The sequence below is a fragment of the Myxocyprinus asiaticus genome, chromosome 43, assembly GCF_019703515.2.
Source record: "Myxocyprinus asiaticus isolate MX2 ecotype Aquarium Trade chromosome 43, UBuf_Myxa_2, whole genome shotgun sequence".
NCBI classification, from domain to species: Eukaryota; Metazoa; Chordata; class Actinopteri; order Cypriniformes; family Catostomidae; genus Myxocyprinus; species Myxocyprinus asiaticus.
Window position 1 is genome coordinate 20,647,275 of NC_059386.1, and position 67,917 is coordinate 20,715,191.

The 67,917-nt window shown below is 38.2% G+C and overlaps 4 protein-coding genes across 6 annotated transcripts in view; 3 read left to right on the forward strand and 1 right to left on the reverse strand.

Moving 5' to 3' along the window:
• Positions 1-667, forward strand: part of htatsf1 (HIV-1 Tat specific factor 1) — an 11,014-nt gene extending 10,347 nt beyond the window's left edge. Inside the window, exon 10 of the mRNA XM_051685902.1 lies at positions 125-667. Within this exon, the coding sequence (XP_051541862.1) occupies positions 125-403 (279 nt within the window). The 3' untranslated portion in view covers positions 404-667. The remainder of the gene's footprint in view (positions 1-124) is intronic.
• A 776-nt stretch (positions 668-1,443) lies between these two features.
• LOC127433741 (transcription cofactor vestigial-like protein 1) lies at positions 1,444-11,239 on the forward strand. The gene is made up of 4 exons (XM_051685913.1): positions 1,444-1,624; positions 1,840-2,024; positions 4,370-4,768; positions 8,033-11,239. The coding sequence occupies exons 2-4, from the start codon at positions 1,841-1,843 to the stop codon at positions 8,074-8,076; spliced, it is 627 nt and encodes a 208-aa protein (XP_051541873.1). The 5' UTR covers positions 1,444-1,624; position 1,840; the 3' UTR covers positions 8,077-11,239.
• A 3,659-nt stretch (positions 11,240-14,898) lies between these two features.
• Positions 14,899-25,034, forward strand: tmtops3b (teleost multiple tissue opsin 3b). The gene is given in 6 exon segments (XM_051684952.1): positions 14,899-14,942; positions 15,139-15,264; positions 15,266-15,354; positions 21,899-22,227; positions 22,907-23,137; positions 24,939-25,034. Coding segments are annotated over 6 exon segments (915 nt in total).
• A 22,896-nt stretch (positions 25,035-47,930) lies between these two features.
• fgf13b (fibroblast growth factor 13b) overlaps positions 47,931-67,917 on the reverse strand; it is a 21,005-nt gene continuing 1,018 nt past the window's right edge. For 2 of the 3 annotated variants that reach the window (XM_051685907.1, XM_051685909.1), the window contains 5 exons: positions 64,004-64,171; positions 53,784-53,894; positions 53,589-53,692; positions 50,384-50,582; positions 47,931-49,447 (listed from right to left, as the gene is read on the reverse strand). In XM_051685907.1, the coding sequence (XP_051541867.1) occupies positions 49,311-49,447; positions 50,384-50,582; positions 53,589-53,692; positions 53,784-53,894; positions 64,004-64,171 (719 nt within the window). In that variant the 3' untranslated portion in view covers positions 47,931-49,310. The remainder of the gene's footprint in view (positions 49,448-50,383; positions 50,583-53,588; positions 53,693-53,783; positions 53,895-64,003; positions 64,172-67,917) is intronic. The other variant, XM_051685910.1, reaches the window with a different exon arrangement.

The window sequence follows — 67,917 nt, forward strand, 5'->3', positions numbered from 1 at the left end:
CGTGCTAAATAGGACAATGATTAAATGTTAAGGTGAATGTAGCCATATATATATATTTCCTTTCTTGGCACTGATTTTCTCTCCTGCTTCTCCTTTGTTGCACTTTGTGTCTCTGGTCACCCAGGTTGAAGAAACATCACGAGAACGAGAAGAAAGACTGAAGGGCTGGTCCTCTTTCCTGAGTAATGAGAGTGCATCTGGTAAAGCTGAAGCAGAAACTCAGGGTGAAAAACAAAATTCTACCAAACAAGAGGAAGCAGCTGAACAGACCCAACAGGAGGAGCACAGAGGAGAAAGCACAGCAGAACGACAGATGGAGGCCAACAAAAAGGAGGAGGAGGAGGAAGAAGGAATGGCGTCAACTGACAGTAGTTTAGCAGGAAGTGATGATGAGGATGCATAGACATGGCCCATGGGAAAGGACAGAACTTGTTTAATGTTCCTACCTTATAAACATCTTAACACTCAATGCCAATTCACTGTGTTTCCCCTGTATTTCACCATATTAAACTGTGGTGCTTTCTGGCTAGAAGGACATCGATAGAAATTTGACTGGTCATGTGTTGATTGCTTTTCTCACTTTTCTTCATGCTAATGTCCCTCAGTGTCTGAATCAATTTGAACCTCTGTTAATAGTTTTATAATAAAAAAAATATCTGTGACCACAGCAATGTTTTTTTTTTTTGCCTGATCAGTGTTTTAAAAAGATGAACTTTCAAGCTACATCAACCAAACTGCACAGTCCTTCAGCCTCTTCTGACATAGTATGTTATGGTTTCTTTCTTAAAGGAATATTCCTGGTTCAATACAAGTTGAGCTCAATTGGCAGCACTTGTGGCATAATATTGATCACCACAAAAAATAATTTCGAACAATCCCTCCTTTTCTTAAAAAAAGAAAAAATCGAGGTTAGTGAGGCACTTACAATGGAAGTGAATGAGGCCAATATTTCGAGGGTTTAATGTCAGAAATGTGAAGCATTTCTGCCTTTAAAACTGTTAAAACTAATGTGTTTGAGCTGTAAAGTTTTAGGGTTTGTTGACATTACATTGTCATTGCAAGGAAGTTGTAAAATTGGCTGATAACATTACACTGAAAAGGCTAGTTAGCAATTTTATCACACCAAAATCATGTTAACACGCATATTGTTTATGTCTTGTGGCTATACTTTTGAAATAATTCGTATTTTAACGTGTACAGATTGGCCCCCATTCACTTCCATTGTAAATTAGGGTTAAAGTTAGCGCCATGATGACACAATTCGACCCTTTGCTTCACTTGCGCTTGGGGGGCATTGGAAGGCATTTTTTATTTTTTTTTAACCATCAGAAGCATAAATCTGTGTATGTTATCTATGATTTAGATGCCCTTGTTCAACTCGCTCGGGTGCATTTCCAAGCGTACCTGTAAGGAAGTACAAAACCTGCTGCGTTTAGTATCGCATTCGTTTTCTCTCAGTACATTCAGTGACTGAATGTGCGCTGGATTATTTTCGGCAAACAGTGAACGCGAGCAGCATGCTGGACACTTCTGGGGTTTGAAGTTCTATGAACGCAACTGAAATAGGAGGTTTGAGGAAGATACCGTTTGGAGGATAAAGCGACTACAAACTTATTTAGCAAAGGTGAGTTTCAGATGTCATTTTTCAAATTAGTTTTGCATTGTTCTATGGTTAGCTATTTCTGAACTAAATAATATTTTACTCTTATTTCCTTAAGTAGTGTTTTATTGTCCTGTTTTCTTCTCAAGTTGAGGTTGTGATTGATTCTGATACTAGCCAGTTTTCTTAGACTGCACTTTTGTAAATCATGATACATGTACTTTATACTCTTAAATTAGGATGATGGAGGATAGAGTGTTGGAGAGATCAGAGGCGAAGGATTTTAAAGATCCCCCTCAATTGTTTACCTACTATCAAGGCGACATCAACACAGCTGTGGATGAGCACTTCTTCCGTGCCCTGAACAAGGCCACCATACCAAAACACCTCAGCACTAAAGTCAAGGACAGCAACAGGACTTCTGGTTTTTGAATTCTTATATATGTGTTCAAGTCATTGTTTACCTTGTATTATATCTATCTATCTGTCTGTCTGTCTAATGCATATGCTGTTTGTTAGGCTATACAATATAGCTAAAGATAGATATGAGTTGTACTAATACTATTATGCACTATTTACACATATTCGTTGCATTCAGAAAGTATTCAGACCCCTTCATTTTTTCACATTTTGTTATGTTGCAGACTTATGCTAAAATGCTTTAAATTATTATTATTTTCACATCAGTGTACACTCCATACTCAATAATGACAAAGCAAAATAACTGATTTTTGATAACTTTGTAAATGTATTAAAAAGAAAACACTGAACTATCACGTTGACATAAGTATTCAGACCCTTAACTCTACTTAGTTGAAGCACCTTTGGCACCAATTACAGCCTCAAGTCTTTTGGGTATGATGCAACAAGCTTTGCACACCTGGATTTGGGGATTTTCTGCCATTCTCCTCTGCAGATCCTCTCAAGCTCTGTCAGGTTGGATGGGGACTGTCAGTGGACAGCCATTTTCAGGTCTCTCCAGAGCTGTTAGATTGGGTTCAAGTCTGGGCTCTGGCTGGGCCACTCAAGGTTGTCTTGGCTTTGCATTTAGGATCATTGTCCTGTTGGAAGATGAACCTTCTGCACAGTCTGAGGTCCTGAGCGCTCTGGACCAGGTTTTCATTAAGGATATCTCAGTATTTTGCTGCATTCAGCTTTCCTTCAACCCTGAACAGTCCCCCAGTCCCTGCCACTGAAAAACACCCCCCACAGCATGATGCTACCACCACCATGCTTCACCTTTGGGATGGTATTGTGCAGGTGATGAGCGGTGCCTGGTTTTCTCCAGACATGATGCTAGGAATTGAAGCCAAACAGTTCAGTCTTCATTTCAACAGACCAAAGAATCTTGTTTCTCACAGTCTGAGAGTCCTGTAGATGCTTTTTTATGTGTCTTGCACTGAGGAGAGGCTTCCGTTTGGCCACTCTGCCATAAAGCCCAGATCGGTGGAGTGTTGCAGTGATGGTTGTCCTTCTGCAAGTTTCTCTCATCTCCACACATGATCTCTGGAGATCAGCTAGAGTGACTGTCGGGTTCTTAGTCACTTCTCTTACCAAGGCCCATCTCCCCCGATTGCTCAGTTTGGCCAGGCGGCCAGCTCTAGGAAGAGTCCTGGTTGTTCCAAACCTCCTCCATATAAGAATTATGGAGGCCACTGTGCGCTTGGGAACCTTCAATGCAGCCGAATTTTTTTTGTAGCCTTCCCCAGATCAGTGCCTAAACACAATTGTGTCTCTGAACTCATGCCTTGGTTTTTGCTCTGATATGCATTTTCAACTTTGAGACCTTATATAGACAGGTGTGTGCTTTTCCAAATCATGTTCAATCAATTGAATTTCCACCGGTGGACTCCAATCAAAGTATAGAAACATCTCAAAGATGATCCAGAGAAATGGGATGCACCTGATCTAAATTTCATAGCAAAGGGTCTGAATACTTACACAACCGTTCAAAAGATTAGGATCACTTACTCATTATTTTTTTTAATTTTTTTATTTTTTTCACATTTTAGAATAATAGTAAAGTCATCAAAACTATGGAATAACATAAATGGAACTATGGGAATTATGTTGTGACTAAAAAAATCCAAAATAAATCAAAACTGTGTCATATTTTAGCATCTTCAGAGTAGTCACCCTTTGCCTAGAATTTGCAGAAATGTACTCTTGAGATTTTCTCAATCAACTTCTTGAGGTATCACCCTGGGATGCTTTTTAAACAGTATTGAAGGAGTTCCCATCTATGTTGGGCACTTAGTGGCTGCTTTTCTTAATTATTCGGTCCAAGTCATCATTTGAAAAAAATAATTTTTTTAAATAACATTTTAGTTTTGTAATGAAATAAATTAATATGGTGGCACAATTATATTTTTGTCTACAAAACTAATTTCAAACATTTAAGCATACGCCTGCAGATCAAAAGATTTTTAAGATCATGAGAAACATTTCAGTCAAGTGACCCCAAACCTTTGAACGGTAGTGTATGTCAATATGATATTTCATTATTTTCTTTTTAATACATTTGCAAAGTTATCAAAAATCTGGGTTTTGCTTTGTAATTATGGGGTATAGAGTGTAGATTGATGTGAAAAAAAAAAAAAAAAAACATTTAAAGCATTTTAGCATAAGGCTGCAACATAACAAAGTGTGAAAAAAATTAAGGTGTCTGAATACTTTCTGAATGCACTGTAGGTAGATAGTATATAGTATAGTTATACACTATCGTTACTATCCATAGATAACTGTAACAATATTCTTTCCTCATCACAGATGTCTCCTCATCATCTTCATCATCATGGGCTTATTCGGGTCTAACATGGTCTAAGTCCTCACATTCTTCCAACTCCTCAAAGCTGACCCAACTGACATCCATAGACGATTCTCCTCCATCCCAGGGAGTGATCATGAATCCCCCAGGAATATCTTCAGCATCATCACTCTGGCCCTGTACCTCCACACAAAGCACAGCCTTTGAACTGCCTCTGTCACTCTACCAACAACCTGCCGCTGCTGAGAGCAGAGCCAACTCTTACATGAATATGTTACAAATGGAGCGGCCAACAGGGGGCATCATGATCTCGCCATTTTCAAAATCAGATGCCAGGCCCAAGTGGAATGCTGGGGCAGCCTTTAAAGACACATCTGGAAGCAGGATCGGCCTAGATTCAGGTACTTCTAGCAATGTCATTTTTCCTAAATAAATTGCAATCTGCTTGTCTGAGTGGCCCGACTGAGCCGGACATAAATAGCATTGGCTCAACCAATGATGTGAATTTCGGGCAGGACTACTTGTTGTAGAAACAATGGCAAACATTTATTTTTCCGCAAGTGGCAAAGAAATTACTAGAGGTCGACCTATAGTGGATAGTGGATAACTAAGATGGTGGAAAAGGCTTATAACCCATTAATTAGCTGATGATTTTTAAAAATCAATTTGCAAAATGTTGAAAATCTTTTCTTAGTTTTTTTTTTTTACTATGACAGGTACAGATATAGCTACAAAATGGATAAAATCCCAGATGCAGTTTATTGTTCAACCAAAACCCCAATAATAACTATAAAATTATCAGATTTGGTGGATAACGCAGGACTTGTAACTATGAACAGGCCTTAAACACACTGGGGACTCTTATTTTGAAATGACGGAGACTTATAGCAAAGACATGTAGCCCAAGACAGACCACTTGTATTAAAATAAATGTGAGAAATTAGAATGCCCAATATGGCAGATGTAGAAAGGAAGTCCCGCCTTGCAGGTAAAAGAGCCAATCATCTTTTAGATACAGACATCGCCTGTCAGTAAACTCGAGAACGCGCATGCGAATTAGACGGACCAGCCTGAAAAATAGCGTTTTTTAGCTTAATCTGAGCTAAAGAAGTGCAATTTATAATACCATTGTTAACAGATTTTACTGCCGATTGAAAATATTAATAATGTTCCTTGATCGTAATCTTGACCAACCGTTTTGGAGATTTCGGTCTTTCCCCTTTCAAGTAGATAGGAGTTGCACTTTTATGCCTCTTGTTTACATAGAAAATAGCTGCCCAGGATGGCTACCAAGTGGAATTAATTGCCCTTAAAGTGACTTTGCTTATAGTTACATAGGTTATTAGATTTTACTAATTCGGAAGGAAATTGGTACTTTAATTCCCCAAAGTGGAATTCAGCTGATCAAAGAATAGTCAGGACATTACTGATGTGAAAAGCAGCACCATCACTATTTGAAAAAAGTCATTTTTGATCAAATCTAGACAGGCCCCATTTCCAGCAGCCATCACTCCAACACCTTATCCTTGAGTAATCATGCTAAATTGAAAATCACTTGCCATTATATCAAACATAGTTGAAAGCTATTTGGTTTGTTAAATGAAGCTTAACATTGTCTTTGTGATTGTTTTTGAGTTGCCACAGTATGCAATAGACTGGCATGTCTTAAGGTCAATATTAGGTCAAAAATGGCAAAAAAGAAACAGCTTTCTCTAGAAACTCATCAGTCAATCATTGTTTTGAGGAATGAAGTCTATGCAATGTTTGAAATTAGGGGTGTAATGGTACATGTATTCGTCCCGAACCGTCACGGTACTGACGTCACGGTTCGGTGCATGCAGTCAGACGAAGAATACATCTGTCACAGGCAATCCACACTCCAATCCAGAAGGGGGGCACGCAGTAATGCAACGCTGTTTGCTAACCGCCACAACAGGAAAAAGAGCAGAAGAAGTAGAGACCATCTATGCACCAACCCAAAACAAGAATGGCTTCTCCTAATGCACAAGTTTTATTTTTCATTATTCATTATTCTATTTATTTTGTACTTTTATAACTCAAGAGATGCTTTCCAGTTTTGTAGCTGATTGTGACCAAATACCTTTTGTTTTTTTATCAACCCAACAAAAAAATATGACCTATTCAAGAGTGCATTCTGTTTACTGCTTAGTGCTTGATACACTAAAGGAGGCTGTACTGTACCAACTACCTCAGGGGGGACTAAATGCCGCTAGGTGGAACAAACTGTAATTTGCACTACTGTCTGTTCAAAATAAATGAAAAGAAACCTAGCATTTGGGATTTGTTGCTTTTTCCTGTTGTACCGAACTCGTATCGAACCGTGACACCAAAACCGAAGTACGTACCGAACCGTGACTTCTGTGTACCGTTACACCCCTACTTGAAATTGCCAAAAAACTGAAGATTTCATACAAAGTTGTACACTACAGTCTTTAAAGACAAAGGACAACTGGCTCTAACAAGGACAGAAAGAGATGTGGAAGGCCAGATGTACAACTAAACAAGAGGATAAGTACATCAGAGTCGCTAGTTTGAGAAATAGATGCCTCACATGTCCTCAGCTGACAGCTTCATTGAATTCTACCCGCTCAACACCAGTTTCATGTACAACAGTTAAGAGAAGACTCAGGGGTGCAGGCCTTATGGGAAGAATTGCAGAGAAAAAGTCACTTTTGAAACAGAAAAACAAAAAGAAAAGGTTAGAGTGGGCAAAGAAACACAGACATTGGACAACAGATAATTGGAAAATAGTGTTATGGATCTTAACCCCATTGAGCTTTTGTGGGATCAGCTAGACTGTAAGGTGCGTGAGAAGTGCCCGACAAGACAACCACATCTATGGCAAGTGCTACAGGAAGCGTGGGGTGAAATGTCACCTGAGTATCTGGTCAAACTGACAGCTAGAATGCCAAGGATCTGCAAAGCTGTCATTGCTGCACGTGGAGGATTTTTTGATGAGAACTTTTTTGAAGTTCTGAAATTTTTTTTCAAATTGTAATCATTTTTCACGTTATTAATGTCCTGACTATACATTAGTTGAATGCCACTTTGATGAATAAAAGTACCAATTTCTTTCCATAAGAGCAAAATCTGTACATTATTCCATACTTTTGCAATATATATATTGTTGGTGAAACAATGCACGTGTCCTTATTGTCGCATTTTTCTTAGCCTTTGCTTCAGTTTAGAACACTTAATTATTATCGACGTGATTGTTTTTATTTCACCTCTATAGGCCGCTGTTATACTGTAGAACCAAGCCATTCTGACTATAGAATCCTCCAATGCCTGCCACAGAGGAACACAGAAAAAAAAAACTGATAACCGATAGTTCCAAAAAGCAATCGGCACCGATTAATCAGTAAAACCGATATATCGGTCTGCCTCTAGAAATTACACACTTCACTTTCAATTGTCCTTTGTAATTTTTGTTTAATAAAATCTGCAAATTGTTTGTTCACAAATGCATTTAATGCAAGTGGACAGGCAATAAATGAGTGATGGTTAAAAACATATGTGCTATATCTGCTCTCTAGAGTGAATTTTGAATTGCAATGTATATAGAGTGAATCTACAAAAGCAGTGCTTTTCTCATGTTTAGGTGGCAATAGATTTGTTTAATATGATTATCTTGTGTTTTACAGGTGTGCCAGTTGCAGAAATTAGTAAGGATTTGTACTGGTATTGAAGAAGTGATTTCTGACTTTACAATGAGAATTTGTTTTTTGTTTTGTTTTTTTGCACCAGACTGCCTCATACTGTGTTTACATTATGTAAGCCTAAGAATGCTACATTGGCAGAATGACTCAAACCCATTACATTCATGGTGTTAGAAATTCCTGAGTGATGAATGGCAGTCAGTTGCTTCTTTTAGCCACCACGAGTGTGTGAACAAGCTAACTTTACACTTAATATGACGTGAGAAAACCTGATTTGAAATTCCTCACTTCTCTTAGCTGTGTGATGGGTTAATGGGAAAGTAAAGCCTATTTATATGAGTAGATAAAGCTTATTTGCAATCCCAAAGACAATGCCTTTGCTTTTGATGACAGTTGTACCAAACATTCTTTTTGTATAATATTATGTATTTTGAAAGTCAATCAATATTATTGTTGTAGATCGTAATTGTCTCTATGGAAGAGATGTTTTTAATGTTTCAGTGGTGTTAGTTTCTGTCATAAGGCAAAAATGACAGTAGAAGTTATTTGACAAAAATTCATTCTTCACTATTTTTATAAGAACATTTTTCTTTGAGGAGTTCCTCATAACTAAGTATACCTTGGGGGATAGAAAAAAAATCTTCAAAACTATTTTTGCATGAGTGGTTACTCTTCAGGGCATTATGCACAGAAGGCCATAGTTCAAGTTGCAGAAAGTGACCTGACATGAGGAAACCAAAACGAAGTTTCTCTGAAACTGTGCACAAATGCGATTGAACTTGATCTTCACAAACCTGTTTGCTCATAAACTGCCATCATTTTTTCCCCCTAGAGCATGTACTCTACGGTTTGCACAGCCATGATGAATTTCCTTATTTTACAAGAATAGTAGTTGTCTACTTTTCTAATTGATTGAATTCATACACTATATGGCTGAGTGCAATGAGTTTATAGTCATTTGGGACAGACCTATTGTCTTTTTTGTATATCTTCTTCCACTTTCACACATTTGCATTATTTTAGAAGTGATGTTAAAATCTTTGAGCACAAAATAACCATTAATCCACAGTTATGAAATTTTCATTGTTAGTTTTTTGTGAAGCACAGAACTACCTATTTTAACTCATTTTAAATACTGTAATTTAGTGGTCATCTCCTTATTAGCCTGTTGTTTATTGTAAAATATCAATATAAAAATTCTTATTCAACATGCTTTTTAAGGGGAAGATGTCCACCTTAAGAACAATGTGCATTTACTTTTACATTTAACTAGTTTAGATATAAGTGTAGAATCCATCATCTTGTATATTATAATGGGAAATAAATAGAAACATTTGCTAACTTAGTTGTCATACCACAAATTTTTATATTATAAAAAGGTGTCATCCTACCCCACTACTGGGGTAAAATGACCCCCTACCTGGGGCAAGAAGTCCCCAAGGATAAACTTCTCCCAGCTGCAATCTGATTTTTACAGAATGTATAAAATACATCTGATATCATTCTTAATAATGTCTTATGTAAAGCACTAAATCAAATATTACACTGCCTAGCCAAAAAAAAAGTCGCCGTTTGGATTTAAATAAGCAGATTAATATGTTTCAGCTGGTAACAATTCTTTTAACCCTAAATGATGCAGTGTGTAGCTTCTCATTTCTTAAACAACCATGTCGGAAAACATATCCCGTGGTCGTGGAAAAGATGTTACTGTGTTTCAGAAGGGGCAAATTATTGGCCTGCATCAAGAAAAGAAAACAACTTAAGGAGATTGCTGAAATCACTGGAATTGGATTAAGAAATGTCCAACTTATTATTAAAACCTGTAAGGATAGTGGTGAACCATCAGCTTCGCAGAAGAAATGTGGTTGGAAAAAATCTTGAATGATCGTGATCGGACATCACTAAAATGCTTGAAGTCACATCGTTAAAAATCGACAGTTGAACTCACGCCGATGTTCAATAGTGAAAGTAAGAGCATTTCCACATGCACAATGTGACAAGAATTTACAAGATTGGGACTAAACAGCTGTGTGGCCACAAGAAAGCCACTTGTTAGTGAGGCTAATCGGAAAAAACAACTTCAATTTGCTAGGGAGCATAAAGATTGGACTGTGGAGCAATGGAAAGATCATGTGGTCTGATGAGTCCAGATTTACCCTATTCCAAAGCGATGTGCGCGTCAGGGTGAGAAGGGAAGCACATGAAGCGATGCACCCGTCATGCATAGTGCCCACGGTACAAGCCTCTGGAGGCAGTGTTATGATCTGGGGTTGATTCAGTTGGTCAGGTCTAGGCTCAGCAACGTTATGCAGCAATAAAATGAAGTCAGCTGACTACCTGAATGTACTGAATGACCAGGTTATCCCATAATGGAGTTTTCTTCCCCGACGGCACGGGCATATTCCAGGACGACAATGCCAAGATTCATCATGCTCAAATTGTGAAAGAGTGGTTCATGGAGCATGAGGATTCATTTTCACACATGAATTGGCCACCACAGAGTCCTGACCTTAACCCCATTGAAAGTCTTTGGGGGACTTTGAGATGTGCTGAAGAAGACTTTACGGAGTGGGTCAACTCTCCCGTCATCGATACAAGATCTCGGCCAAACATTAATGCAACTCTGGATGGAAGTAAATGCTATGATGTTGCATAAGGTTGTCGAAACTATGCCATGACAAATGCACACCGTAATCAAAGCTAAAGACGGTCCAACGAAATATTAGAGTATGCGACTTGTTTTTGGCAAGGCAGTGTATGTTTATTTATTTTCAATAGTTGAATAATTGAATAACTAAATACTGAAAGACAAATCAAATAAAAGAATCCCAAAGAGATTCTAAAACGATAAACTTATTCTATGAAGTATACTGTTCAGGCTTAAGAATATATTTATACACCCATATTTTTAATTGAAGGGATGTCGTAATGGAAATCTTATGTGTGTTATATATATTGAAGCTTCTTACATTCTAATTCTCTTGGGTTTAATCTGTGGGTCATGTCCACAACTCAGTAATTGCAGCAGCTGGCCTGCACCATTTTCCCATCATATGTTTCAGTCTTTCCAATGTTCCTTTCACATCCCCTGAGTGTGTCTGTACTGTAAATGAGAAGATGATTTGAGATTTTCTCAAAGCATTTACCCTGGTGAAATAAAGGCTTAAATTAACTACAAATTTAAACATTAAATTAGGGTGAGTCTTGATTTAATCCATTTAAAATTGATTTGATCATGACAAGTGGGCTCTAAATCACACATGGTTGGGGGAAGTGGTTGAAAAATAAGAGGGTTTGATGACATTAGATGAAAATTAATGTTGTTTCAGAGCAAGTTTTCATTTCAATACAAAACCTTTTTCATTTGAAAGATCAAAGTGAAACTTTCATTTGACTGAAGGACTGGGACTGAATAAGTGAAATGGAAGGCTGATCTCTAGATCACTGCAAAAAAGGGTACCAACTACTTGGTGAAACTGTTATTTCAGCATGCTCACTATTTGATTATTGATGCCTTGGTACATTTTAAGTTCTCTCCTATCTGCCTTAATTTTCCTACTCTCTTATAAAGTAAATAAATAGAGCAAAGTGAGAGGATAAAAAGGACACATCCCATCTCAATCTGTCTTTGAACCAGTCCACACTTTTAAAAGGAAAAACTCTGTTTAGACTTATGCACTGCTCATAACATGCAGTTGTAAACGAATGTTTTCCCGACCCTTGCTAAATATCAGGTTTTGTTGATTTGAAAATTTACCACTGTAGCACAAAAAATGTAAATGGATATTTCTGAACATATGTGCGCAAATAAATTTACTTACTGAATTTACAGATTGAAAACAAAAACATTCAGTGTGACGTACAAATGTTTGGGCTTGCAACTCACCTTTTGTCAGAAATCACAGCCTCCAAACATTTCTTGCTTGCAAAAGTAAATTGTACTGTGGGGCAATAATCTAAACAGTTTAAAGGAATATTCCGGGTTCAATACAAGTTAAGCTCAATCAACAGCTTTTGTGGCATAAAATTGATTACCACAGAATTAATTTTGACTTGTCCCTCCTTTTCTTTAAAAAAAATCAAAAATCTGGGCTCTAGTGAGGCACTTACAATAGAAGTGAAGGGGGCCAATCCGTAAACGTTAAAATACTCACCCTTTCAAAAGTATAGCCACAAGACAAAAACAATATGTGTGTTAACATGATTTTACTGTGACAAAATCACTAACTAACCTTTTCTGTGTAAAGTTATACACAATGCTGTCGATTGAGCTTAACTTGGATGGAACCTGGAATATTCCTTAAGAAGTCAGAGACTGTAATAGCAAATAAATAAATAAAACTAGGTGTCCATTAACATTAGTTAACAATGCTAGTTAACATTAAAAATAAATAATAATATTTTTACAGCACTTATTAATCTTATATCACTTAAATTATAAAATTTTTGACATTTTGTGGTAAATCTCAGGCATCAAATAAGCTACACCACCATTTCTTTTGTCATAAAATAGGTACATTTTTCTGTTAAGTATTCCAACCAAATATTTCTACCAAATAAATATTTGAAGATATTCTAAATAAAGTCAAGCAAGTGAAATGTTACAATTGCCCCCGACCGTGGGGTCAGTTTTAACATGGTATAGGGTCAGTTGTGATGTCTATCACATTAAGCCTGTTTGAGAATGATGCAAAAAAAAAGATTTTCATTACCTTTATCAGGCAGTAAAGTAATATTATATTGCTAAATGTTTATTACCAGAAGAATCACTTTTTTCAAATAACATTTTAAGTGCTGTTTGAATTGCAGCATTACACATAGACATCAATGGCTGATTGTCAGGTGCTGTCTGAAAACAGACATGGCCTGTCTTGACCAAGACGTATCTTGAGAATCATTCTGTGCACAATTTTCACGAAAAACACTATACTATATTGTAATTTATTTTGTTTTATATGCTTGGCAAAAAATATAAATAAGAGATTAAACAGCAGCTGATAACAGGAGTGAAATGTTGGCCAACATACATAGACAACATAAAATGAGTTTAAATATTCAATATGATTTTTGTAACACACATACATTGCACTGCAATTAGTGTATTCTTTTTGTGTCCATTGTTTAGAACACCAACACTGGTCAAAGGGAAAAGAGTAGCTCTCATGGTACAGGATGCATTGTTTTTTTTTTTGTTTTTTTTTTTTTTGGTAACACAACTGACTCCACCCTATATGCCATGATGAAATTGGTTATGTTAGCTACATACTTCAACAATGACAGGTCAATCACTCTAACCGATAGACAACTAGTGATCAAAACAAGACTATTTTGGTTTCATTTGCATGAAAATTGACATGTTCTGCAGATTTTAAAATTTACTTTTGTACCCCCAAAAATATGCATTGGGGTGAAGAGGTGGTCTTCAGCATGAAGAAAATTGGTCTTATTGTGGACATGCAGTGTGCTTTAGCTTGTTCCTGATTGTGAGGGCCATGCCATCTGTTGCAGGGCTCCCTGTTCTTCTATTCTATTCTATTTGCAAAAGGAATGTTTGAGAGTATAAAATGTATATTTCCTATTGACACACTTAAGTAGCAGATATAAATAACCATCTTAAGACAAATGTTTTTGTGAAACATCTTAAGTGCCTTAGGTTTTTTGCACAGTAAGTATATTATACTTTTTTTAAATTATTATTAAAAGTTGTATACGTTAATATTAGTTAATGCATTATGAACTAACAATGAACAACTTTATTTTTATAAAACAACATTAACAAAGATTAATAAATGCTATTAAAAATATTGTTCATTGTTAGTTAATGGTCTCTAATACATAATGCATTTAAAGGAATATTTCTGGTTCAAAATAAAATATGCTCAATCGACAGCATTTGTAGCATAAAGTTGATTACCATAAAAATTAATTTCGACTCATCCCTCCTTTTCTTTAAAAAAAACAAAAATATGGGTTCCAGTGAGGCACTTACAATGGAAGTGAATGGGGCCAATTTTATGAGGGTTTAAAGGCAGAAATGTGAAGCTTATAATTTAATAAAAGTACTGACATTCATTCTTTTGTTAAAACGTGTGTATCATTGGAGCTGTAAAGTTGTTTAAATCGTAGTTTTTAAGGTCGCTTTAAGGTTTTAGGGTTTACTGCATTATGTTGTCATGGCAACAAAGTTTTAAAATTGGATATAACTTGAGAAGGTTAGTAAGTGATTTTATCACTTTAAAATCATGTTAACACACATATTGTTTATGTCTTGTGGCTATACTTTTGAAACAGTAAGTACAGATGTTTACAGATTGCCCCATTCACTTCCATTGTAAGTGACTCACTGGAACACAGATTTTTGCATTTTTAAAGAAAAGAAGGGGCAAGTCGAAATTATTTTTTGTGGTACTCAATAGGCTATTATTCCACAAATGCTGTCGACTGAGCATAACTTGTATTGAATCCGTAATATTCTTTTGATGTTAATAAATAAAACCTTATTGTAAAATGTTACCTGCTTGATTTATTTCAGTCTGTTTAATTCAGCAAATAACTCCAGTGAAATTTCAGCAGATCCTTTCCTTTTAACATATTAATTTATTGATTTATTCGGACAAGTGAACTGTGGTATCAGATAAGCATATTTCAATCATGTAGTAATTTTAATAGATTTTAAGAGACATTCTCATACATTCTCAACTTTGTTTCAGTCTCTCTTAACATTTCCCTTTACTATATTGAGACCGATATTAAAAGGACTCTTCATGGATACATTGAGCATGTGATATTGACAATGTTATTTTGTGAGAGGGGTTAATGAAAGGTCTCGTTCAGCAGACAAATCGTTGACGATGTGTTTAGCAGCCTTTAGTGGGGGCGATGACGCTCGAGAGCTGTATGTCTTTATGGTAGGCTAATTAAACAACCCAGAGTGCAACTTTACAGTTTCTCAATTCCAGCATATGACCGTGCTCTGTTTTATTATGGTTACTGTCCGTATAGTCATGTTGCGTTTAACCTTCGGAGAATCCGCAGAAAACAGCTGCCAGTTGCACACAGTGACTCCTGCCGATCTAATCGGACTCGTACAGAACAGTGTGTTTGGGAATGATCTTCGTTTTTGGTTTCTTAAATAACTTTCTTGTTCTCTTGGTCTTCGCCCGCTTCAACTTAATGCTGCTGAACATCAGTGTGAGTGACATGTTTGTGTTTCTGGCGACACCTCAGTTTCGCCGCGTCCGTCTGCGGCTGGTGTCTGACTGGAGATGACGGCTGCACGTAGTATGGTTTTTCCAACGCACTTTTCGGTAAGCCTAGTTTGTTTTTCTATGGTCGAAAAACTAATCACATTTAAAATCGTCCCTGCGTCAAAAAATAAATAAATAAATAAATAAAAATGCTTAACATAGCGCCACGAGCAGAACGCGGGTGTCTTGAAACACGTTACGAACCATTTCAAGTTCTTTTTAACTTTACAGGGCGTCTAAAAATCGCGGCGCAACCGGCAAGGGCGTATAGCGCATGTTTACATAGAAAAACAATTGAAAAACGGCGCGGACGGATGCGAAAACGCGTTCAGTGTGAATGGCCCCTTATGACTATTTAGGAAAAAAAAAATAGCCAGGACCCCTGTCAAGGACCCCTAAATATGACAAACACTTTGCGAGGGATCCAATCCTAAAATATATAAATGTCGCAATATATTTAAAAAAAAATAATTAGCTTTTATACGAATATTATACTATAGGCTAAAAGAAATTATTAAAATATTATCTGCTGGGATGCACCGATGTATCGGCCAATTATCAACCAAATTTAAACTATGCGCTATAGCCATCCATATAAACCGACAATATCAACAATCAGTTTTTCATCTCAGCATTTTCATCCTTTTTATCGCATAAGCATGAAAAGGCTGATATGAAAAATAGATGCGGAGGGAGCTGGGATTCGTCACCTGGATTGAGGTGAATCACTACACGACCACAAGGACTTAAAAGCGCATTGGGAACTGGGCATTCCAAATTGGGTGAAAAAGGAAAAATAAAAATAAAAAAAATATCCCTGTGGTCACAACTTGAGTATACACACACACACACACACACACACACACAAAATCTATATATATATATACACTATATTGCCAAAAGTATTCGCTCACCTGCCTTTAGACGCATATGAACTTAAGTGACATCCCATTCTTAATCCATAGGGTTTAATATGACGTCGGCCCACCCTTTGCAGCTATAACAGCTTCAACCCTTCTGGGAAGGCTTTCCACAAGGTTTAGGAGTGTGTTTATGGGAATTTTTGACCATTCTTCCAGAATCGCATTTGTGAGGTCAGACACTGATGTTGGACGAGAAGGCCTGGCTCACAGTCTTCGCTCAAATTCATCCCAAAGGTGCTCTATCGGGTTGAGGTCAGGACTCTGTGCAGGCCAGTCAAGTTCTTCCACACCAGACTCACTCATCCATGTCTTTATGGACCTTGCTTTGTGCATTGGTGTGCAGTCATGTTGGAACAGGAAGGAGCCATCCCCAAACTGTTCCCACAAAGTTGGGAGCATGGAATTGTCCAAAATCTCTTGGTATGCTGAAGCATTCAGAGTTCCTTTCACTGGAACTAAGGGGCCAAGCCCAGCTCCTGAAAAACAACCCCACACCATAATCCCCCTCCACCAAACTTCACAGTTGGCACAATGCAGTCAGACAAGTACCGTTCTCCTGGCAACCGCCAAACCCAGACTCATCCATCAGGTTGCCAGATGGAGAAGCGTGATTCGTCACTCCAGAGAACACGTCTCCACTGCTCTAGAGTCCAGTGGCGGCGTGCTTTACACCACTGCATCCGACGCTTTGCATTGCACTTGGTGATGTATGGCTTGGATGCAGCTGCTCGGCCATGGAAACCCATTCCATGAAGCTCTCTACGCACTGTTCTTGAGCTAATCTGAAGGCCACATGAACTTTGGAGGTCTGTAGCGATTGACTCTGCAGAAAGTTGGCGACCTCTGTGCATTATGCGCCTCAGCATCCGCTGACCCCGCTCTGTAATTTTACGTGGCCTACCACTTCGTGGCTGAGTTGCTATCATTCCCAATCACTTCCACTTTGTTATAATACCACTGACAGTTGACTGTGGAATATTTAGTAGCGAGGAAATTTCACGACTGGACTTGTTGCACAGGTGACATCCTATCACAGTACCACGCTGGAATTCACTGAGCTCCTGAGAGTGGCCCATTCTTTCACAAATGTTTGTAGAAGCAGTCTGCATGCCTAGGTGCTTCATTTTATACACCTGTGGCCATGGAAGTGATTGGAACACCTGAATTCAATTATTTGGATGGGTGAGCGAATACTTTTGGCAATATAGTGTATATATACAGTTGTGCTCAAAAGTTTGCACACCCTGGCAGAAATTGTGAAATTGTGGCACTGATTTTGAAAATATGACTGATCATGCAAAATTTTTATTTTTATTTAAGGGTAGTGATCATATGAAGCCATTTATTATCACATAGTTGTTTGGCTCCTTTTTAAATCATAATGATAACAGAAATCACCCAAATGGCCCTGATCAAAAGTTTACATACCCTTGAATGCTTGGCCTTGTTACAGACACACAAGGTGACACACACAGGTTTAAATGGCAATTAAATGTTAATTTCCCACACCTGTGGATTTTTAAATTGCAATTAGTTCCTGTGTATAAATAGTCAATGAGTTTGTTAGCTCTCACGTGGATGCACTGAGCAAGCTAGATACTGAGCCATGGGGAGCAGAAAAGAACTGTCAAAAGACCTGCGTAACAAGGTAATGGAACTTTATAAAGATGGAAAAGGATATAAAAAGATATCCAAAGCCTTGAAAATGCCAGTCAGTACTGTTCAATCACTTATTAAGAACTGGAAAATTCGGGGATCTCTTGATACTAAGCCAAGGTCAGGTAGACCAAGAAAGATTTCAGCCACAACTGCCAGAAGAATTGTTCGGGATACAAAGAAAAACCCACAGGTAACCTCAGGAGAAATACAGGCTGTTCTGGAAAAAGATGGTGTGATTGTTTCAAGGAGCACAATACAACGATACTTGAACAAAAATGAGCTGCATGGTCGAGTTGCCAGAAAGAAGACTTAACTGTGCCAATGCCACAAAAAAGCCCGGTTACAATATGCCTGACAACACCTTGACCCGCCTCACAGCTTCTGGCACACTGTAATTTGGAGTGACGAGACCAAAATAAAGCTTTATGGTCACAACCATAAGCACTATATTTGGAGAGGGGTCAACAAGGCCTATAGTGAAAAGAATACCATCCCCACTGTGAAGCATGGTGTGGCTCACTGATGTTTTGGGGGTGTGTGAGCTCTAAAAGCACGGGGAATCTTGTGAAAATTGATGGCAAGATGAATACAGCATGTTATCAGAAAATACTGGCAGACAATTTGCATTTTTCTGCACGAAAGCTGTGCATGGGACGCTCTTGGACTTTCCAGCATGACAATGACCCTAAGCACAAGGCCAAGTTGACCCTCCAGTGGTTACAGCAGAAAAAGGTGAAGGTTCTGGAGTGGCCATCACAGTCTCCTGACCTTAATATCATCGAGCCACTCTGGGGAGATCTCAAACGTGCGTTTCAGGCAAGATGACCAAAGACTTTTCATGAACTGGAGGCATTTTGCCAAGACGAATGGGCAGCTATACCACCTGCAAGAATTTGGGGCCTCATAGACAACTATTACAAAAGACTGCACGCTGTCATTGATGCTAAAGGGGGCAATACACAGTAAACTAAGGGAATGCAGAATTTTGAACAGGGATCATTTCATTTTTTTTCATTGTTGCCATGTTTTGTTTTATGATTGTGCCATTCTGTTATAACCTACAGTTGAATATGAATCCCATAAGAAATAAAAGAAATGTGTTTTGCCTGCTCACTCATGTTTTCTTTAAAAATGGTACATTTATTACCAATTCTGCAAGGATATGCAAACTTTTGAGCACAACTGTATATATATATATATAAATCACACACATTTAAAACTACACTTCTCTCTCCATTGCCCCTCCCTGAGAGCCCTCCAAAAAGGCCAAATTGCTGCCCCATTTTTTATTAAATGAATCTAAGTTGCCTAGCCTTCTACATGACATTTCCTCGAATGCCACTACCCTGCCTGTCTCTGTGCACTACTCTTGAAATGAGGGCACTCCAGCCGACTTCCATCCCCTAAGAATGATCTGTCTGCCGACACTGACTCTCATATAGAATTGTGGCTTTCTTAAAATTTTGGCCTGCCATGTGTTCAACAGATTCAATCCATGTTCAATAGAAATCATTAGTTGTTAGAACAATAAAATAGCTTTTGTCCCTCTTTGTACATTTTAAAAGCATAAAGCAAAATAAGGATTTAGTGACAAAATATGGTAAGTGGCAAAATATCGGTACCAACCTATAGTTTTTTGTTAAAACCGGTATCATATCGGCCAAAAAGTTTCATAAATTGCATCCTTAATAATCTGGAAAATATTTAGCCTACTTTGCAATACGTTGACAGCGCTTTTTTGTTTTGTTTTTGTTAAATGTACACTGCAAAAAAAATCCTGTTAAATTTACAGTAAAAAAACTGGCGGCTCTGGTTGCCAGAAATTCATCGTAAAAAATATGGTAACCACGTTTCAGGCTTTACGGGATTTAATTTTGATGCCTGTATATTTTACAGTGTATTATTAAATAATACACTTGATATTTTAACCTTCTGTAACTGTAAAAATCTGCTTTTCACTTTATAATGTATTGTTAATCACCGTAGTAATTTCAAAAGGGCACATGATGACATGAAGTTCATCAATAGTGGCCCTCCAGGAGCAGTGATCAATAAACATGTAGAGACAGTGCTCAGTGTCACTCACACAAACACTAAACACCATCTGGGTAACACATGTGAAATTAAAATAATACAATAAACATGAACTAAACTACATCAAATATAACACAGAACACCCCAATGTACATAACTGATATTAAAAAGAAATAAGAAATATAACTATTCCCATAAAATATAATGAAATTAACTGGATCAGCAGGGAATTCTGGGAACGCTCGTTATTGATTTTTACCGTCATTTTAACAATAATTTACCGTAAAAAGTACATGTACTCTCTTGTTAAACATTATATACATTTTTACTGTTAATTATACAGAAAATCATACTTTTTACATAAAAAAAAATATTTGTACACAATTTTTCAGTAAAACTACATGTATTGTCTTTTTAAATATATTTTTAAAGAATTACCGTATATTTTAAGGTAACTACCCATTAACCAATTAACTTTTTTTTTTACTGTAGCATTTTTACAGTCTTTTACCATTAAAATTAAGAATTGTTTTTACAGTGTATAAAGCTGAAGAGAAACATTTCGATTAAACTGAAATGTCAAATGTCAAATTCAGAAAATATATATATTTTTACCAAATTTATGGACACTTTTTTTCTTTCTCTGACATTTTCCTGGACCCCAGTTTGAAAACCCCTGGTGTAAGCTGCCCTGAAACTACCACATAGGGCCGTAACTACCATAGACAGTGAGTGAGACGTAGACAATAGTGTTCTACTGATATGGGTTTTTTCCATGGTTGTTTATTAAATTATTACATTCCCCTTTCTACCACACCCTTTCTACCACCACCCCTTTATTTATTCTTAAAATGCAGCAATTTATTATACCACATATACATACAAGAATAGATACAGTTAGCTATACATGATAAGCCTATAAAAATATCAACAATTTACACAATATACACAGTGGGCATTGCACAAAATTAAAAGAGTAACATTATAAACAGGCAAATATAGGGATCAGCAGAAATTCAAATAAAAAAATATATAAAGTTGACATGTACAGCATTTGACATTATTATGGTTTCATTCTGCTTTAAAGACAGATTTGAAATTATGAAATTAATGATTAAATAATTATTTTATTCTATTTACAGCCTAGTTTCTCCTCACTACTGTCAATTTTAGTTTGCTCATTAGGGGTTGTAGGACAGTATTCTCTGTAAAGTTGCTTTGGAACAATATTTACTGTCAAAAGTACTATACAAATAAATTTGAGTGATTCGAAAATATTTCTATTCAGGTTTATATCACAGTTCATCTAACATTATTTTAAAAGAGGGTAGAAAAAAAGTCAATGCTGTAAACTTACTACAACATGTTTTTTTGTTTTTTTTTTACATTTTTAAAAATATATTTGGCTTTAGTACAGTGACAATATAAGCAGCAATTATTTAATTTAGCAAACAACATGTTTTTTTAACAATATCACACTTTATATTTTTCTCACATGCTATAAATGGGTCTGTATACACTAAAAAATATAGCTGCCTTTGCGTTTTCGAAAGGGGGTCACTTGCACGGAAATCATCATATTTGGGTTTAAGATCAAGTTTGAAAACCTCTGTATTATATAATGCAGAGCATTGCAACCAAAATTTTTGTAAAAGCCAGAGCCAGTTGTCAAAAATTAGAATGCACAGAAACTCTTTTGCAGTTTCAGTCTTTTAAATCTGAATAGTTATTGTTAGTACACAAGTTTTTCTTTATTAATGTTCAGCAATGAGATGCTTTCTATTCCATTCTATTCACCCCAAGTACTTTGCAAATATTTTCTGACTTAAGTTAAATACATTTATGAAAAATGCATTAATGTGCAAATGACAATTTTGCATCTTATTAGAGCTGCGTGACTTCAATCATAATAATGTAAATGCCTGTTACAGTATCATAAAGAATATTTAGTTGATGTAAATATTTGTGTATCTGATGTATACCAACAGGTATTGTTTCACTGGTATCCCTTGCTGTGCTGTCTTACAAGTGTTACAGCACCATCCTCTGCTATTCCAAAGCAGATATGTATTACTATAGGAAGGCCTGGCTTTCCATCACTGGCTGCTGGCTGTACTCTCTTGTGTGGACAGTGCCACCACTTTTTGGATGGAGCAGTAATGGTCCTGAGTATCCTGGAACCACCTGTTCAGTCCAGTGGAACCAGCAGTCTCTGGAAACCAAGTCATATGTCATCTGCGTTTTTGTCTTCTGTCTGCTGCTGCCTCTTCTACTTATGGTCTACTGCTACAGAAAGATCCTCATTGCCGTTCATGGGGTGAGAGAGCAGTGAAAGAGGAAAAGGTTGAAAGAGAGAGAGAGAGCGAGAGAGAGAGAGAGAGAGGTTTTTGATGATGAGCTCCCTTCGAGTATGACTCATCCATCCTTCTTGCCAAATGTTTGTTTGCAGACCATATATTAAGCATTTTTATGCTGCTGTCTAGAAACATTTCATTTATTTAAGCCCTCGTCACACTGTCATCATTAATGGCTTAGGAATTATTTGCACAACTGGATCAGTGTTGGGGAGTTTTATATTTAAACTTGCTAGTTCTTGTAGGTCTTTTCTGAACAAATGCAATTCTTAATACATTAAGACTTTGTGCGAGATGAAAAATGTATAATAATAAAAATAGTTAATAATGCTTCTTATAATGCCCATCTGTGCTCAGGAAATGTATCTCCTTAAAGAGATAGTTCACCCAAAAATACAATTCTGTCACATTGTAAAATCATTCTGGTTTGGAACACCATAAGGGTGAGTAAATGATGACACAAATTTCATTTTTGGTGAATTAACCCTTTAACCCATTAATGAAAAATAACAATGCAAAAAAATGTTGGTGTATATACGCCATTGTTTTATCAAATAAGGCTCCCCAAGTATACTGTAAGCCTTGGTAATTGCTGTTATTCTTTGAAAAACAAACTTCAAAGCAAGTCCCCTCATCCCACAGGTTGCTAAGATCAACCAGACAGTTGCTCAGAGGAGGGAAATGCACATGCTGGTGATGGTGGTTTCCATGGTGTCCTGTTACCTCCTCTGCTGGATGCCGTATAGGGTTATGGCATTGCTTGGCACGTTTAGAGTTGGCATTGTCAGCCCCACAGCCAGTGTGGTGTCTTTCATACTAGCAAAGAGCAGCACTGTTTTGAACCCTATCATCTATATTCTGTTCAATAATCAGGTATGTGCTTGTTAATGCTTTATAAACAGGGGTAGACAACATTTTGAGTGTTGTTTTGGGTTTATTTTGGCCAGAAATGATACACACAAACCCATGCATACACACAGTTTCTTTCTGACATAAGTATGGAGTACAATATATAAATAATACAGGATGAGGGTAAAAGGTACCCTCAATGTAAGACTGGATTATTTATTTATTTATTTATTTTTAATTGGATTTAAAGGGATAGTTCACCCAAAAATGAAAATTCTCTCATTTACTCACCCTCATGCCATATCCCAGATGTGTATGGCTTTCTTTCTTCTGCTGAACACGAATGAAGATTTCTAGAAGACTATCTCTGTAGGTCCATACAATGCAAATGAATGGTGACCAGAACTTTGAAGCTTCATAAAGCACATAAAAACAGCATAAAAGTAATCCACATGACTCCAGTGGTTAAATCTATGTCTTCAAAAGTACTATGATAGGTGTGGGTGAGAAACACATCAGTATTTAAGTCCTTTTTACTATAAATTTCCACTTTCACCTTTACTTTCATATTCTTCTTCTTTTGTTTTTGGTGATTCATATTCTTCATGCATATCGCCACCTACTGGGCAGGGAGGATAATTTATAGTAAAAAAGGGAAAAAATCTGTTAACAAATTGGACTGAATGATGTTTTCATGACTCACTGAATCAATGATCCAGTTGCAGCTTTTTGGTTTAGATGCCGTTCACACCAAACACATTTTTTATTTATTTACTTATTTATAAGGGACCATGTACAATATTAAATATAAATGTTTCCATTTGATGCATTGTACCAGATTTAGCCTAAGGCTAAATTTAACCTGCAGTCCCCTGACAGGTCACAATTAGAACTTCCGCACAGTAACAGAACAACACTAAGCAAACTAGACAAATAAGAAAAAACTAATAATACAAATTACACACAATACATCACACATACACACACCTTGTCAGCGCCATAGGTATGCTAGACAGATTAAACACAAGAACATTTGAATACCAAGCAAAACAGATAAGACAAAGTCAAGTAAAATGTGTATAGTCAATGGTTAAAAAGTTGAGTATCTTTTAGCAGATTTTTCAGTTTGATTTTAAAACTACTAATAGAACTAGAAGTCTTTGTCATCTGGTAGGGCGTTCCAATGAGTTGTGGCTTTCACAGAGAAAGATGACTGTCCAAAGGCAGAGCGGTGAAAGGGTACAGTACAGTCTCTTATAGAGATTCTTGTGGATTTTACTGAGTTTTCCGAATGAAAATAAACAAAGTCACGTCATGTAGGAGGGGCCAAATCAATAAAAATTTTATTCACAGTACACAGATTTGAGAAAAGTCTAAAATTCTCAAAGCTCAGAAGATGATGTTTTCCAGTATTCTACAATGATGATATTGAATTGGCTTTATCCAGAATTTTGCATCCATCTGTGCTGATTTTTAATTGATTTACCATGTAAATATGTGCTAGACGAATGTCTTTGACCGTTGCACCGCATCTTGCTGTTTTTTCAACATCTCATGCAGGAGTGTGACGTTTCTAAGGCACCTTTTCAAGTTTTAAAAGTATCTCCAGACACCTGCGTTTTATTGTTGCACTGTGCCAAGCTTTTTTTTTAACATAAGAATGTTTCTGAATGGCCTCTTTAGGAAGAATCAGCATAATAATCAATTGAAATGTCACTTTGGAGGCAGGTTTCCAAACTATCCTTACATACTTTTTTTTAGAGAATGTTAGATATATCTCTATAGGGTTGTGTGGTATTACTGATAATTCTGGATTTACTCCCAGTTATACAGGTGCTTTATAGATTTAGTAAGGTATGGACCAGAACCTCCAGGCCATCTCATCCTGCACACACCACCCAACAGAACTGCATCCCAATGATGGCATATGGAGCTGCTGCTTCTTTGCGTATCATTCCCAGAATTCAGCAGCCTGAAGATAGATAGATAGATAGATAGATAGATAGATAGATAGATAGATAGATAGATAGACAGACAGTGTAGGTTGGTGTGTTTGTTTACTACCTCGGTTTGCTTTTCTGCATGTGCAGTACAATAAGACAAAAAGCAGTGAAGGGTTTTGTAGGTATGGGCACGTGTGCGCTTTAGTTTCTGAGTGAAATGTCCACAGAGGGGCACCAAAAGTGAGTTGTAAAGTGAGTTGTTTTTAGTTTTAGGCCTAAATGATTTGATACAGTCAATAGGAATGCATATTTCATTAACTCTACCTCCAAACCCCAACCCTAAACTTAACCCTCAGTGGAATAAAAATGTAATCTAAAGGCATGATCTTACCTTCGCACTGTGAAGTTCCGTGGGTGAAATACAATAAAAAAGCAATGTAGTATTTGGTCATGTTACACCATTAATTGTTGGAAAAAGTAGCTACACTATTAACAAAATAGGTAGAACTACTATCACGCTACTGTATAACATAATTAAGTTAGCAACTGCCTTTAGTTAGTTACTTCCCAACACTGATGATGTGGGGGCGTGGTGCGACTTGTCGCCCTAGGTGACTGCCTATATTTCCTATGCCAAGTCTTGACCTGGCATGCAATATAATATATTTGGTCACCTGCTTTTTTTCCCACAGAATTGTGTTGAAGTGTAATATGGCATTATCAAAAGAGATTTCAGAGGATCAAAGAAAAGAGGAGTTGTTAAAGTTTATTAGTCTGAAAAGGTTATTTCTAAAAACTTAGGCCTTCATCAGTCCCAAGATACTTTACGAATGGAAGAAATTCAGCAACAGGGGTACTTGTGGTACTTTGGCACCATTCAAAGATCAGAGAGATTTGTTCACCCAAAAATGAAAACTGTCTCATGATTGACTCATGTTTAAGCCATCCCAGATCTGTATGTCTTTCCTTCTTCAGCAGAATCGAAATGAAGATTTTATAAGCACATTTTAGCTCTGTATGTCCATACAATGAAATTGAATGGGTGTCATCAGGCTGCTGGCTGTTTGATGGTCCAAAAGTCATATTTAGGCAGCATAAAAGTAATCCAGATGTCTCCATTCGATCAATGAATGTCTTCTGAAGCAAATCGATAATTAATTTGTTTTTAACTATAAATCGTTACTTCCGGCCAGAGCTGGGATGCTGTTTGAAATTACCTAACTCTCTTGTGGCGTTCATTCCTCTGTAAACAAAGCACACTTCTGACTTCTAACATGAACGCGCATCACGCTTACGTCACTTGTCAGCTCCGTGATGCATCTACTGCTAGCAGGAAGCATTTTTTAAAAGTTAAAAGTATTAATAATTGATTTATTTTTTACACAAACCTATCGATTTGCTTCAGAAGATATAATTGATCAATGTCAACCATCCGGTAGACATTAGTTTGGGTGTAAAAGAATGCGTTAATTGGGTGGGTACAAAGGCCCCGTTTCCACCTGGTATTAAGACGCATTTCATGCCCGGTCAACCCATTAGGCGACATAGGCGTGTGCCTAGGGCAGCATCGTTTCGGGGGCGCAGCGGGTGCCAATCGAGCCAATTTTAGCATGTGTCCAATCTGTGTCGAACAAAATGCGCACTGTGCGTTCCGATAGTGTGTTGTGGCGCCCCCCACAGAACATATAGACAGTGTACTAAATGCCTTACTACCATACTACTCTCACTGTTTCTGTCATATCTGTGTTTGGCAAAAACAGTGAGAGAAATATGGTTAGTATGCCATTGTGAGAACGGCCATAGACTCACAAGCACGGGGCTTGTGAATCGGAGCGATGCCCGATGGACGCGTGAAATAATCTCTGTTTTGAGTTGGCTCTTCTCAATGAATTTATCTAAAGTGCGGGCTGAATCGTTTGAAGCACTTTGTCTCACAGTAAAACATGCTTTCGAAGACAGAAGACAAAAACAATGCTGAATGAAGTGGATATTTACTTGCAGTTCATTGAAACAAAACCTGCAGCTGCATTCAATCGTCACATGTGAGTGGAGTCTGTGAACGATTGTCTACTGCAGGTAAAGACATTTTCTAAATAAAAGTGTATCAAAACACTAACATTAAGTACCAAAAATGACAAAGCCAATACCATGTTTATTGGACATGTTCCTTTGAGTTGCCTACCATATAAATGCCATAATATATTATAAAAAAAATACCATTTTAACATATTGTACCATCACTGAACCATGATACTGCCACAGCAGGCTTTTGAGAAACATAAGTTTGATAAACTTCATCTTGTGCTGTGTCCTAATGTGAAAAGGTGTCAGTATGTTTTTTATTCCATAGTTTCATTAATGCTACACAATATGCAGTATGTAGGCTACTAAAGAAAATGTTCAAATGATGCTCTTAAAATAACCACAAATTAATGCTTTGGTGCTGTTTTTGCAATAAATAAATAATAAATAACAACGTAAAATCTCCCAGGGGAGCATGCCCCCAGACCCCCTTACAACATCATGGTGTACTTGTTGGGCCCCAGACTCGCCAGTATTGATAAAAGCCTACAAATGTCCCTGCTGTGAAACAAACTGTACAGTGTGCTCAGATCTTTTGGGCAGTCCTTTGCTTTTTTCTTTCTTTCCTTTATTTTATTTTATTTATTTATTTATTTGTTTTTTGAACATCTTAGACCACTTGGTTTTGTTTTCGGGCACTTTACATTAAGTTTATTTCTTTCTTTCTTTCTCCCCTTTTTCTCCCCAATATGGAATGCCCAAGAGGCATAGTGACTTAACTCAATCCGGGTGGTGGAGGACAAATCTCAGTTGCCTCCGTGTCTGAGACAGTCAATCCGCGCATCTTATCACGTGGTTTGTTGAGCGCATTAATGTGGAGACCTAGTGCGTGTGGAGGTTCACGCTATTCTTTGCGACTTCCACGCACAACTCACCACGTGCCCCACCGAGAGTGAGAACCACATAGCAACCATGAGGAGGTTACCCAATGTGACTCTACCCTCCCTAGCAACCAGGCCAATTTGGTTGCTAGGGAGTCACACCTGGCTGGAGTCACTCAACACACCCTGGATTCGAACTCGCAACTCCAGGGGTGGTAGTCAGTATCTTTACTCACTGAGCTACCCAGGCCCCCCACATTAAGTTTAATTCTATATATGGTGATAACAATTCATGATGCCTACTTCAGAAGCCATGACATGTTGCTTCCGAACATTGCTTTTATTAATGTTTTGCTAGATTCAGTTTATACCCATTTCTGATATATTTAATTATAAATTAATTTGTATTTTTTGTGTAAAAGATTTCTTCCTTCAAGACCAACATCGTCTCGTCTTGACTACGACGGATTGTCTCATCTTGATCAGCCCACTCTTCCCCATCAACGGACACACTTCGGCGGACGGGATTCCCTGCAGACGCATCAGGACCCTGCTGAGTCCGACACCTGCAGCAAAGTTTCATCCATCCCCTCTAGTGTTCCGGCAAAGAAGTCTCGCCGCCTCGCCGCCAGATTGGGTTCTTTGCTCAGCGAGACATCTTCCCACTTCCCGCAGCATCCAGGCAGGTGTTGTATCCTTTCAATATAATATAATATAATTCCATCCAAGTGACGTAAAACACACATAAAAGAGCCGCTTGTGTGTACACGTCTTTTTAAAGATGTCGTATCGCAAGTGTTCCTGTGAGCGAAAATGAGTCTGACAGACTCATGTTGGTCTGTCAGACCAACATGAGAGCTGTGTTCGCTGCCTGCGCCGCACCTACGCTGAAGCAGCTCTCATGGGGACAGACTGCCCTCACTGTGAAGGCATGAGTCTCAAGACACTCCTCTCTAGGGCTGCCCTTGTTCTGAGGGACAATTCCGCCTCCCACACCTTCCCAACTGCTTCCTCTGTGTTAAGTCTCGAGAGACCAAATGAGGAAGCACGGCAGGGCCGCAAGGTAGAGATGGAAGAACCTGAGGAGGATCTCACACCGGCATAAGCCCCACAAGCCCCTCAAACTTCCCACGCAGTGTCTTCGCCATTGCAGTACGAATGTGACGACATCCGGCCCTCTGTGAATGAGCGCGGTGTTGTCGTATGTGGTAGGTCTGGTGATGATAATGATGCCGTGTCCCTTGCGGCATCAGACATGGTAGAATGGTCCATGGAGGATGCTGCAGCCCCTTCCCCCAGCAAGGGTGAGGAGCGTGCACTGACCACTGATAGAGCTTCTTCATGTCCTTACACAGGCACTTGAGGGGCTTGGTCTCGAGTGGTCCCCTCCAAAGGAGCCGGTAAAATCTCACCTAGACAAGTGGCTCTTGCAGACTGGCTGCCACCAGCAGACCGCGGCACGGAGAACTGCACCATTCTTCCAGGAAGTCCACGACGATTTTAGGCTGTCATCCACATAGCCTGACCGAAGGAAAGCGGGCGCATTTACTCGCATGATTATCCGAAAGTGTAGCACTGCCGGCTGCATGAATGGCTTTCACGTGCTGCATGAGTCTGTTGGATATACTGCAGTCTCATCACATTTTAACTTTTTGTTTAGCCTCCAATTCAGCTGATGAAAACCTGCTGCGTGATCATGAGGAAGGATTACATCGAGATGTAGATTGGAATGCAGGTGAGGAATTTCATATGAATAAAATGGTCTACTCCTGTCTCGCCATTGCTGGCATGCCAATGATTACCCCGGTGCTGGCACACATGCCATAGGTTGTCGACGCCTGTAGGAATTAAACCATAATGTTTCCGTATATAGAGTAGAGATTAAACAGTAGAAATATGCCATAACTTCTTGTATGCCAGAATTTTTCAAAGAATGTATGAAAGGTTAGTAACAACCTAAAGGTAGCATGGGCTAAAAGTAGCCTATATGAGGACAGTTATGGTGATATTTTTCAACACAACATTTTGAATTTGAGCCAGAAAATGCAATCAATGAGCTGGTGTGTTGCGGTGTGGTGTGTTGCGGGCAGGGTTTGGTGGGCCGCTCTGGGCCAGAAAGTCCACGGCCACTTTTTAGCCCCAGTCCGCCCATGCCTGCACCTTATCAGAAATGTTTATACATGACTATGCCTTACTATTAACTATTTTCAGAATGCAAACCGAAACTAAATGCTTTAAAACTTTTAGACTTTATGAAGAAATGTAAGCTTCATGTTTAAATATGTTTTATTTATTTAAAAACTATGAACCAAAAAATTAACCACTATACAAATGTACAGTATATGTTCGATTATTAAATAAATAAAATGCCACTGTGTATATTTCTTTAATTTGAACTCTTTTATTAGAATAACAGATCAAGCAAATTTACAGGAAAATAACACAAACAAAAGCCTGTTACAAACAGAAAGCCAGGGATTTAAATGTTTTTTAAAGTTCATTATAATAATTAAAACCCTTTATAAATTACAGACATTTGTTTATGCAACCAGAGTAACCTGCAGATTTATGAACTATGGCCTGGTCTGCTTGACAGCAAAGTGTCCATCTGTTGAACCCTACGGAACCGCCCCTTTTGAAGTGCCCTTCGAAGCAGCAATTTATAAGCCCTTCGGTTTGGAACGACCCTTCAACATGGCGGCCACGATCGTTCCCCTTCAAAGTGCCCTTCTGAGGCGGATTTATCCCGTTTGGAACGCAAGGTAAGGGAATTTGGCCTGTGTGTTACCTCGTAGTTATACCTCTGTAAAACAGGAAGTCATGGCTGAACAATTTCATGTTCCTAGGCTGCATTCCACTTCACTTTTAACATCGCTAACTCCCCTAAGCACTTCCCCTCAGGGGAATCCCCGCTGCCATTAAGTCCGTCCCACTTCGGTAAGTGAGCGAGGGAAGTTTCTGCTGACAGACTCTCAACCCCTCTATTTTGACCGAGGGAGTGAGTCTACTCTGATGTATGCTTCAGGCAGCTCCATATCCCACAATGCAACTCGATTGTGACGTGACAGCATATCGTGCTTCATCAACCCCACCGCCATGATGGAAGTGAAGTTAGGTCAATTAAGCAGTTTAGAAAAGTTATATTAAGATTTAACAGAATAATACTTGTAGCTACCTTAAACTGTTTCTCACACAGTTATAGCCTATGTGCTCATTGTTATATTAACATTTTTGTGTGTAAATCTTGATTAATCCTTTCTAACAATTAATTCTAATGAAAAAAATAAATAAACATACGAGATTTATACATAAGCCTCTGGAATCAATCTGTGAAAACATTGTTTTCTCAGGTGCAAAAATCACTAAATAATTCCACAAATTGACATCAGCCTTCAACATGCTCCAAGTGATCATGGGTGTTCCAGTTAAACCCACTGCACGTCTTCCGCCAGTAGTAGACACTCGCACAATGTAAGCAGTGACGTACATCCGAGTCCATGAGATGGAGTGAAGTTTGCAAGGGAAGGGGATTCAAATTTGAAATGGAATGCAGCCCCAGTCACTCAGGTGTACTAAAAATGTTAAAACATGAATGGGAATATTCTTCAGATATATTTTACCCTTAAGAATTCAAGGGGTGCCAATAATTGTGGCAAACGTGTTTTGGAGAAAAATATTTAAATATTTTCCCCCCTTTCAATTAGTTTACTTTTATTAAAGGTTAGATTTTTGTGAATATTCTGAATGAATGTTCAAAAGGATTAACAATAAAGACATTTTCACAGCCTTCATTGCCCATATTTACCAAGGGTGCCAATATTTTTGGCCACAGCTGTAGATGTCTATTAATATGAATTTTGAATACAATACATTTTCCCTTGGCTCCTTTCTTAGTTGAATGTTAAAGGGTTTAAACAGGTGACAAAGTATGTGGTGAAATCTAAGACTCTGTAGGCATGCCTGATAATGAATCTGTGAGTCTGATATTAGAATGTCATCATTTCAAAGAAATGAATGCATCAGGATATTCTACAGAACAATATCAGGAAGTCTGTGATCTTGCATAAATGAGGAAAAAAGAATAAACATCAGAGTGGTGTAAACAGAGGAAATTCCAAATATTAGAGAGGCCAGGTGGGTCAGAGTACTGACCTCTATCTCATTGAAATACTGTGGTGTGTTTTCCATTCAAGGCCATCTGAAGCAACCCAAAAATATGCACAACATCCCAAATATATTCATAAAACAGTTTGTACAGAAGAATGGACCAAAATACCTCCTTATTGCTGTGCAGGTCTGATCTACAGCTACAGGAAGTATTTGACAAAAACTGAAGTTCCAAAATGGAATTAATATTCACAATGATTGATTGTTTGTTTTTTGCTTAGCAGTACAATGATTGAAATGGAGCAGAAATTAAATTAGATACTGTAAAAACCCTGGAAGTACATTTTAAAATGACTGTAATACTAATACTAAGAAATCATCATCATCATCATCATAAAAAAAATAAAAAAAATAAAGGTAGAACAAGTTCCAGATAAAAAAAAGTTTGTTTTTGCATTTGTTGAATGAAGATATGGCACTGTAAAATGTTGTGTGCATTGTCCGTTAAAAGGCAGGATATTATTGTTAACTTGATTAAATCTATCAGATAATATTTTGAGAGCCATGCATGCAGAAGTCTAGATAATTCCAAATGGTTCACAGCATTTTTTTCAATGATTAGCCTGGGCTGATTAAGTTCACAGGAAGTACGTGAGGAAGGTTTTTTATTAATAGTGCACCTTGTTCTAATCACAGAATGACTGGCTCTGAAAAAGTGATAGAGCTACATATCACATTCTCTAATAAGCCAGCAAACCAGTCGATAAGAAAAGTGGCTAAGTGCAGAGAATGGCACGTCGATCTGAAGTACCCATCTGGCTTTGAGTTTTGGAATGATAAACTTAAGTTTCAGATAAAAAACTTTAAAATCCTCAGTGCAATTAATAAGACATCCTGGACCATGAGCTTCACCTGATCCAAATCAGACTGATCTCACTGTGAACAGTAGGTCGATGGTTCTTAGCTGTGGAAGTGTTTTTGAATGTATGTGCACGTGTGAGCTCCAGTTTAAAAGCAATGTCCACAGAAGGGAGCCAAAAGCAAGTTGTTTTAAGTTGTAGGCCTAAGTGATGTAATACAGTCAACAGGAATGCATATTTTATTAACATACCCCCAAACCTCAACCCTAAACCTAACCGTCAGTGGAATAAAAATGTAATCTAAAGGTGTGATCATATTAACCTTTGAATGCGGAAATTCTGCGGACAAAATACAGTCATCTCAATGGGAATCTAAGCCATCGTGAATTTCGCACAATGTTCTTCTCGTGGCGAAGAATTCCTTCTTGCGGATTTCTCATGGAGTTCAAGTTTGGTGTACTTTGAAAGGCGAATCCGCCACGTTGAACAATAGGAAATTGTTTGGTTTGGCAGTGACCTCTGTATGGGCGGTGATTCGTTCAGAGATACACTAAATACAGTGGACAAGGATATAATTTAAGTGGCAAATTTCTTTTTAACTTCACTCTTCCAGAGTATAAAGTGCAGCATTAAAAAGAGGCTGCTTGGCAGTTAGTTTTTTGCTAGTTTTACACACGCTCAACATCTTCACTTTATACTCTGTGAAAGTGAAGTTAAAAAGAAACTCGCCTCTAAATTTATATCCTTTTCTATATTGAATATTCAGTGTAGCTACAAATCTCTCTGCTAAACAAAGCAATTCTCTATTGGTAAACACAGCAAATTCGCCTGTCAGAGTTCACATATCTTGAACTCCACTCACGCGAAATCTGCGCTGTGAAATTCTTCGCCACCATAAGTCTATTGAGCAAAATGTACAATTGCGTGGATTCTCATTGAGATGAATGTATTTCACCCGTGGAATTTCACCGTGCGAAGTTCAACGCTATGGACCCACTGGCAGTATATATACGAAAAAAGTTTATGCTTTAAACGTTAAAGTCTCTGTATACATAAGTCAGGCATATGAGGTATTATTTGAAAGCTTAGAATCCGAACTTTTCAGAGATACCCATCACTTCTGCATTTATGTTACTTAAAATTAGAAAATAAGGCCTCAAAACATTCGCATTGAAAATGAGCGCCCCCTAGAAGTAATGGGGTAGACATATGAAAATAAAAGTCACTCACATAGCACATAAATGGACAAGTCATATATCAAATGAAAGCTCTCATTTTCAGGAATAATAATTCCATGTTAATTTTGTTGCCCTAATACCACAGTTTAAAAGATTTTTAAAAGAATCACAAAGTGAAATATGATTTCTGTAAGTCATCAAATACAAACATCTCATTTATGCTCTGATCACTGCTCCTGTAAGCCCTAAGTATCCATAAACTTTATAAATGCTTTTACCTTAGGGAGTTTTCTAATACATTAGCCATTTTTTACATGTCTGTGAGCTTGCTTGGCTGAAAAATCCAGTGTTATATCTTAGATGTCCAGGACAATATATGCCATCCTGACACCTAGATTGAGCTTCTAGTCCACTCAGAGGCTAAGATATTTGATGAAACAATGGAAGTGGTGCATCAACTGAAAATTATACTGAATGTCTATGGACGAGCACATCTGTGAGGGATAAACTGCATTAGAGCACCACCTACATTTCATTTGTATTTTGTGATGGAATTCTCTAGTGCTTTCTGACACTTAGTGGAATAAAATGAGACAAGGTAGAGTCAAAGTGAGGTAGAGTGAACAGAACTAGAGTTACATGGTAACACATGTAATTTAATTTATTTATTTGGGGGTTCTCTGAAAAAAGAGACAATTTTTTGCAATTATTTCACAGTATGAATGGTGAGCTTTTAAATTTGAGTGTGAAAAAATGCGGGTGGCAGTCCAAAAATGCACCAGAGTATACTGTAAGTAGTTAACATGCCTTTAGAGTGAAAATGGAACCTCCGAATCACGCTTGTCACTTCTTATGTGGGAAGAAAACCTGAGTCTCTGATGCTGCTGACACAACACTCTATTGGTCACTCCACAGGAGTAGGTAAACACACTTGAACTGAATGCAAAAATGTCTGACAGGAAATGGTGCTTGTCAGTATAGGATCGATGTCATGGTACTGGAAAATTAATTAGCAGCATGTCAATTTCCCATGTGATATTGTCCAACATATAAAGCAGTGGTTCTTAACTGGTTTTGCCTCAGATATCAAGTGGCGAACACAGTATAAAAATAGTTTATCATACAATTGTTGATAAAAATGTCCTACAAAATTAAACGTGGAAATGTATTAGAATTACCATGAGTGTAACGAGCGATAGCGAGACAAACATACCCAAGAGCAGAAGAACAGTTCAAAGGATTTATTAACAACAAATATGAGCAGCCACTGAGTAGTGGAATGTTGAAGATCCCAGCACCAGCTGCAGCAGCGGGAAGCGATTTCCTATAAGCGTGCGTGCCATGGCCACGCAAGGGGCAATCCGTGATGAGTATGGTCGTAGGATGAGTGTGTGCGTTGTGGTAGTCAGGCATAGATTTGTAGAATCCTCGGTTGAAGCTTAGTGAAACGCAGAACAACATCCAGCTGAGATGGGCAATCTTACTCCCAACACGCGGGCAGAGACGAGGTATCCTACGTGGAACATGGGCGCTTGCAGGATTTAATCTGAGGGTAGCCTACACACAGAAATCTGCCTAGAGGTCTGCACGGGCCTTAAAATGAAACCCGAACCCGCTTACTATATCATTTCTTCTAGTATAATCTAGTATAGCCTAGCTGTATTTTATGTAAGCATATAGACAACATTCTTAACAGTACTGAAACAGTAAACATACGCAGTTTTAACAAGGCACAGCAGCCCCTCATTACACTAGAGCAGAAGGGGAAAAAACACTGCCTTACTGTTTATTTGCTGAAACTTCACTTAGTGCAGAACAATCTGGAATAATATGAAACAATGCAACAGTCCCCTCTATGCAGCTTGAACTTGTTCATATTGTTGAATCTTTGTGACAACTCTGCTAAAAACAATCTAGAAGAATGAAACAGCACGCAGGTGTCTCAACATGCGTTTTTGAAAATTTTAAGTTCTTTTTAATTTGACATGGTGTTTAAAATGTGCCGGTCCTGCACAAGACGCTGAAGAAACAGCGAGACGCAGTGCAAATGTCAAAGACATTCATCCAGCAAGTGTTTAAACAATGGAAAAACAGAACAGACATGCGCAAAAACACATTCGGTGTGAATGGCCCCTAACTTGTCCGTTCCAGCGTGTCTGTGAGTGAGAGCGTGTGTGCAAAATAAGATCGGTAGGCCTGATTATTTTTCATTACAGTTTTTGTTGATCACTTTGGTACTATTATCACAAGTATGTGGTAAAACCTCACAACTGTTAGTACAAAACTCAAAGCAGATCATCAAAAAGGTTGTTTTTTCAAACATGTAATCACATGTTCAATTGACTAAGTACAACACACAAAATTACACAGTAACCTTTTCACCACACCTAATCAGTGTGTCATCAAAGAAATACCTTTCATATGAAGTAATTGTCTTTCACAATGCAATGCAAACAATACTTTTGATATGCTTCTATTCTGATTTGCGTAAATACATTTGACCAACACTTAATCCAACTGCTTTTAATGGTTAATCACTGAGCTGTTTGGTAAACCTATAGATTTTAAATTGGTTTGTCAGCTATATACAGTATATGGATTTTGAAATGTGTGTTTGTATGAACATCTAAATTACATGTAACCACACATAATGAATACTCGTTATTGCTAATTGATTTCACATAGTGGTAACCACAATTGGTCACCATATATTGTGGGGGGGTGTAAACACTGGCAATTTCTTTCAACATGGTGCAGGATAGACAGCAAGGAATAGGAAGAGCTCGTGGACAAGGGATCTGTCAGAGAGGTGGGCATGAGCACCAACAGAGAGGTCAGAGAGGTGGGCATGGGCACCAACAGAGAGGTCAGAGAGGTGGGCATGGGGCCCATCGAAGGGTTGGTCATCAGAGAGAGGGAGGCAGAACTGTTGTCTCTAATGAAATCCGGGCCATCATCGTTGATCGTGTGGTGAACCGAGGCCTTACTATGTCAGAGGCTGCCAGATTAGTTGATCCAAATCTAAAAAGATCAACTGTCAATTCTATCATCCAAACTTTTCGCCAAGAAAACCGGTAAGTCTGGAGAATATATACTATGCTTTACCATTACATTTACAGTAAATTGTAATGCATGTAAATTCATAAAACATGTTACAGTATGATCTATTGACAGTATACTCTGTTCTATGCTTAGAATTGACAGAAAACCCCATAGTGGTGGCCGTGTGCTGACCGACCAGCAGGAGTGGGCAGTGGTGGAAATGGTGAGGGCCAGGAATGATATACGGCTGTCAGAAATAAAGCAGGCAATTGAGGAGAACAATGAAACCTTTGCCAATGTGGCATCCATCAGCCTACCAACAGTAGCCCGCCTTTTGAAGAGGCACCAGGTATCAATGAAACACATTTACCTGGTGCCTTCTGAGAGAAACAATGACCGGCTGAAACAACTGAGGGCTGAGTATGTTCAGGTACAGCACTATATACTGTATTACTGTTACTATTTGATGCATCGCCTACTTTATATGTATATTTGAACTACACTGTAAAAAGAACTAATTAAAATATATTTTTTAGAGGGTGATGGTGCTTGATGCTGATGTGAACCATCACAAGTACATTTTTTGATGAAGCAGGCTTTAACCTGGCCTAAACTCGTCACCATGGACGGAACCTCATCGGCCAATGGGCCACTGTCCAAGTGCCTGGACAACATGGAGGAAACATCTCCATGTGCACAGCTATCTCTGAAGATGGTGTTGTAGGATGTAAACCATTACTTGGCTCCTACAACGCTGCACATCTCATTGAGATTCTCAATGAAATTGAGCCGGCCTGTCAAGGTGAAGGGGTCACCTATGTAATTGTGTGGGACAATGTCAGGTTCCACCATGCAGAGGTGGTTCAAGCATGGTTTCAGGCCCATCCCTGATTCATGACCCTCTACCTGCCCCCATGCTCTCCTTTCCTCAACCTTATTGAGGAATTTCTTTCAGCATGGAGGTGGAAGGTCTATGATCGCCAACCCCTTGAGCGCGCCACCCTCTTTCAGGCCATGGATGAGGCATGTAATGACATCAGTTTAGACCAATGTCAAGCATGGATTCGCCATGCCAGAAGGTTTTTCCCAGGTGCATGAACAATGATGACATTCATTGTGATGTGGATGGGAATCTATGGCCAAATGTTCAAGACAGGCTTGATCCAAATCAAAGTAATGTGTGCTAAATGTTACGTTTTGTTTTCATTTAGTTAATTTGTTTTATTTAACTGTGTACATTTGATTATAGAGAATACTCCTATGTTACAATTATATGTGAAAAACACGATTTGCCCAAATGAATGTAGAGGATGTCTTCATTGATCACACTTGATTACACACAGGATAGATATTATGGAAATGATAGATTCTGTAAATATTGGGTAATGTAAGTGTATTGCTAATGTGAAAACTGTGTAATCTGTCTTTTACAGTACTGTAGCATATTACTTTCAGCACTTCTAAGGGCGTTTTGAAACATGTATCTTGCATTGTTTGTTATTGGATTCACTGGTAGTTAAAACGTCTAAACTGAAAATATATCATTATGTTGTGTTTTGGTGATTAAACCATATGTTCTCATGTCATTTCATGAGAAACTTATATTTTGAATCAATGATTGTGTGGTGAGAGATTTTTAGAATCCAAATGAATGCACAATGGCAAGTTTTGAATGAAAGACTGGCTGCATTACAAGTGTTTTGTATTAAGAGTTGTGAGGTTTTACCACATACTTGCCATAATAGTACCAAAGCTACCAACAAAAACTGTAATTACAAACCTGAACCCGGCCCGAACCCTGTTGGGTTCTCGGGTCCCGTCGGGCCCGTGTCGGGTTGCAAAACCTCTAAATCTGCCTAATAAACCTTATATCTAGGGGGTCTGGGGGCATGTTCCCCCATGAGATTTTTGTTGTTGTTGTTGTTGCAAAAAACAACACCAAAGCGTTCAATTCTGGTGACTTTGAGATAAGCATTTATATTTTCTCGAGTATGAGTAGCATTCACGTAACTATTGGCTAAAGCATTTCTTCCAGTAACCGTTCAGACAGACGCCTTTTTGCATTAAAGCAAAACGCACCAAAATGAATAGAGAAGAATGCAGGTGTCTCGAGACGCGTTTTTATCAGTTGAAGAAGTTCTTTTTAACTTGACGCAGCGTTCCCGTGAGAGATGCTAAAAACATGACACAGTAGCCAAAAGACATCCATCTAGCGAATGTTTACATAGAGAACTGAAAAACAGCGCGAGCGGGCGCAAAAACATGTTCAGTTTGAACAGCCCCTTGTTCACATGACAGCACTAGCTGACGTTTCTCAAAGTTACCTCTCAAAAAGACAGACTTTTGTTTCAGTTGACTGTAGGTAAATTTACACTATCCAGTGCTGTATTCGTAAATATCCCGATACTGTTTTACTGTGTGAGAAACCGCTTCAAATGATTCAGTGAGAGAGTGCTCTGAACAAATTGTATTGAATCACGAATCGATTCAGACCGTTTTGCAAGCCCGTTTGGTCAATTCACTGAAAAGAACCGACACAAAATAATTATTCATTCGCAAATTGGGCATTGCTAGTACTTTTAAACAGCCAAACGAAATATGGGACACATTTAATGATTGGTGAAATATTCAGAGAGTAAATATTTCTCAGGTCATTCGAAGCGCTCGTGGTACACACAGCTGCAGGTGCCACTGCTCTGGAAGACCAGCTGACACGCAGCAAAACTGGAAGGCAACCAACAGATACACGAGTGAGGTTAGTACTCAGCATCAAACAACAATCTAGCAAAGATGTTGCGAACACGACGAGTTAAAGAAGGGAGTGAATTAGAGGAGAACAGGTGTTACTCTGCACCTTAATCAGTGGCATGATCAGCGTTCCCACGGGAACAATCAATGTTCCCATGGAAACGCCGATCATGCATGCCGGCCGCGCCTGCGAGACATGAGGGAGAGAAAATGACAAAATAAATCGGCAATCTCACAGGAGCCGTGACAATGAGTTGCATAGGCCCAGCTACTGTATATTCCAAATTTTTAACATTACAGTACATAGGCTGAATATTAAAACTGACATAGTACATTCATAAACAACAGCATATGTGTGAATTAACAGCATTGCACATGGAACAAACACTGGGTAAGATGTTGCATCAGTATTTGCAATATTGCCAAGTGACATAAGACTTTGTGGCAAAACACCATAGAATTTGATTGGACACAATAAAACACATGGAAAACATTTCCTCCCTTTTAAAGGCCTATTTATTTAGCTATTCTGTGTTAAGTATGATTTTATGGTAAGTTGCAATTTATTATTAGAATTTAGCATTGTTCTTTCGCTGTGGTATGTGACCCTATCAAAACAGACATGTGACCCATTTTGGGGGGTCATGACCCACCATTTGAGAACCACTGATGTAAACAAAATTGCTGTTATGGTTTATGTTGTGACTATCCAGTGGTCCTAGATTTTTCCTTAACATATAACTTTCAATACCACAATGCATTTATTGTTTTAACCATAATTAAATCCACATAGTACAAAGGGTGATTTGTGTATTATGTAAATTCATATGTCATTCCCCTGTGGTTTATCATTTAGGGCAAGGCAAAGGTTTACATGAATGATTACCAGCAGACATTAATTTGGCCTGTCATGTCAGATAATTCATGATATTTCAATCACAGCACTGTGGTAAACAGCTTCTACCCTCAGCAAAAAGGCGACGCATGGACCACATATAATTGCAAACCCCAGTCCTGTGGTTTAATGATTAGATGGTGCCTATATTTCTTTTTAGAGTTGGGTATTACATTCTACCCCCTATTGTGCTCAGTTTAACTGCTTTGTGAGTTTCACTTTTCCATTTTGTATTTCTTGCCTCATGTTCACTCTGCTCTCATTCAGGTAGAATGGCAGCATCAAATCGAATGGTATCATCAAACTGTCATTTTTGCTCTAGAGATCATTCTAATCCTTGAACTATGGATATTTGCTGACCGATCAGAGATTAATGAGTGCCAAAGCTGTGAGCGCATACGAACATCAATGCTCAAACCATGAGCCGAGCACAGAGTCAGAGAAATCTATATATCACTGACAGACAGACTTAATGGCAATGTCCTTGGTTATCCACTATGACAAGGATTTCGTTCGTTCGACGAAGATGTTGTGATATTACACAAACCTGGCCCGTAAATTTTTGTTTGTATTTTTTAATTATGAGCTGTCTGTGGCCCTAATTTGATGACCACGTAAACAACAAATTTCTGTGTTAAACGTTTATAAATTGTCTCTTACATCACATTGAATCGAATGCACTAATATATGTAAGAATGGCCTTATGAACAATTTACGCTGAACAATTTAATCATGCTTTATGAATAAGGCCCTGTACACTAAGGTGTCTGCCAGCATATGTGCCTGATTGTATGTGTGCTTATGTATAAATCCCGATGGATTTAAAGAGAGACTGAGCGGGAGAGAAGGCATAGTACATTGCCAAGCTTTTAAAAATGCATAAAAGAAACACACAAACAACACAAGGTTGGATTTTACAGGGCAACATACATTTTTAACTTGCTCTCTCCACTCATGAGGTAGAAGCTCGAAGCTATCAGATACTTCTTATGGCCTGAGTTTTTTCTTAAAGGGCCAGTTTACCCAAAAATAAAAATTCTGTCAACATTTACTCACCCTCATGTTGTTCCAAACCCACATGCCTTTCTCTCTCCCGTGGAATACAAATGGTGATGCTTGGTAGTATGCTCGTCTAAAACACCTTTCGGTTTCATTACATCTTTTTTCTATAGAATGAAAGTGAATGGTGGTGTTAAATTGTAATCAGATTACTTTACTAATTACCTAGTTGGAAAAATGAATCACATTACTAATTGCTTTACTTTTAAGTTACATTCTAAAGCATTTTTCGCAGAAGAGTTTTTGAAGAGTGTTCCATTGCACTTTTCCTAGTAGGAATTTGGAAATTCTGACATTCCGAGATGAGTGGAATGTAGCATTATCCTTAAAAATAGCTTTTGTTGGCATAACCTTATGTAGTCAGGATGATTCAGTCATAATAAAGCATAAAAAAAAAAAATATATATATATATATATGTTACTACATGAGGCACATTTGTTAGATTACCTCCCAAAAAAGTTTTACAGCGTAGCAGCAAAAAGTTATGTATGAGCATTCCAAAACTAAACTAAACTTTCAGTAAAGATATCCACCTTAAAGGGATAAGCAACCTTAAAGGGGTCATGTCATGAGGAATCAAATTTTTCGTGATATTTTAACATAATGTAAGAGGTCTTTCTTTTATAAAAACATACAGTAAATTTCAGAACTCAGAAATTGATCGCAAGTGCAATAAAAGCATTTATTTAAACCAAGCTGCAAAAATGCCTCATTCTCTACTTCCGCTACTCCGCTATGTCATTTAGGGGCTCATTAATTAATGGCTACCTCTACAGCTCAAAAACATTAATGCCTACTTAAAATCATAGTACCCTTGGCCCGCCCACTGGTGCTTCAGTTAGTAAACTGAGAGAGAGCAGGACAAACAAGGCCTACTGTGGCCTAACTGTTCCTGAAAACCAAAGGGAACCCATCTGGACTATTTTTTTATTATTTTTGTATATAAACATGCACTAGACAGACGTCTTTGACCATTGTCATGTATCTCAGGCCACTTTTAACCTGTTGCTTGTTGTTAAGATGTGATGTCAAGTAACAACTCTATAAAGGAGAAGCCATTTGGTTTCATTTAGCTGCACTATTTTTAATTGCTGGTGTATGTAAACCTGCACTAGATGGACGTCTTTGACCATCTTGATGTGTTTCCGATGATGTGCATTTCAGTGCAGGCTGATACTGGAAACTGGATGTGTGTGCGTCTAGTTCACACCGTGCTTTGGACTATGTATGTGCGTCATGTGGATGTGTCTTCAGCATATTTCAGCGTGGATTGCATGTTTTTTTCCGGCTCATATTAGCGTGGATTGCTTGTGAACTAGTCATAATATGATTCAAGCTTTACAAAGGAACTGTTATTGAAGGATGGGACTGTTAAAAAAAACACTTGGGCCCGATCGCAAAACAGTAAGTAAACAGTTCCATTCATTAATATTTTAAATGTCATGACTGTTTGATAGTTTACATTGAAGTTTTAACGAGGCACTTATGCCAAAACCGAGTGTTTCAGACAAAGGGCTAGAGACAGGGTGGAAAATTGCCATATATTACTAAATCATGACTGTTTTAGTGCAAAAAAGCTTAACTAACATTATCAGTGGACCTCTGGGAAGACAGTAAAACTATATAAAAAGAGCATTTCATGACCCTTTTAAAACAAGATACATCTTCTTGACAAGCAAAATGACATATCAAGTCTTGTTTTCAATTAAATCTAAATCTATTTTTTGCAATGATTATGCTTAAAACAAGAAAAAAAAAAGTATTTGTCAGTGGGGTAAGAATAACAAACCTAAATCTAAGGGAAAACAAGTTTATTTTTCTTACCCCATTTGCAAATTATTAGTATTTTTTTAAGCTTAAACATCACAAATGTTTGTTATTAATATTTAAATAAATATATCTTTTCGTTTTAAGATTGTTTAGATATTTTTGCTGGAAAAAAATACTGATTAAGAATGTTTTTTTTTTTTTTTTTTTTTGCAGTGAGGGGTTTACCATATGTTTTAAGAGTCCCCACATCCATTGAAAGCACATCCTCCCTGACACCATGGCAACCAGTGATAGAAGAGGCTGTCAGCTCCGCCTTTCTTCTGCACTCCATCAACATCAGAGCCTCCAAGGCAGACCTCACAGAACAAGCACACCAGAACAGATGGGAACTTCATGGTCAAATCTGCTATCTTTTGTACTGTTGTATACTGTAAATGTAAACATAGACCTGCCACTACAGAGTCTTTTTTCAGTGTCTGTAAGCCTGCAAATTATGTAAGAACTCATATTAGATCGGCACAGTTACCAATGGAATTATTTGAAGAACAATTCACTATCAGTGTTCACTGAACTGTGTCTTTACCTTAGAGAGTTCAGGTTGATCATAGCTTTTCAAGGCTGGGTTAGAGTGTTATAGATTTGCAGTACTGTCTGTTACCATGCATGACTGCACAAAACGGACTGCCTGGAATGCTCTGTTGTCAGTCCAGACTCACCCTTGTCTGGTTGTCCTTTTATTTTTATTTAATGGTGCACAGTTTCCTGAGTGCTGCTCTTGGTAGGTTTGGTAAACACCAAATCAGCACTGTGCTGTCCATCATAATGTCTTTTCTCCATCTCATTTCCTTTCTTCTGTATCTACACATCTCTTGTCCCACATCACTCTTTCATATTAGTCTTAATTATACACATCACTCCGTGTGTGTATGAGGGGGATAGTAAAACATAAAATCACCTATATAATAAACATACTAAATAGTCTCTATAAAAAGGATTTTGTGAGGGGTATGGGTATGGTTAGGAGATATATATCATTAAAAAATATCATTAGCTCTATATAAAAACAACAAAAGCTAATGGAAAGTCTCCATCATGGTAGAAAAACAAACGTGCTGTGTGCATGTCCAGTACTGATACTTGTTCAGACACCATCTAACCAGCTGATACCACATCCTCTTCTCCCCATGTACAGCTATTTTAATAATAAGAAAGTTAATTAATGCAAAGTCTTTAGCGCCTCTCCCAGGGGCTAATAAGCCTGTCTCAGTGGGTTTATTGGGAGCGAAAGCCCAGTTCATTCAAAATTCATTTCAGGTTATGAAATATTAACATCAGATTTAATGGTCTTAGCTTGGGCATTGGTGATGATGTAACAATCCAAGATCCACCCATGTAACCTTTACATTTTCTTAAATTATTAAAGTACATTATGAGTTGTTGAAGTGACCACACTGTGTACTTCATCTTGGATGGGTGTATGTTTTCTTGGAATCTTTTCCTGTTTTACACAATTGGTCTTTTTCTTTTTCAACCTCTTGAAAATGCAGTCAAGCAAAGGCCATCTTGCTTCCTTTGGACTAATTTAATTCCAAATGCTTTTTCATTAAGACATCCCTCTATATGTCATTAGATTATTAGATCGTGTTTACCTTGTACTTGACTGGAGTTTAATTGGATGGTCTATAAATGAAGCCCATATAATGCCCCTTTACAGTACATTAAACAACAGCTGATTTGTTTTCTGATGGCCTCTCAATCGGTTATGCATTAGATTCGATCAAGGTTTCATTACGCTATTCCACTCAAGCAAAGCATAGCAAAATCAATTCATTCACAGTGTCTTCATCAATATGAATTCATGAATAGAAAACAGGTAGAACTACTTAAAAATCAAATAGCATTGCTGAACTAATGTTTATTCACAAGTTATGGTTTAAATTCAGATGTATTCACCACTGTTATACGATGAAGTGCCGAAATGAACACTGTGTACATTCCTAAGGGTTTTGAATGTCACAGAGGCTGCATATTCAAAGGGCGAGAGAAATTTCAATGACAAACTGGTACTTAAAAATGAGTGAATTAATTAAAACTACTTTTATATTTAAAGATAGTTAGTGTTATCGTCAGTAAGCATTGCTAATAACTTCAATGTCAAACGACTTAGCTAACCCTAACCCTTAAATAAAAATAAATACAACTGTTTTAAACTACTGTTCATTTCTATGGGTGGGACATGTCCCAACCACTTTATACCATGGCGAATTCTGACCCCACTACTTTTGAAATAACTTGTGTCAGTGACGTGTCTACAGGGAAAACATCCAGTTCTTGTGTAGGATTTTCTATTTTGTTCATGTGTGTTATAATGAGTGGGGTCCATACTAATATACAGCCACTAATAGATGCAATCTTGGTATATTAAAATAAAAAGATTAGAACACAGAACCCATTGTACTCAAAGCAAAAATGTTGCCACTACATTGAAAAAAAATATTTTGTGGTAAGTAAATTAATATAGCAGAAAAGATCAAATACTTTAGATATTGAATAAGTTAATTTAAGGGGGAACTTGAACATATTAAGTAAATTCTACATTCAAACATGTAAAAATTAATGCTCTAGATTATAAATAAATATTATTTATTAATGTTTATTATTTTTACAAGGTGTTATCCTGTATTAATCCTAAAGTAGAAAACCTTGTCATATTTATTTGCTAATTTGAGTAAATTTCAATGGTAAGTACATTTTACTTGCACTGGGCTTGAATGATAAATGAGCTTGCATGGCCACAGTGTTTGCAAGTTTATTTACACCGCTTTAATGTTAATTTTGTTGTTACGTTTGGTACCTTCTTGTTTTGTGCAGTCTTAAGTTCATGTTCTACTCAAAATTACCTGTTCATGATCAAAAAAATTATCTGTTGATTGTCACCATCATGGTGTTTTGTACACCAAGTTTTGAGGTCTGCGTCCGCAGCTCTACGTTTTTGTGTTTATCGCCGGTGATGTTGTCCTATGTACTACATATTATACATTAAGATTCCTTGTAGGAGGCTTCCATATGTCATGTTGTGCATGTTGAAACATATATATGTTCTAATAACATTATTTAAATTTTACTACGTTTATTTAAGCACCAGTTATATCTTATTTTTGAGTAAAAGTTACAGAATTTACTAAAATGTTTTCATTGTCACCATCATGGTGAAAATATGCTGACTCTATCTATCTATCTATCTATCTATCTATCTATCTGTCTGTCGGTCTTTCTTTTCCATCCATCCATTCATCCATCCATTGTTTTATCTATCTATTTATCTATCTAAAGTAATCCCCCTAATTCAATAGGGGATTTGATACCCTAGGCTAGTGACTAGATAGCTAACCGTCAGACTTGGAGCACCTATGAGCAATATCAGGGATTCATGTTTATTATGTGTACAAAGCAAAAAGCACTTGTGCAAAAATCATGTGGTTGCCATTAGATACTTTAGATCTTAAAAAACCTAGGGTCCACCCTGTGTCCCACCCACCACCTTGCCGGGCACCCCCTACTTCTAGCTCCCTGTGATTCCCCAGTGTGAATCAGCAGCCCCGCCCACGTCCCATCCAACCTTGCAGGGCACACACTGCTAAAATTCCGCTAATTCCCTAGGCTGGGGCCAGATAGCTGAGATCCAGAGCTAGAACCTAAATCAAATGCCAAGCACCTCAAAGTAATGCCCAGGGACTTGTTTCATAAATCATTTTAAGCATTTAATTTACATTTTGCATTATGCACAATTAGTCTCTAATTTCAATACAATGGCAATTAACACACTACTGCACCCCACCTCAATCTACTCTGTAAAGCCAACCCTATTAACTTCGCAGAATTCACACCCCAGAGTTGGTCTTGAGTAACCCGAACAGAAGCAAACCTGGAGAAATGTAGGATTTATATAGACGACAGACGTTCCATTACAAATTCCAAGTATTATGATGTCAAATGACGGGCCAGTTCCAAATCCCATGACAACTATGACACCATAATAGTTATGCCAAAGATAAATGTGTGCACGCAAGCAGGAAACTACAACTCTCGATGGGAAGATGGATATTGTTCTTTACAAAATCAAACAGCCCTAAGCGGCATAAACAGATAAAATCTACTCTACTCAATAAATACATCTGAATGAATTTTGAGGCATCACAATGTAAAGGCAGCCTCTCAAGTTTTAAAGAGTTAAATGTAGGCTATCATTAATTTCATTTACAGGCACATATGGACCTCAATCCCACAAACTTTAAGTGTATGTAAAAGCAGTGGTGTCACATTTATTAATGTTACAACATAAACTTACTCCTGTAATTACTATTGGTTTGAAGAAGAGCTAGCAACGTGATACAAGTGAAGCCCATAATCACTTAATACATAATGAAATGCCATGAATGCTCTGAACATACAAAACATTTTATTCAGTGCAGCTTCATAAATGTACAACAAATAAACAGGCGAGTGGCAGGATAAAACGCATATATATACAGTTGTATTTTACTCCAGTATCCATTAGAGCACATGGTTCCATATTATGATTCCATATTAAGTTAATATACATAGCCTCACAACATGCAGCGTTCATTGTCCCCCATGCATTAAATATGCTTCATACACACATGAACAAAAGAGGAATTTGACCAAAAGTATATGGAAGGCTTCTCTTACTTGGCTTTCATTATATTTTTGTTTACAAAAAGAGAGAAAAATGTCTGCCCTGTGTTTACGCAACAGAAATCTTACCGGATAGAGGCTAATCAATAATTTAGACACTTTCTGATTTGATTTTTTCGTCCAAGATGCTGGGTACCAAAATTAGAAGGAAAGTAAGGAAAAATATAATGAGACAAAAAACACACCAAGCAGCGATGAACAGAAAGTGGCCTTCATCTATTCTGATTACATTTCCTCTGACTAAATGACATTCACTCTTTCGATATTTTCAACCATCTGTCTGAGAAAGCTGAAATTACACAGATTGACTCACCTCCATACAAAGACACTAATAACATCTTTGGTGTGCAGACAGACCGAATCCTAAATCTGTTTAATTTGCAGAATAGCAACGTGTGGGGGAAAGCTGAAAAGACATAAAAAGAGCAGCGTGGAGCAAAATTCCTTATCTAAAAAGCTCACAACAATAAACTGCTTCCTCAAAAAAGCTGAGCTGAAAGACTTGTATCATACATGTATATCCAAAACCTTTGGGATTTCTGCTTCTATATACTGATAAATGTGTCTCACAAGCTGCTCTTGTCATATTGTAGCTTACACAGCACTATGGAGTTGGCATCCCTATGAAGAAATGGAGCAAAACACAAAAGTAGTTGTTCTAGAAGATTCTGTAACAATGCCATGGGAGAGACAATGTCTTAAGGGAGAACCACAGTGCTGTATTCTACACATGGAAACAGGAATTGTCCGCAAAGGGATCCCTATAACAGTAAGATGGCTTGATTGGTTTGTCTCACCAGGTTGACCTGCAGAAGAATGTACAATGTAGGTTTTTCTTGGAAAGATTTTGCACTTGTGTTCTCATCACAGTGATATCAGGAGACGCTAGCTAGCAACCAGCTAAAGGTTTCACCACACTCTTGTAAACGCATTTGTGCTGTTTAGTTGATGGTAAGAGTCCAACAGCTGTACATGTTATGTTGACTCATTCTGGCTCAGAGTCTTGCCACCGTTGAGCATTGCCGAGGCGCTGCGGCTTTTGGTCGGAGTACCACTTCCGGAGCGTGAGAACTCAGTCAGATCGTGGAGTGACGGCTCTCTGTACATAGCAACTATAAAGGACACACACACAACAAAAAAAACAGGCCTTAATAAGTTTGTAAAAAGTTTGTCTCATTATTTGTAGATCAATATCTTCCATTTGTGTCCACAAGTGCTCTAACACTGCACAAAAATAGCAATAGTGGAGATTTATATTAAAAAAGGACTTTAATATTGACCTGTTTCTCACCCACATTTATCATATCACTTCAGAAGACGTGGATTAAACCACTGGAGTCTTAAGGATTACATTTATACTCCTTTTATCTATCTGCTTTTTGGACATTCAGATTTCTGGCCACCATTAACTTGCATTGTGAGGATCTAAAGAGCTATTCTTCTAAAAATCATTGTTTGTGTTCTGCAGATGAAAGAAAGTCATGCACATCTCGGATGGCATGAGGGAAAGTATCGAGGGATGAGATAATCTTTTTATTTTTATGATATCTCTTTAATGCAAACTGTCTTCTATCATCAGTTTTATCTTTCTGGTCGACTACTGTCAAGGCAGAGCAACAGTTTGAAGAGAATCTTGCTAAACAAGTTAGTTAAAGTTAAAACATCGACATGTTTATAGCTAGATAACTGAATAATAACATTAGGTTTTATGGCACAGACATTTAAATGTAATTCAATCGCCCCCCTTGAGTACTGAGGTTTGTTACCACCATTATAACTCAAGAATGCATGTTAAGTATGTACAATGGGATTGCGTACTTTCAATGCTAAGCATTCATGTCTGTGTTTACGTATGTTCAAGTATGCTTCTGGCCCAAACAAATGTAACTTTGTAGCACCAAACAACTGCAGAGGTGCACACATTTTAGAGAGCAAACAAGCTACTTAGAATTCATGAGCTACAATCGACTAATATCTTCTCCATATAAAGTAGATATTTTTAGAAAGCTATCAGCCTGATGATCAGAATGGGAGACACTTGAACAAACCTTTGAGAGGTTTGGGGATGAAGTGTGCAGCCGGCTTAGTCTTCTTCACATGGTTGCCCTTCATGATTTGACCCTCTTTGTTGAGACCCAGGTACCAGCCTCGGCCCGACTGCTGCTGCCGATAGATCATTGATGAGTAGGTCACGTAATAGTTCTCAAACACTGACTCTTTGAATTTGCACTCTGGTGTGAAGTGCTCCTGTGAGAGTTAAATGGGCAGAGAAGACAACAGAGAATTAATCAGTGGGGAGAGAGAGAGTAAGGGAAGAGTAATATTTTGGTGAGTGTGTGTGTGTGCTTATAGAGAGAGAAAGAGGGAGACATTTAAATTTAGAGATGATAAATGTAGAGATATAAGGGAGAAAGACTTTGAAAACTCTCAAATCTCACTAAACACTTTCTAAAACTGTCTGATGCAAGTGTTACTGCACACCCTCAGAAAACCAAACGCTTTGATCTCAATACTTCATACAACAGCATAGTCATAGTAAAACTTTACTTTATTAAAAACTAAAAAAATATTCCAAACTATTTTGAAGATTTACGCATTTCAATACAATTTGGTAAATGGCAAAGCAACTACATTTGTTAAGCAAACTTAAGCATTTAAATAAATAAAAAAAAATTAAAAAATAAAAGGAATATTCCGGGTTCAATTCAATGCAATTAAAGTTGAACTCAATCAACAGCATTTGTGGCATAATATTGATTATCACAAAAAAATAATTTTGACTTGCCCCTCTTTTTCTTTAACAAAAAGCAAAAATCTGGGTTCCAGTTTGGCACTTACAATGGAAGTTAATGGAGCCAATTTGTAAACATTAATGCATAATGCAGTAAACCCTGTAATACCACAAAAACGATGATTTAAACAACTTTACAGCTCAAATAATACACAAGTTTTAACAGAAAAATGAATGTAAGAGCTTTTATCAAATTATAAGCTTCACATTTCTGACCTTAAACCCTCCAAAAACTGGCCCCATTCACTTCCATTGTAAGTGTCTCAATGTAACCTAAATCTTTGCTTTTTTGCTTGTTTTTTTCAGGAAAAAAAAGGGACGAGACAAAATAAATATATATATTTTTTTGTGGTAATCAACATTATGCCACAAAGGCTGTTGATTGAGCTCACCTTGTATTGAACCCGAAATATTCCTTTAAACATTTTTTTTAATTCCTTTTTAACATAAATATTTTTTATTTTTTTATTGGAATGGCATTTTATTGTTTTATTTATTTTATTTTATGTTGTATGTTGCAATTATTTTACAATTATAGTAGCATACTGGCACCTAATTTTTATTTTATTTGTACTATTTATAATTAATTAATTTTATAATTTTTACTATATCATTAATATTGTTATTATAATAAAATTATATAATTATTTAAATTATAATAATATTCATATTTTATTATTCAATTATTTTTATTTATTTTACATGTTATTGCTGCTTTGGCAATATTGTATACAAAACAATCATGTCAATAAAGCACCTTGAAATGAAAAAATGTACAATTGAGAGAAAGAAAGAGGGAGAGAGGAGAGAAAAGATAGAAACAAATTGGAGCTAAAGACAAGACTCTCGGTCCAGACCAGTCTCTGACGACATCTGCACATCACCTCATCATGATTTCTCTAAAACTGTGGTAAATTCCTCTGATTGGAAGCCTAATAAGTGCTCCAACCAAAGTAGCATGTCGGCCTGTGTGCTCTCCCTCCAGTTTGTGCCACAGATTGATTACCATTAAACTCCTGAGGCCTGAAACATTTTGACTCATTCTAGTGGATCAATACAATCATCCTGGGGAAAACAACCTCTCAAAATCAACAAGGAGATACGTGGATAATGGCGCGACCAAATAACACAGGTGCTCGTTTGAGTATTCCTGTGGGCAGACCATCAGATACAAGCCCACACACAAGAGAACAAATACACTTAGTAAAACACTGCAGACAGTTTACAGTGGCTGCTCCCCACTTTCTCTGCATTACAGTCTTTCGAGTTTCTCTACTGCCAGCAATGTGCCTCAGAATGTCCATTTTGAATTGACAGAAGCACTTATTGGCATGCTACTAAATTATTAATCTTGCCATGGCACATTTAATCAAAGGAGAAAGGGGTGGGAGGCAGTCACAAAGCCAAATATCCATTATAGCAGTATTGTGATTTCTCCGTATTTAATAAATGCAGAGTATATCTATATTGGGCAGAAAGCAAAAATCTTGGGCACCGTGCGGTTCTGATTGATGCGTCATCTCCCTGGAGTATGCTTTACATAGTCTAAATACAAAGCAAATATATCAAGTGTGAATTAGCTTCGAATTTTGTGTGGATGCGAGTGCGGAGGTGCTAATGAGAATGTCTAAATATGTTCATTATCTCTTCTTTGAATATGATCGTAATGCTATGATAAGAAAGAGAGGCAGATGGTGTTGGGGCAAGAGTTGGATCTTATTAACTCTTCAATCTATTGATCGTTGCTGTCTAGGATCCAACCTGCAACCTTTAACAGTTAGCAGCTCTGATCCGTACAGGGCTACCTCTATCCATGAGGCTGTCTAATGTTGATTTGACTACAAAGAGAGGAGCAGTCTACTCTTCAGACAGAAACTGTGGTACGTCTACTGCCCTTAACTGCACTCAGAAGAACTCATAATGTGTGCCATCCCTCAGAATTTAACTGATGGATTATGAGCTGATCCTTCAGGATGGCAATTTCATTGGTCTCACTGGGTAAATACAATGTACTATAAATAGATCCACAGATGGATGGATGGATGGATGGATGGATGGATGGATAGATAGATAGATAGATAGATAGATAGACGGATGGCTGGATGAATAGAAAAGAAAGATAGATAAAGGAAGAGTGATAGATAGATAGATAGATAGATAGATAGATAGATAGATAGAAAATGATGGATGATGGATGGATGGAAAATAAAGAGAGAAAGATAGATAAAGGAAGAGCGATAGATAGATAGATAGATAGATAGATAGATAGATAGATAGAAAACAATGGATGATTGATGGATGGATGGATGTTAAAGAGCAATAGATAGATGGATGGATGGATAGATAGATAGACAGATAGATAGAAAACAATGGATGATGGATCGATGGAAAAGAAAGAGCAATAGACAAATGGATGGATGGATGGATAGATAGATAAAGAACTGGGATTAGAGTGTATTTACGGATGTGTATAGGTAGCCCTCGTTGTTCATAGCCAGGTAGAGCTTCGTTTGGACTCCCTGAATAGCCACCACCCGGAGCCCAACAGGGATGAGGTTGAAAATAGCTGTGAAGTTACAGTACAACAAAAGAGAAGTGAACCAATGGGAAAGATGCGTGTTGGTCTTATTTGAACATGTTATGTGTAGTGAACGAACCATAGCTATTATCTTCCTCTTTTGTACCATCAATGGTCCCATCAGCTTGGAGTTGTAGATGAAAGCCTTGTCGACTGTAGAGCTTGGTGACTATCCCCTTGAGCTGGGGCTCTGTGGAATTTAGACAACAGAATTTAGGAGGAGGAGGAAAAGAGCAAGAGAGATGGAAGGGCGTGCAAAAGCAAAATATATGGTAAAGAAGAAGAGAACATCCAGCACAAAGGAAAGGCTTCTGAAAGCCAAGAAATGACTGTTGGAAAACGATAAAATGTGAATTGTGAAAACACAGGGAGAGTAGGTGCCAGCAGAATTACAAAGCATGCCTCAGTGTTCAGGTGACAGATAACTACCACTGATATCAGTTAGCTGAAAACATGCAGCAAAACCAACATTACATAATTCTAAATGAGCAACCATTGTGACATAGTGAGATTAGTGTAATCATCTGATTTCAGACATTTCTGTTCTTCACTGTAAAAAGTGGTAACCTGCAATTTGAGATATTTTTGCTTGATCAAGCTCTTAAAATTCATTTTGCTGGTATAAATTAATGTGTTCATGTTGATTTCAGACATTTTGAATAAAAATTTTGATGTTAAGCACACTTTTCTCAGCATATTATTATATTAATTTACTTATGCAGTAAAAATAGTGAATATTTATTTCACAAACAGTCCTCCAGACATTTAATTACAGTGATTCCTATTTTACTCCCATTTTAATCTCTGTAATTATGTGCAGATGTTATCTTAAGGACATATTTTATCTGATCTGCCCCTTATAAATTACGGTAACACTTTCAATGAGGTTCCATTCATTAACATTAGTTAATGCAATAGGTATCATGAACTAACAATGAACAATATATTTTTTACAGCATTTATTAATCTTAGTTAATGTTAGTTAATAAAAATACAATTGTTCATTGTTAGTTCATAGTGCATTAACGTCTTGGTTACTGATGTAACCTCTGTTCCCTGATGGAGGGAACAAGACTTTGTGTCGATGTAGTGACACTAGGGGTTCGATCTTGAAAGCCTCACTCACCTTTGCTTAAAATAGAAAAGGCAATGAGAATTTGCGAGTGGAATTTGCATGCCACTCTCTGCCCCCGGACATACGGGTATAAAAGGAGATGGCGTGCACCACTCATTCAGATTTATGCTGAGGAGCCGATAGAGAGTCCCGGCCATGTCAGCGGCCAGTTCAGCACCATGGCAGGAGGGACACAAAGTCTCAATCCCTCCATCAGGGAACAGAGGTTACATCAGTAACCAAGACTTTCCCTGTCTGTCACTCACTTGACGTTGTGTCAAAGTAGTGACACTAGGGGTTCCTTTAGGAAATGCCGCAGGCGCTGAACCGTGTCACGAGGTACGGAAGAGTGGACATGAGCGCTCAACCATGGTGTGACCTTCCAGCGAGTTAGGTAAGGCGTCTCCCTAGTCCCGTTAAGGGGCGAGGAGGCACTTACCCAAGTAGGCTACCAGCGGTGCCTTTCCTGATTTGCTGTTAAGCAATTTCCCTCCAAGCACTTCCTATAATAGCGCTGGGAAGTGCTCTTCCTTCTCCAGGAAGGAGAGCACTATGGAGACCACATCCTACTGGAAGGAGGTTAACATGTGGAGAATACCTCACACGGACTTACCAACGGGGAAGTTTCCATATGGAATGATACCACCGCAGTTCTATCTACAGAGAGGGTACGAAGCCACAGTGGCCGAGGCAGAGAAAACTCTGGCGAGGGGAAATGCAGGGTTCACCTAAGGGGAAACCGAACAGTGGAAACTCATCATACGGGATTACCAAGGGGGAATCACCACATATGGAGCCTGAAAAGGAGCATACCACGAGTACTGGGCCTGGTGTCGTTACTCTTCCGCCGAGTTCATCAACGAACAGTGCTTAATTAAAGAGGCGTCTGGGGTTCACCGGATACGGGGAACTGTTGTGGACAAAAGGCGCACATTATCACCTTTGAAAAAGGGGAAAGGCGCAATGCAAGCGGTACACCCAACCACGTAACTCTCGGGTCGAAACTGGGTCTATGCGTAGGTTTTAAAACCTCGCAAAGGTATTGGGTGTAGCCCAACCCGCAGCTCTGCATATGTCTGCTAGAGAGGTCCCCCTTGCCAGTGCCCAGGAGGATGCAACACCTCTAGTGGAATGCGCCCATACTCCCAAGGGGCACGGCAAGTCCTGAGATTGGTCTGCAAGAGAAATGGCATCCACAATCCAATGGGCTAGCCCCTGCCTGGAGACAGCTTTCCCCTTCTGCTGTCCTCCAACAGAGTTGCTCCAAGCGTCTAAAGCTCTGCGTGCGGTCCAGATAGATTCGCAGGGCGTAAACTGGACACAGCAACGACAAGTTCGGGTCATCCTCCTCTGAAGGGAGCGCTTGCAGGTTCACCACCTGGTCCCGAAAAGGAGTGGTGGGAACTTTGGGCACGTAACTGGGCCGGGGTCTCAAAATCACGTGAGACTGTGCCGGCCCGAACTCCAGGCATTCGCTGGTAACAGAGAGCACCTGCAGGTCATCCACCCTCTTGATGGAAGTGTACGCCACCAGGAGGGCTGTCTTCAGAGACAAAGTACTGAGCTGGGCCTGCTCCAGGGGCTCAATGGGGGCTCTCTGTAGGGCAGGTAGGACCACAGAGAGATCCCAAGATGGAATCAGGCGCAGTCTAGGAGGATTCAACCTCCTCGCACCCTTGAGGAAACTGTTGATCAGTTTGTGCTGTCGTGAGGGCCTCCCATCCAGTGTGTCGTGGTAAGCTACTATGGCAGCCACGTACACTTTCAGGGTAGAGGGAGACAGCCATCTCTCCAGCCCTTCTTAAAGGAAAGAGAGCACAGACCCGACGGTGCATCTCTGTAGGTCTTCCCCACGGGAAGAACACCAGTTTGCGAAGAGACGCCACTTCAAGGCATACAGCTGCCTCGTAGAGGGGTCCCTGGCCTAAGTGATCATGTCTACCACCGCTGGCAGAAGACCTGCTAGACCTGCATCCTGTCCAGGAGCCAGACGTGGAGATTCCAGAGGTCTGGCCATGGGTGCTGGAGTGTGCCCTGCCCCTGAGTGAGAAGGTCCTGCCTCAGGGGAATGCGCCAGAGAGGTGCTACTACTAGGAGCATCAGATCTGAGAACAAAGTCCGCTTGGGAAAGTTCGTCCTCCCTGACTTTGCACAGAGTCTGTGCAATGAGGCTCACTGGAGGAGAAATATACTTGCATGGCCCCCGAGGCCAGCTGTGCACCAAGGCACCTGTGCTGAGGGGAGCCTCGGACAGGGAGTACCAAAGGGGGCATTGAGAACTTTTGGGATGCGAACAGGCCTACCTGCGCCTCCCCGAATCTCTCCCAAATCAGCTGGACTACGTGGGGGTGGAGAACCCACTCCCCACGGAACATTACCTGCTGTGAGAGCGCATCCGCTGCATGGTTGAGGATGCCCGGAAGGTGAGTGGCTCGCGGCGACTGCTGACTCCAGAGGAGGAGGTGGCGGGCGAGTTGCACCGTGGCAGTTTATGTACGCTACGGTCGCTGTGTTGTCGGTCCGGACCAACACATGCTTACCCTGAATCAACGGCTGAAGCCTCTGCAGGGCCAGCAATACTGCCAACAACTCTAAGCAGTTGATGCTCTGCCAAAGGAGTCGGGGCGCTGTCCAGAGCCCCGAGACTGCCTGCCTGTTGCACACGGCGCCCCGCCCGAGTTCAAGGCATCTGTCATGACCATGACGCGTCTTGAGACCTGCTCTAGGGGAAAACCTGCCTGTAGAAACGCCAGGTCCGACCAAGGGCTGAAAGTCTGATGGCACTGTGGCGTGATGGTCACACGCCAGGTGCTGTGGCGCCATGTCCACCTCGGGACTCGTGTCTGTAGCCAGTGCTGAAGCGGTCTCATGTGCATCAATCCGAGGGGGAGAACCGCCGCCGAGGATGGCATATGGAGCCTCTGAAATTGTTTCACCGACACTGCTACCTTCTGCCTGAAGGTTTGGTCATGTTTGGTCGTAAGACGTGCCTTGAGAGAGAACGAGTCCAACTCCATACTGAGAAAAGAGATGCTCTGCACAGGAGAGAGCTTGCTCTTCTCCCAGTTACCTGAAGCCTGAGTCGGTCGAGGTGCTGAAGCACAAGGTCCCTGTGCGCACACACTAGATATCGCGAGTGAGCTAGGATTAGCCAGTCGTCGAGATAATTGAGAATGCGAATGCCCTTCTGTGAATGTGACCGCTGATATGCGCCGTAAAATCCAGCAGCATAAGCGAAAGGTGAGAGGATGAACACAAGCATGCATTCGGCTCCGAAGAAAAAATCTGAATGAGTGGTGCACGCCATCTCCTTTTATACCTGTATGTCCGGGGGCGGATGCAAATTCCACTCGCCAATTCTCACTGGCCTTTTCTATTTTAAGCAAAGGTAATTGGGGCTCTCAAGATCGAACCCCTAGTGTCACTACCACGACACAACATTGAGTGAGTGACAGAAAAAACTAATGTTAACAAACACAACTTTTGATTTTAAAAATTTGTTAGTATATGTTGAAACTGATATTAACTAAGATTCATAAAAGCAGTAAAAGAATTGTTTATTGTTAGTTAATGTTAACAAAAGGAACCTTATTGTAAAGTGTTACCGAAATTACTTTTGTTGGTGTAAGCCAATCTAGTCTGGTTGATTCAGTCATAAAGTGTTGATTATCATGAAACCTATCAAGAAAATGTCCTGGTGCAATTTCACTCCAAAATCAAAAGAAACAGGGCAATTAAGATTTTTTACATTGTGACATTATTTTCATGACAGTTATGCACATTTCACCCCCCGCCCCCCAATTCTTGTTACCTCAACACAAAAAAAATGGCAATTGTGATATTCTCATTACCACATCGTGAAACATTTTTTATATATGATTTAAATTGTCAAGTATTTATACATCACAGTAGTACTCTCTTGGTACTGGCTTTCATTTACGCTGATTTCAATTAAAAAGAGCATTGTACAAAAGCATCTTTTTACTGTAATAGAGTTTTGAAAAAACAAAAATTGACTGTGTTACAGTAATGAGAATCATCATTGAAAATAACAGAGATAGTCAAATGTGCTTAAGTGTCCTGAAAACAATGTCACAATGCAAAAAGCCTTAATCTTCATAATGTAGGCTTCATTTACTTTATGCAAAATACAATTTCTTTTGTTTTGACCTGGGGTTAAAAAATGACCAGGACATTTTTTGACAGGTTTCGTGAGAATCACCAATAATTTTTTTTATTATTATTATTATTATTATTTTATTTTCTCCCCTTTTCTCCCCAATTTAGAATGCCCAATTCCCAATGCGCTCTAGGTCCTCGTGGTGGCGTAGTGACCAGTTGATTTACATGTATCCACATAAAGCACATTTTTACATTGTAAGAGTTTACTTCAGCCCCAACTACAATCAGAAGCTCACTAGATTGATACATAAACAATATCCAAATTTATTGCATTCATAATTTAATTTTATTGCTTTTTAATAAACAGTACCTTCACAAATACAACAAGGAAAGAAAACCCGAAGGAAAGACCCATAGCAAGTTCAACAAAATACTAAATGTTCAACATGCACTCAACATATTCTAAACAGTGGAACAGATATCTATTAACCAGATCTCTGACTCAGACTGTGTATAGACTACATATGTAGAACAAATGATAGTTCTGTGTGCCCTATTGCAACATCACCTCTATACCTCATAAAGAAGCCCGTGCTCAAACGCTGTGAACTGTGAAATCCCCTTGCAACTCTGCACAGTGGATTTCAGGTCTGATAAACACTCATACGACACAGGATGGAGTTAAAGACTCCTACTGGAAAGTTCTTAATGATGACTATGATGATGGTGGTGATGATGACGATGAAGAAGATGATTGATGGACATGGGTTTTTGGGTAGATTCTGATAAAAAGAACACACATATCATCAGACCTGGACGCCTTCTCTTGCGTTTCTTTGAGCCAAAGAGTTTGACGCGTGAGAATAAGTTCAGCCTGCTGGGTTTCTCGCAGTTGCCGATGCTCTTGTTGGGGCTGCTGGCGCAGCGGCCGGCGTTCGCTTTTTCCCGCTCCCTCGCCTGCCTCTTCTGCCGGATGAGGGAGCTGGCGATCGCTGCGGCTGTAGCCAGTTTGGCGTTTTTAGTGTGGCGACGCGTCCCAGAATAAAATCTACCTCTCACACACCATGTGTTGGGTGTGCTCAAAACATTGTCACTGATAAAGACAAATCAATACTCCATGACGGACTGCATAATGGTCATCAGTCCTTCGTTTTCCTCACAGGAATTGAGAATTTTCCAATATGAAAAACAAAAATCACTTTGTTTCAAACATTTACAACAGCTAAACAGTTCATTCAGCTTTCTGACATGGTGCATCAGCAGCCCCCGGGCAACAGCTCCCTTTCTCTCTGGGGAAAAGCTGTCTTCCAGAAACAGGATAGATCTTTAAAACAACGTGTTTGCATGAGATAGAAATGAGTGCCATCGTGCCATGATCCAAATCTCCCTTATTCCGAAGCTCCGATGGGTCCACTACTGATTCAGACAAATGTGAGCACCTGTTAACACACCGTGTCTCTGGAAAAATAGGTTCTTCATGTGAGAAACAGGGAGGGAACTGTGTCACCGCCTTTCAATAACGCACCCATTAATTGAAGTTGAGGTGATAAATCGGCATCTGTGCTCTTGGCTGCTTCCCCTGCAGATGTGATCCTGTTTTCAGCAGTGGAGATCTGCATACAGTAGGTGCTCAACAGACTCGTCCCCATTCACAAGACCGCCCAAAATATGGAGATTCAGAGCCATATGTATAACAAAACATATGTGAACTACAATTCAAAGCACAGACATGTGATTTAATTAGGAAAAATATCCACATCCACAAATGCGGAGATTCCAGACTCCTCTCCTCTCTCTGCAGCAGCACGCCTCATTCCACACACAGCGGCTCCTGCAGCGGGCTGCATGGTGACAGACAGCACAGGAAACGTGACTGTGGTCTTCAACAAAGCAGGAGCCACGAATAAACAGCACTAGTGCCTCCACTGAAATCGGTTGTTATACATTGACATTTCATTTTCGTATATTTTGTTTTCTTATATTGCAGTGTAGCCTATGGCTCATTGCATTAAATTCTTAAAAGAATATTCTGGGTTCAATAAAAGTTAAAGTTATAGTTCACCCAAAAATGAAAATTCTCTCATAATTTACTCACCTTCATGCCATCCCAGATGTACATGATGTTCTTCTTCTGCTGAACACAAACAAAGATTTTTATAAGAATATCTCAGCTCTGTAGGTTCATACAATGCAAGTGTATGGTGTGAAGATCTTTGAAGCTCCAAAAAGCATATAAAGGCAGCATAAAAGTAATCAATAAAACTCCAATGGTAAAATTCATATTTTTAGAAGCGACATGATAAAAAAGGACTTAAATATTGATCTGTTTCTCACACATACCTATCATATCGCTTCTGAAGATTAAAACACTGGAGTCGCATGGATTACTTTTATGCTGCCTTTATGTGCTTTTTGGAGCTTCAAATTTCTGCCCACTATTCAGTTGCATTGTATGAACCTACACAGCTGAAATATTCTTCTAAAAATCTTTACGTGTGTTCAGCAGAAGAAAGAAAATCATACTAATCATATCTATGTAATATCCAATATTACAACTTTGTTGTCATCACGATGTAACGCTGGTATAAACCCTGTAATCCAGTAAAACTCTGTAACGCTAGTAAACCCTGGACTTTATAAACACTAAAATCATTTAAACATGAATAATATTGATGTTTTTTATCGAAAACTGTGTTATGTTTATGGACTGGCCCCATTCACTTCCATTGTAAGAGCCTCACTATAACCGAGATTTTTGCTTTTTTGTTATTGTTTGTTTTGTTTTGGTTTTTTTTAATGAACAAGGGACGAGTCAAAAGTATTTTTGTGGTAATCAATATTATGCCAAAAATGCAGTCGATTGAGCTTACAGGATGTGTTCACAATGTGTGTTTACTTTTTAAGTAGCCTACGTTATGTCACGACATTGTACTTATTGCACTGTAACAAAAGCAAATATATTCAAACGCATCTCTATCATTATAACAATGCAGAGTTTATATTATAGCATTTTCCTCTCAAAGCTAATCTTCAAACAGACCAACAACAATCCATTTGGAAAACTTCTGCAAGTGTTAAATAACAAGTTTCTCCTGATTCTTCGAACATATAGGAAATGATGGGCGGTCCCATCTACGTTGAAAGAAATGCAGCAGAAAATGCATTATCTTGAGAAGTAAATCCGATTAAGTTTCCAAAGCTATTGCAATGTAACAACTGGTCTGTTTCAGGCATGGTTTAATCCAGCATACTTTGATGGAAACAACTAGAAAACTCTGCTGACACTCTTCAGCACAAGTCCAACCGAACTGTAGTGAATTTCAGAACCACGGACAGCATTAAAGTACCACACCTCTCTGTTAATAACAAACAAAACCTTTCAAACAAGCCAGTTAACAGCTCAGCTCATTTTTACACGTAGACTGTACGTCAAACATCTCCAACTCCTACAAAAACAGAAATTTGCTTCAACTGGCACAGACATCTAAAAGTATACCTGATACAGATCTTCTCAGGGGAAACGCCATGCTACTCTCAGAGGCATCTGAAGATGGCTTTTACTCTTTCGCACCTCTTCAGTGTGTGCAAAGCAAGAAAAAAAGGGCGTTTCAAACTTTCAACCAATTCTCATGAGTATTTTGTCCATTAAAAGTGCGCTGCCCAGTGATCATAGCAGATCATTATATGCAATTATTGACAGACCACTATGAGTTTAGGGCGCCTCATGTATTATGCATTAGATGCATCTGTAACACTGCCAACACTAACATACTCTTCAGGGTCATTTACAACAAGAAAATGAGCAGAGAGGGTAGAGAAAGAGAGAATCTTCAGAGCAAACACTTTTTGGGGATAAATGAATCCTAATCATAGATTACGTTGGGTTTTTTATTTTTATTTGAGGATTTACTTATGTTTGAGGGTGCAAATGGATAAGAGGAATAAATGGCACCAAATTATATATATATATATATATATATATATTCATCCACAATAACAGCGAACATTATAGATTACATTATTATTGTTGCCAAGGCAGCGTCATGAAATACAGCAAGCCAATGAACAAAACCCATTTGGATACAAAGCCCTGCTTCTATATATTATTCTTATAAATAAAAACATCAAAGATCTAGCTTAGAAACCCAAGCACAGTTTCAGTACAGCACTGCAAAGCAGCCGAGGCACCAACGTCAGTGCTCAGTGTTCAGTTTTCAGAGAGAGACTAATGAGATATCGGCGTAATGAGGAAACAGGATTTTTCTCAAACAGGGGGAATTGAATTAGTCTGGCCTTCCTTCCTGTTGTGCTGTACCAAAACAAGCATACTTTCCAACTAATCGAATGCATCTGATCTAATGTGAGTTTAAGACGTTCCCTGGTTTATTTGAATGATTGAATATAAAATCGCAAAGCCAGCCGAAAGAACAATACCCAATCATCAAATTCTGTTTAATTTACCTCGCAAATGAAGTTACACTTTATGATGTTAATAAACCAGTTCAATTGACTAAAGGTTGGACCATTTTACCTAAACATTTGGAAATGACTCAGATTGAAGATTAAAAAACAAAACAATATAATTCTGGTTTTCTCTAGGGGAGGGGATTCAACAGGACTCTATTAAGCCTTTGTAACAAAATGCCTATTTTTTCATGAACCTTTTAGCTGAGAGAGAGGAAACAACCCCACCCAAAAAAGAGCTGATCTCACAACACACCACTAGTTGGTGCTAATAGATGTTATATGGAATGAGATTGAATATTGGGCTCACCCTGAGCTGAAGTGCACAAAAAAAGAGACTTCTGAAGTGCAATGTTCTTGGAAGTGCATACATGCAGGAGTGACAGCTTGTGCTGCTGACCCAGACGTGAATGCATACTGAACATTCTCTATTTAATAAAATGTGTTTCTTGTTCTTTATATTAAAAACCTGTGGGTAAATAATGTGATTATTTAAACTGGTATCATAAAACACTCTTATGTGAAATTAGCATTGAAAGCACCACTGTGTATTTTGATGCTAGGCAGGCAGAATTGATAAACCTCTCATCTGGACAAACCTTCAGTATTCTCTTTTTTCTTTAGAATGAAGAGTTTCCAGAATGGACAGCAAAAGAGCTCCTGACATTTATTATGAAAGGGTGAGTTTTCTTTCTGATCTACTGCAAGAGATTGAGTTGACTCCGCCCGCAAGAGAATGTACTCCTTGCCATCTTGAACTGTGTATACTCAACATAATGACAGAACAACACGTATTAGGAAAAGTTATGGTATTTGACAACACATCAACATCATATGTACACTTTACAGTAACAAATCCATGCACGCAACTATGCATGTACACACACAAGAGGCAGAGCGAAAAAGAGCACATACGTTTGCAAAGATGATGCTGACATCTAGTGGTAAAGCCATGGTTTTAGTAGTGTATTCTGATTCATCTTTATGGCAACGATATTTTCACTATATTTATACACCAGTGAATGTGTTATGTTTTCAGAAAAGACAAGAATAATGATTTGAACATTTGTAATGATACTGCAACAGCCAGGTAAAAACAAATGTTTATCATATTGTAAAAAAACAAGACACCTGTATCATGATCATAATGTGAATCACAATTCATAAAAAAAACTTAAAAATGTTAAAAACATTGTATTTTTTGCTTTCTGATATTCAGCCACAAACTATGAGATTGTTCTGGAAGTGTCTTTTTTACACATATGGGGAGGAGCATCACATAGCTCTGACAATTTTATTGGGCTTACAAAGTGTAAATCACTGTAGCACCGACATCGCAGACCAAGGTTAGTGTCATCATCACATTATAGGGTACAACGTGGGTAAAGGCACATTTGATTTGATTTTCTCCCAAAACACAAAGTAGCAACAAAATCTACAACCTTAATTTCCTAAACACTTGTTTGTTACTATGCACTACAGAATATTCTTGATCCATGAGATCATTGCATGCTATGTCTAAAGTTTGATTTTAAGGTAATTTGATCTAATATTTAATATCTTTTAAATTCTTGCAAATTTATGTAGCTAATGAAAATCCCTGAAATTATCACTTATCACAAATTTGCACAAAATATTTATTTACAATTTTCAGTTTTGGTCAGGTGATTAAATCAAAAGTTTTTAATAAAGTGAAAGGATAGTATTTGGGGTAAAAAGCCCCCGTGTTGCAGGGACTAAAAGCCCCTATAAAACACATTGTTTTCTTAAGTGGAGGGAAGAGATTTGTTATGAAAAATGTTCAAAGTGGGCTCACAATGACTGATCTAATCACAATGAAGATTAATTAGTTTATAGTATACTTGAGATGTTATGAAATACCAAATGTGAAATTAACAGGAAATGGTTAACCCATTTCTCAAGTGGTTATTATGAATAAGCATATATTAATTTGTTCCTCAAAAAAGTATCTTGCTGTCTCAAAAGTATTTGCCTAAGTTGACAAATGTTGCCTGACTGTATAACTATTGTCCAACACTTTTACTCCAAGTGTGAGGGCCACCTTTTTGAAAAAAAAAATAAAAAATAAAAAATACAACCTTCCTTTATTTTTTCAAACAAATTATGTTGCTCCATCATTAATTAATAAAAAGAAATACATTTTTTTAATCTTGATACATTTTTTGACCAGAAAAAAAGCTAATTTTCCTTAAGGTGTGCCTTTAGCCCCATTGTACCTTACAGATATGTTTTGGACGGAAACATGGACACCAAAAATAGTGACATACAATAAAAGAAAAAAAGAAATGAAGCCATTAAAGAAAAAGTGCTAAGAAATTATATACCCTGAACCGCATCATAAAAAAAAAAATTCACTAGGTGATTTCTTTTTTTTTTTCGGTGTTTAGTGCCTTCCTGTCCTAAAAAAAAAAAAAAAAAAAATACAAATAAAAATTAAATGTTCTAAAAACTAATTTTTTTCTATCTCTCTAAATGTTTTTTATCTCTTAAAAAAAAAATCTCCACATTTTTTCTCTAAATGTTTTCTCAAAACAAATTTTCCTCTTAAAATTTTAACATTTTAACAATTGACAGATTTTGTGGCATAATGTTGATTACTGCACAAATTAATTTTGCCTCATCCCTCCTTTTCTTCAAAAAGTTAGGTAACAGTGGAGTACTTACCAAAACAAATGAATGGGGCCAATTGTTGGAGAGATTAAAGGCAGAAAAATGAAGATAATAATTTTATAAAAAGCACTTACATTAATTCTTCTGTTAAAAATTGTGTATTATTTGAGCTTTCAAGTTGTTAAAATCAGTGTTTTTATGGTTGTTTTAGGGTTACGTTGTTGTCATGTCACCAAAGTTGTAAAACTGGATATAACTTTAACACAGATGCATCTGTGGTAACACATATTAATTAGGTAACACATGGATATTACTTACTTGGTAAACTTTTTTTACACTAAACTTATGTGATCATTTTATTAAAGCCTTACATTAATTCTTCTGTTAAAACTCATGTATTATTTGAGCTGTAAAACTGTTTAAATTGCCATTTTACAGTCCTTTTAGGGTTTTAGGGTTTGTTGACATTACATCGTCATGGCAACTAAGTTATCAAATTGGCTATAACTACACAGAAAAGGTTAGTAAGCGATTTTATCACACTAAAATCATGTTAACACATATTGTTCATGTCTTGTGGCTCCACTTTTAAAACTGTCAGTAGTTTAGCAATTACAGATTGGCCCCATTCACTTCCATTGTAAGTGCCTCACTGGAACCCAGATTTTTACTTTTTTTTTAAAGAAAAGGGGGACGAGACAAAATTACTTTTTTTGGTAACCAACATAACTTGTACTGAACCCGGAATAGTCCTTTAATAAAACAAGGCTAGCGCATAAGAAAATAAAAAAAACCTGGGAGTTTGCTTTAAAGGTGCACTCTACTGAAAAAAGATACTTCTTTTGTCTTTGTGTCATCTTGGACTTACACTGACACCTAGTGGCGTGGATGCAGCATCATTTAAAATCAATAGTTTTCAGTTTCAGATGCCATTGTAGAAATGTAGTATTCACAGTCAGACATGATTACTTTAATCAATGAGTGAAAGTGTCAAATAACAGGACGGTTACTGAGATTAAGCGAGTAGTATTCGGCTGGTCATGTGATTCTAACATGGTAGCCCCCATGTGCGGACCCTCTCCATGTAGAATAAAACAGCTTTTATAAGATTACTGATATGACTGGATTCTTCATTTCAATGTGAGTGGCCATGATGTCAGTGTTCATGTCTTTAGGAGTTAAACTTTTTTAATGAGGAAAAAATTACAGAGTGCACCTTTAAGCTGAATACTCTCAGGTCTGTTGAATATAATTAAAGGTTATGTCTTGCACTAATTTAACATGGCCTCAGTGTGGATTTGTAGATTGTTCTTTTCTATGACGTAATACACTTTAATGAGTTTCTTTCCCACAATAACTTAATCAAACGTAATCCTCTGTACAACCATTTATTCTCAGGGGTTTAGGGAAATATTACTTATTTATGACCCATCCACAGACGAGTACAAAAACATACAGATATTCATCCTGAATAACGCACTTAGGTGCTTGCTGACCTTATATAAAAAATGTAACACAATAAAATATGCTATTAATGTCCTGTGAGAGAACCACTGTTGACTAGAAACCAGAATACATCCTCGCTTTATAAAGCATGCTATGTATTTTTAATGAGGTAGCCTCTCCGCCTCTTTTAGGTACCCAGCCTACACCCGTGAACTGAAGCGTTTGTTCAAGAAAAATAAATACATGCATATACAATCCTCTAAATATGCATTCGGGACCCTAGCTATCACCCGCATTACCAAAAGAGAAGAAACGCGTTTGCTGTTCTGAGGCTAAAGTGTGAGAAGAGTGGAAAGCTAGTTTTGCCTCTCGTGAAGCGGAGTCGCGCGCTAGGATTTTACAAAAGATTTAAAGTGACCGCACCATGTCTAATCAT

Bases quoted from the DNA above. Each gene is read 5' to 3' on its own strand.
- LOC127433741 (XM_051685913.1), top strand. From the start codon at position 1,841: ATGATGGAGGATAGAGTGTTGGAGAGATCAGAGGCGAAGGATTTTAAA. The intron at 2,025-4,369 runs GTTTTTGAATTC...TCCTCATCACAG, and splicing joins GGACAGCAACAGGACTTCTG to ATGTCTCCTCATCATCTTCA. The intron at 4,769-8,032 runs GTACTTCTAGCA...TGTGTTTTACAG, and splicing joins CAGGATCGGCCTAGATTCAG to GTGTGCCAGTTGCAGAAATT.